Here is a 63,361-nt window from a genome sequence, read left to right on the forward strand (position 1 = left end):
TGATGTATTAAGAACCTGAAAAGGATCTTTATTTCTTGCAGTGATGATTTTAAACCTGAAGTTAGCAGGTCGACGTAAACTAGCTAGCCATGGAGAAGCGACTACTTTTCTGAAATTCCTTGAAAGTGCAGTATTAGAATTTCTTATATTGTGTGTGTGTGTGTGTATATATATATATATATATATATATATATATATATATATATATATATATACATGAAGGAGGCAGAGTTTGCTGATAAGATGATAAGCAGCATTATTTCCAGGGGGCAGTAGTATTTCCATTTGGTATGGCTGCTCCCTAAAGCTACATGCTTGCAGGCTCACACAGGTAATGGACAGCTGTGGCAGTGGAAGAAGGTGCTGCCACTAGCTTGTCACTGTTGCTGTGCCAGAGATTATCATCTCTGCATCTTTGGTAATAGAAATGACTGTGTGAGAGAGAGGTGATTGCTACAAGCAGTCACTTTGCTATTTACCCACCCCTGAATTTAAAGGTAGGATTGAGCAAACTAATCCACCTTTGCTCTGGGCGTTTGAGCAATCTGTTCTGCCAGCAGAGTTGTAGGCATGGCACACGTGGGTAAAGGTAATCACCTAAGGGTGCTTCCTTTTCCAGCTGGCACAGCTGTATCTACAAGATCTGCAGCCTTTTTACAGTGCCCCACGCTGCTGCAATGCTTCTCTAATGAAATGCAACAGTGGCTTTGCTGTGGCAGCAGCTGTCCTACAAAGAGGATCGTGTCATTCCCTGCTGCTTTGGGAGCAGTCGACTTACAATTACAACCACTGATGTGATAGATTGGTTAGTAGTAAAAGATTGTCCGAAATTTCAGCCTTTCCTTTCTCTGAAATATGAAAAATTAACTCATTTTCCCTGCTGAAATCTCATGGGATATTTAATCTGTTCTCTGAAGTGTCACATTTTATTTAATAGCGTAAGAAAAAGTAGGCTCTCACTTGTATTGTTACTGTTCAACCTCCGAAAACATATAGAGCGTATTCAAAGGATCTGGTACTATTCTAAAGTTGTTGTTTTGCTCCATTGTTGTCTTCAGAAATTGTTATGCTTTGTCACTGAGATAACGAAGGGATTTGACATTTATCACCTGGAAAAAGTATATGGCGTCATTAATCAGTGTATTTACAACCAGAGAGAAGACTACGACAAAACCAATTTGGTGAAGGTAATTTTTGTTTTGAATTCTAGCACTTTCTGTCACTGTTACGCAGTATTTGTGTGTTCTGGGGTATCGTGGTTGTTTAGCATTGCTCTTCACTGCTTAGCTGTCTGTGCACAGACAACAACAGTACGACTTCTCCCTTTCAGTCTTGAAGACGTTTATCCACCTTGCAAAACAATTGTTATATTTGGCATAACTGTTGGCAGTTTCTGCAGGAAAAAGCTTGAACTTGAAGACAATGGGTCCACCCACACAGCCCTTTCAAAGCAGTTAACCTTAGTCTGTCAGTAGTTTTCCTTGGGAACCATTTTGGGAGCGGGAGGACTACGAAGGGAAGGTGCTTTTCTAAGTCTTTCACTCGCTCTCTCCCTCTACAGCCAGTCATGCACGGTGATAGCAGTTGTTCCATCCTTGGAGAGAAATTTAAGTATATAACAAGAGTTTGAGACTTCTCTCTAGTCACACTCTAATCTCTTTTTAACTAATGCGCTTGAGCATCTGTAATTGGGGAGATTTCTGCCTGTGCCAGTTTTACACTGAGTCAAATTCTCTGGTCTCTTCCTGTAAAAGATGATTTCGGAGTTGTCCGAACTCCTCAGAAATCTGTGTGAGGCGTCCATGGTCCAAGTCAGGTGTTCCCAGTATACGCTTGGATATTCACTCTTCACATTGAAGATCCTTGAACCCATTTATCTTAGAGTTGCTTGTGCTTGAGAACAGATGAAATTTGTTGTGCCGATCAGTCTGCCTTGAAAAGAGAGTGCCTCTTTTTTTTAGGCACTGGTCATCTCGATCTCTTCTTCCACATCTGATAAAGAGTTAGAACGGACACTCTGTTCTGCCTGTGAGAGGATTATTTAGATTCAGGGAGGCCGCTCCTGAAAAAAAAAAAGAGATCTTTTAGCTCGAGAAGGGATTTATTTATGTTATCTCATGGCCTGTGAACTTTTGTAACTTAACATTTAATTTAAGTGTTAAAAGTTAAGTAGCTTTCTTGGTTTTCTATTTCTTCCTTTAGCTTAGGCAAACAAATCTCTCCTATTCAGAGTGCACTGTACAAGTTAGTCAGGAGCGTGCTCTACTGTATGGAGAGAGAGAGAACTTAAGGAGTAATTATTCAAAGTCCAGAAATTAACTTGAGCTTGTTGTGGCTTCTCAGCAACTGTTTCTTCCTTCTAATTGTTGTGAAACCACTGCTGAGAGAGATCCATATAGTTTATATCCTCCTCTCTATTTTGGATGTATAAGGATGCCTCTGAAGCTAGAAGGGGTAATAGGCCGTTGTGATGGTGGTAGCACACTGTTTGCTAAATATTACTAACCATGTATTACAAATTATTTATTTTTATAGTAATAGGAAGTGTTCTTAAGCTTTCATTTGTGCTTACTGCTATTTTAGTAATAGGTAGTAATGGTAATAGAAGGATGGTTGGACTAGATGATCTTGTGGGTCCTTTCCAACCTTGTGTTTCTATGATTCTTTCATGAGGAAGCTGTAGACCGCCATGAGGTCTCCCCTCAGCCTGCTCCTTTCCAGGCCGCACGGGCCCAGTGCCCTCAGCCGCTCCTCATGTGTCTTCCCCTCAAGGCCCTTCACCATCTTCGTAGCTCTTCTCTGGACACTCTCCAACAGTTTAATGTTCTTTTTGTACTGTGGTGCCCAGAACTGCACACAGTGCTCGAGGTGAGGCCGCACAGCGCGGAGCAGTGCAGGACAATCACCTCCCTCAACCGATTAGCAGTGCTGTGCTTGATGCACCCCAGGGTATGGTTGGCCCTCCTGGCTGCCAGGGCACACTGCTGGCTCATACTCAACTTGCTGTCAACCACGACCCCCCTAGATCCGTCTCTGCAGAGCTGCTCTCCAGCATCTCATCGCCCAGTCTGTACATATAACCAGGGTTGCCCCGTCCCCGGTGCAGGACCCGGCACTTGCTCTTGTAAAACTTCATGTGGTTGGTGATCGCCCAGCTCTCCAATCTGTCCAGATCTCTCTGCAAGGCCTTTCCACCCTCAACAGTCAACAACTTCAAGTTTAGTGTCATCAGCAAATTTGCTCAAAACACCTTCTAGTCCTACATCCAAATTGTTTATAAAAGCATTGAAAAGAACTGGCCCTAAAACGGAGCCCTGGGGGACCCCACTGGTGACCAGCCACCAGCTTGATGTAGCCCCATTTACCATAACCCTCTGAGCCCTACCCGTCAGACATTGCTCACCCATCGTATGATGTTTTTTATCTATGCTTGACATTTTTAATGGGATTGTGTATATGGTTTGCTTTTCTTGTTCTCTAAAATGACTTTTTGAGAAATCCTTTATATAATGAACATGAAGTTGAGGAATCACAGACAAGACAGGTGACAAGAACTTCTGAGGTGCTCAAAAGAGTACACCATAAAAATATCCATTTCTGCTTCCTAGCTTTTTTCCTAATCTGTTGTAAGTGCATTGTCATCTTTCTCCCGTGACTGCATTCTACAGGGCTGAGTTTTTGGGATACTAGCTAGCACTCCTGAGCACATTACTTCAGGTTTCTAGGCCAGTCTAATAAGCGTCTTCCACCACTGTGGCACCAGTATGAATATGAACCAGTCCTTTTTGTTAGAATTGTAGGGGTTGGAAGGGACCTCCAGAGATCATCGGGTCCAACTCCCCTGCCAAAGCAGGTTCCTTAGAGCAGGTTGCCCAGGTAGGCATCCAGATGGGCCTTGAATATCTCCAGAGAAGGAGACTCCACAACCTCCCTGGGCTGCCTGTCCCAGTGCTCCGTCACCCTCACCGTGAAGAAGTTCTTTCACATGTTGGTGCGGAGCTTCCTGGGCTCCATTTTGTGGCCATTGCCCCTTGTCCTGTCCCCACAAACCACTGAAAAGAGGTTGGCCAAATCCCTCTGTCCACCACATCTCAGATATTTATACACATTGAGGAGATCCCCTCTCAGTCTTTTCTCCAGGCTGAACAGCCCCGGGTCTCTCAGCCTTTCCTCACAGGGGAGATGCTCCAGGCCCCATTATCGTCTTTGTTGCCCTCCGCTGGACTCTTTCCAGGAGACCCCTGTCTTTTTTGTACTGGGGAGCCCAGAACTGCTGGACACAGTGCTCCAAGTCTAACTTTTCCCAATTGTTTCAGGATCTATCTATGCTATATAAACCATGGAGCTTTCTAGGCAAACACTGGCAAATCGTGAGCCAGGTGCAACTCAATGCCGACGTTTCCGTCAGTGTGTTAGGGGTGGCAGCTTTTTCCAAGACTGACCTACGCCTGGCACCTAATCTGCATTTCAGTAGATGTACAGAAGGGAACAAAGAGCTGTGTTGTTAGCACTGTATTTAAAAAGCTACCGTGAAGAAGATGCCTGTGTTGAGCGGACAACAGGAAGCTTTCATTGCATCTCCAGGCAAAGGAGAGGAAAAAAAAATATCACTGAGGCAAAAATGTGTTTCTTCTTATCCACTTCAAGACGATGTTGAAAACCTGGTATCCTAAATGCATCTTTACCTCTGGAACCACAGTCAGCTCATTGCATTGCAACTGGAAAATTTCATACTTAAAAGGGAATGACAGGCAACGAGGAAGCAGGAGCGTTCCTGGCATCAAAACTTTTGCTCTTCAAAGTTTTGGGCAAACTTCTCCCCGTTATTAGTCTGGAGAGAAGAAGACCTTCACAGTTAAATATATATAAAGGTGTAAATCTCGGTTGGACATGAACAGCTGTCACAGCTAAGGGTTCCCAGAAGCCCCATTCTGGTTTTTCTGACTTGGGGAAAAGATCAACTTTTAGCGTCTGAGGTAAAAACATTGCTAAAAGCAGCGGTATTGAAGAGAAGTACGTAGTGGGAGTTAAAGCGAAGCGTAGACTAAGATATCTGGACACGTACTGAAGGAAGAGCTCCTCTTTATTCAACTTGGAGGTGGAAAAAAAGGGGGTTGGGGGTGGGTTTTTTGTTTGTTCGCTGTTTGTTTGTTTTTTCTCCAAAGCCAGCCCCGGAGGGCATTCCTCCCTCAGCACCGGGCACCTGAGGGGAACTCGGGGCTGGAGAAGAAGCCGAGGTCGGGGAGCCGGGCGCCCTCAGCGCCTTTATGCCCTGAGCCGAGGCGAGCCGAGCCGGGCCGGGCCGGCCGCCGCCTGCCGGGCGGAGCAGCTCCGCCCCGCTCCCTGCCGCGGGAGGCTGAGGCACCGCGGCCCGCCGCTGCCCGGCCCTGCCCGGCTCTCAAACCCTCCCGGGGACGGGGGGAGGAGGCTGCGAGGCGCCGGGAGGATGCGAGTGGGCGCCGCGGGCTGCGAGGCGAGGGCCCGGGCGGCCGGCGGAGCTGGGACTCGGCGACGGCTCAGCGCCCGCCCCGCCGGCAGCGGACGACTCCCGGAGACGCAAAACGGCGGCGGCGGAGGAGGAGGCAGGCGGCGGGGCTGAGAGAAGAGGGGGGCGAGGCGGCTGCGGGAGGCGACCCCAAGCGGCCACGGGAGACCCCCGGGGAGAAGGCGAGGCGCTCCCCCGGCCGGCCCTGAGGAGAGGGGCGGCTGCGAGCACCCCTTCCCCGGCTCTGCGAGGGGGGAACGGGGCGCGGTTGGGCTGTGACAGAGCCGGGGGTATGGGGGGCACACGGGCAGGGCGAGCAACTTCGCTTTCCGTGCCTTGAAACGGGACGGAGCCAGCCGAGACCGGGCTCCCCCCCCTCTATATATACACACACGCGCTCGGTGTGGCGGTGGGAGGGGAGCGGGGCCATGTCCCCAGCCCTGCTGGGGGTTTTTGCGGTGCCGGGGGCCGCCCTGACGCCCGGCTGTCCCCCAGGTGCTGCGCGGCGCTGGAGATCGGCAGCCGGCGGGGCGAGGCGCCTAATGGAGGCGGCGGCGGGGCGCTGAGGGAGCGGAGAGGCTGCGGCTGTCAGCGCTGCCCGGTAGGTGCTGGGGCTCCCCGTCAGGCTTGACGGAGGAGTTTGGCTTCGTTGAAGGGTGAGTCAAGGCTGAGGTGGTGGTCCCAGCCGGGACAGGCGCCCCAGAGAGCGCCTTGGGGCTGTCAAAGTGCACGGCGATCCGTGCAAAGGGGGCTTTGTTGTGGAAGGCCTGAGGTGAACACGAGCAGCCCGCTGGAGGGGGAAAGGAGAGGGGAGTTTGGAAAGCTGCGCTGCTGGTGTTAAGCAGCAGCCTGTGCTGCGTTGGTGTTTGCTCAGAGGGGTTTCACGCACGAGGAGCTGGTGGGTGCTCTGAGGAACCTGGTCCAGCTGTGGAGAACAACCTGTATGAGGCAAACCCCAGGACCCAAATGCCATAGGCTGTAAGTCCAAACCTCCCCGAACAAGCAGACATTAAGTAGAAAACCCATTTGTTACCGTCTTGAAACATTGCCAGCAAGGCAGCCTCTTCCAGTTACGCTGTTAATTGGGTTCCCCGGAGCTCGTTAGAAGGAGGTGCCATTTTTTCTAAATGAGGTGACTGCTAACTTCAGGCTGGCAGTCCTACTAGCTTTCCTCAGCCAAAAAGCCCTCTGCATTTCCGTAAAGCACCTGTGCACTGTGCTTGTTTAACAAAGACAAGTTTGAGACATAACACTTGGAGGTAGGGCACGCATTCTCTTTGTGAGGCTTTCCTACTCCTTGAATGCTTCTTGTGGCTCTCCTGGGCTCTCTCTTCTCTTGCCAAGCCCTCGATGACCTGTGCCTGCTTCAGCTGCATCCAGCGCTCCGTTTGCTAGCCGTAATTGTCGTCATTTATCTCTGCTGGTTATTACTGGGAAAACCGATGTTTATCGCTGCGTGTCCATGCGTCCCTGGAGCCTGTTAGAGCTGGCTTTTGAACGGTTCTGCCTTTTGTAAATTTCTCTACGCTGAAGAATTTCTGTCAAGTGATGGACTTTGTGCTGTTGTTAGGATTCCTTTTGTTCCTAATGTACCAAAAAGGCTGTTTCCTTGGGTCTTTTGCTTCCCTTAGCAGTTTGTGGTGTTTCACTTAGGCTTATTACTATCCTTGCGCTGTTTTTTCCCCAGTCACTTACAAAGCCTGAGGGACAGGATTAATTTTTTTTTAATCTAGTTACCATTAATATAAATGATCTTTTTGTTTGGATGTGACTTCTGAATTCATAACAGTCTTACTTCAAAGATCTACGACTGGTTTTGAAGTCTGATGCTTTCTTCAAGTTTGAGTTGAGAATTTCTTCCGTCTTTATGGAACTAACTTCTAAAGCAGCAAGTCAGTGTAAACTGTTTTTCTAGTTCTGTTTGCACGTAATAAATATAACCGAGGCATACTCGCTTGTGGCTGAGCTCTGGCCAATCTCTATTTCTATGGTCAGTTTCGCTTTGTGTCTCAAGGCTGAAGTCTAGCTGAGAATTCCCCTGTGCCAAATGCAGTATTTTTGTATATTATGAAATTAGCCTCTCTAATTCTGAGAAATCCTGAGCCTGTTGCAAAATTGACAGAACGAGCTCTTTGGGGTCTGTTTAATAGAAGTCCTACGTGATAAGTTTTGGGGTGATGAGGGGAGGGGACATTCTGACCACATTTGGCGCAGTGCAGGAGGGCCTGGACACGCTGTTCCCTTCTGTGAACTCACGGTCGGTATTCCCTCTCCGTCCTGTGCCAGAGACGTGAGGTCACTGATCCATAAATGCCCGAGATGGTTTGCCTCGGAGTTGCCGGTGACTTGTAAACAAGTGATGCAATTTTCAGGATAGCACGGTTTCCCCTCCTCCCTTTGTTTCCTCGCTATTTCCCAGTCAGGTACCAGTATCAGTGTTCAAGTCCGGCTGTCGGTTGTATCACCTTTGCCGAGTGTGTGCTCACAGGAATCCAGTTTTGTGGTGTTATTAATTAACTTTCTGACACTGTCACATCAGGCACTAAAGGTGCTTCCTCCTGCAGTCTACACAAGGGATGTGATGACTCAAGTTTTCAACATCTTTATTGTCATTGGTAGTATTAATTCTGATGTTCATCTTTTATTGCAGTCCATCATGTTAGTTTGGTTTGGTTTCGGTTTGGTTTGTGGTTTCGTTGTTGGTTTTTGGGGTAGCTCAGGGCCTCCTGAAATACTCCAACCACTCTGCTGCATAAATAGTTGTTTCTTTTTCTGTGGAGATGGGAGCCACCAAAAATGCCTCCTTTCCTTATCCTGTAGCAGCCAGATGGCATTTCGTAACGCTGCGCCGTGCCTCCCTTTGGCTGTTTCTTGCCTTTCTGAGAGCTGGAAGGAACCACACCAGGACCACTCACCTCTTTTCGTGTACCCTTCAGAGTGCAGTGAGCTGCAAGATGTTGCATAAAGCAGCATCTCTGCTTCCAGGGGATCCTTTCTACCCAGCTCTGGAAGTCAGCCCAAAGGGAGCACACGGCTGCTGACGTGGGAGAACGTGAAGGGAAAAACAGGCAAGAACTCTGACCACGTTGCTACTAGCTCTTAGAAGACCTTGGAGATGGATCATGGAGAGCTTAACGATGCAAACATGCTTTGAAAGTTTGACTTCTGCTTGCACCTAACAGGTCCAGAAGAGCTCACTTCCAAAAAAACCAACAGGCTTCCAGTTGTGTTTGGAGCCGTTCCAGAAAGCCACTTGGTGTTGCAGGTTCTCGTTGGGTGCCTTGGCCTTCTTGACCCACAGCTTGAAGCCGCTGCTGGAGCCAGCCTTGGAGCCAGCAGGGAGCTCCTGAACTTTGTCATGGTTATGGCAAAGGCTGCAGGTGTTCAGCGCCCTGAATCTGGAGAGCATCTCTCAAGCCACATATAGTTTGTGAGACCAGAAAGAGCTGCCGGCTTATAATGAGTGCTGTGACTTAGGCGCACGGTTTGTAGAGGTTTTAAGGCGTAGTGCATGAGTGCCAGGCTCCTGTTTGGTCACTGGGACAAAACGAGATCTGGGAATGTTGGATGTCCTAAAAAGAGTACAGGGGAGACAACCGGGGAGGAGATGTGGCTCTTGTTGGCCTTGTTTAGCCCCCAGCCCCTCTACACCCCACAAACCTTAGTTACAGCTGTGGGCTTCTGCAGAACGTCACAATGCCTAGTAAATCTTTGGGATATACTTAAAAGCAGGAAAATACTGTGTTGGTTTCTTCTTTTTTTGTATACATAGGGCAGCTGCCAGCAGCAGCACCTGCTGGAGTCGAGGGTGCTGAGCAAGGCAGGGTCGTGTCCCGAGCAGCAGTCACAAGGGGAGCTGAGCGGAGCCCGCCTGAAAACTCGGGGGGTTTCTGCTTCTTAGCAAGCCGAAACACAGCTCCCCGTCCCCAGTACTCCTCGCTGTGAGGATGAGGACTGAGGAAGGCTCACCCTGCCTGCAGCTTCTTCAGTTCTTCGTGCGGGGAACTCTTGGAGGAGCTGGTGCCTCTGGAAAGAAAGCACCTGTTGGTACTGTGGGCATCCGAGCATGATGCTAACCCACGCAACGCTGCCCCTTGCATCTGACAAATGTTTTACAACTTCAACTTCTTTGCAGGTTCTACTTAAATTTGGTGGAGGAGGCTGTGGCTGAGCAGAGAACTAATTTGTTATTTCACTAACTGGAATAATTTACAATGGAAAGAAGCTTTTTTTAGTTAAAAGTTGTGTTTCTGATTACAGCTTCCGGTATTTTACCTCGCAGTCCACAAACACTCTTTTTAAACTTGATTCCTGACAAGTCGCTTTTCTCAATTCTCGCGTTCTTGGACTCCACCAGGGGAAAAGGAAGGCCCTGCTAATATTGCTTGGCTGTTTCCTTCCGGAGGAAGGAGGGGAGAGTTGAGAAAAAGAGGAACGAAGTAAAATGAATTTACTCTTTGCACATGTGCTGAAAGAATAGGCAGGTGTTCTTGGGAATATCTCATTTAAATCTCTGTGTATGTGTTTCGAGAGGATGCGTCCTCACTTAGAGGAGCCAACATCCCATTGCTGGACCTAATCCTGATGGGGCTGGCATCTGAGGGTTACGCGGGCTGCTCCCGGCAGGGCTCTTCCCACGCGGGGAGGCCGAGGGAGTCGGTCGAGCACTGCTCCGCTGCCTGGAAAGATTCAGTCATTTCCACCCAAAGCGAGGAAATAAAAAGCTCGGTCAGCCATTTCATCTGGAGATACCCCGCCCTCCTCCAACAAATACGAAAAAGGGAAAATGTAGGCTTGGGCCCTCACATATCCCAGCAGTTTGCACCCATTCGGGCGATGCGATTGGGGTCGGGGTAGGCAAAATAGAAGTTACCTTTATTTTTTTTTTTAATTTCGGCAGAGGAAATTATAAGGTTGATGTTGCCCCTTTGATATTTGATTTAACCCACTGACTGCCCGGGAAGGAAGGAGTCTGTTTAGTTTACCTTTGTCCTAGATTCAGTTTTAATATCTCATGTTTAAATGGGGGGGGATCTTTATTCTTAATGATTCATGCCGCCTCAAAGCATAGTGGTTTCTACTTGTGTGCTGCCTTTCCCACTGGGGGATGCAAACACAAGAACAATCATTTCAGACTCCTCCTTCAGTTTCCAAGAGAACCTTAGCTGCTCAGGGATAGCTCTGAATTTTAAAAGCATTTTTTTCTTCCAAATTATGTATTGATTGCACATAAAATAGAAGCACCGTAATATGCAATTTCAAACAAATGCACGGGGGTGCTTGGTTGCTTTTAATGCTCCTCCTTTATTTTTATTTTATTTTTTTTTCCTCCAGCAGAAAACAAAAAGTGGATTCTGTTCCCATAAGCCGCTCTTGCAAAATCCGCACAAACATTTATTAGTCTAGACACAGAATATTCTCAGCCGGCCTCAGCCTGATGATGGCAAAAAGAAATAAAAATAAAAATAATAATAATAAAAAAAAAAAAAAAGAAAAGGCAAGCTAATATTGTACTTGGCTGTGAAAAGGGAAGGGGGGAATCATGCCCCAGGCTAGTGAAGCTGTAACATTTTGCTGGGGCTGCCTGCAACAACAGATGCATCTCGTTCCCCTGGGCTTCCAGTCCTGCCTATTCTCTTCTGCTGAACTTGGCCGCTCGCAAACATTCCCTGTGAGTACCACACCCCGGGCTTCTCCTGGACGCTTTTGATTTGATTGAATGATGGCACCAGGCATGCTCCTCTTCACCAGGCCTGCTCTTGTGCCCCAGAAATCATGTAGCGAATTCATTGATTGGAAAACGTGCAAAATAGGTGGGATCTGGGGTGACTGGTAGAAATCAAAAGGGTTTGAAATAGGCGATGTGACCGCAGCTTAAACCTGCAGGAAGGGAGCATCGACCCGAATGGTTTATCTGAATCTTCAGCTGCAACTTCTGTAAATACCAGCTCCTTCTCCTCATTTGCTACCATGGCAGTTTGCAGACTTTTGCTGAGTTAAAAGGACAAATCATAGTTGTGCGCGTTTGTTTGATCAGGCCTTTACCTCAGTGCTCACGTTCTCAGACTGCTGGGGTTTTATATTTTTGTCATTTTCTTAGAAAATGGCGAATGATGCATATCCCAGCTTCCAGATGATTAGTTCCTGTTGCTCCCAATTTGTGTCAGGCTGCGTTTGGTTGGAAATGAAAATGTAATTGCAAATTCCCCTAAACAGCACAACATGTCTGTGGTATTAATTAAAGCACTGTAAATACGTAGAATATCTGAGAATGCATTCCTTCAAGCGTGGCCGTGTTTTTTTAAACCTACAGAGGAGGCAAAATACGGTATTTAGGCTTAGTAGATGAAATGTATTGCTTCTGTGGTGGCAGATCCGTGTCTTGAGACTTTAAACCTGGTGGATCTCGTGCTCGAGCCTTCAAAGGAGATGTTACATAGACAATAAAACGTCCTGCTTTTCGGGGAGGGCTCTCCTTAGGTCACTCAGAAAACGCCTTCAGTCTTCACTCACTGCAGCATTCACAAAGTGAATGCCTTCCTGTAAGGTTAGTCACCGATGGCCACTCATTCCATGCTTTCACTAAGAAAAACCTTCGCAGCTTTGAATCTGAATTTCCTGCCCCGCGTTTAGGTGAGCCCGGAGCGGCGTCAGGCATTGCTGGGCTCCTCGTCCGGCGGCGCTGGTGAAGTGAAAGATGCCAAAAGTGAAGTTTGACAGTGAGCTCGGGGGCTTGTGCTGGCCCGGTGGCTCTCTAAGCCCCCGTGTCTGAGCAGCGGGAGCATCAGCACAGGACGGAGCTCAGCAAGAGGCTGGGGTCAGGGCACTGCTGCAAATAGAAATGCTTTGCTGGCTGCAGAGGTTAACCAGGTACGCAGCGCTGTTTTACTACATGGTGGAGACCTACGGAGAGTGTTTCTGCCCTCCTTTTTAGCTGAAACATCCCCAGATTCTAAGGGGAAAAGGAATAGAAGGGACTCGCGGAGTAATGTTCTAGTGAAACCCAGCCTTCCTAAAGAAGTCTGCCTGAATAATTCCTGTGAATAACAGACTCTGCTCAGCTATTTCCTAACATAGAAACGGTGCTGACTGCTTCTTCAGAGTAATATAAGTTAGTGATGCTACTGAAATAGTTGTGGTTCAGACGTAGATCTGATATCTCCTAAGCACGCTAAATTCACAGCTGTTGATCCTCCAGAGGAGGCTTTGCAATTGAACACCTGGAGAATAGGTAAATTTCCCGCTGTTGTTCTCCTCTCCTCTTGTTTTGTTTTGTTTTGTTTTGTTTTTCTTAGTAGCATAGGCTTAAGACTCTGAAGAAACTAGCTGCTTTTTTTCATTTCCAACACTGGCTGTTCCTCCTGAGCCCCGCCTTCTATTTTTGCAGTCACAGGATATGTGAATGTAAATTTGTGGGAGAGAGGTAGAAAACTCAGTTTCAACTGGTGTTTTTTTCGGCTATGTGGGGAGACCAAATAGGGTGGTTTTCAACCTTCTGGCTCTTATTCAGAGCAGCAGCATGTGGAGGGAGACAGATGTATTTGCTTTTTTAGTGCAATGGCTTCAGAAGCAAGAGGGGAAAAAACACTTTCTCTGGGAGCTGGAGAAGGTGTCCTAATCGCAGGAGAGGTTTCTAAATGGCATATCTTTGCGAGTGTTCCTGTAGTCCGGAGGTTTTTGTTTGTTTGTTTGCCTTTGGAAGGTTTTACTCTTAATATTCACGTCCTTCAGCAGAAGTGAGAAATGTGATTTTATTTTGTGCAGTGTCGTGGACCCTCTGAAATCTACTGGGAAGAATGAATACCTCGCACAGTACCAATGTGATGACGGTGGAGACAAGGAGAAACGAAGAAGATCAAAAGAACGTGACCTCATTTCAAAAGAAAACGTTTTGTACGGCAAAGAGTCTTCTGAGCCTGGTGAGAAATTGCGGCAAACCTCCTCTCTCAAGTGTGACACTGAATGTAGCTCTAAAAAGCTTTCCTCCTCATCTATTGCAGAGAGATGCCAAGGTAGAAAGGACAAGACTAAAAACACTGAGAAAGAGCATTACCAAAGCAAGAGGGAACATGCTCCTAGTGAAGAGAAGGAGAGTCAAAAAGCAGGTCCTTCCAGCGGCCAGGTTCAAAAGGCGTCACGCTGGAGCTCCGAGTTCGGCGGCGTTCCTAGGCCGTTGTGGCGGTTGTGGAGACGGCCCTGGCTGAGGTGGCTGCTGCTGTCGCTGCTGTCCCCTCTGTCCCCGCTGTTGCTGCTGTTGCCGCTGTTCCCGGACCTTGGAGACCCCCGGTGGCTCCCTGTGACAGGCCCTGTGGCCCCGGGGAGCTGCCCGCCGCCTCGTCGGCCAGCCCGGCAGCAATCCTGCCAGCACAGAATAGCTCACTGCGTTTCAGGGTAAAGTGACGATTAATTTCTATTTCCTGGCCTGGGTGCTGCTTCCTTCTTTAAGGAAGCTTCAAGGTTAAAGGTTAAGCTCAGTTATGTCAGGGCCCAAGTCCGTTTCGTGAAGGGGCTCTTGTACGAAAGCTTAAGCTGGGATTGACTCTCCGCTAAGCGGAGGCCAAACGTGTACCTACTGAGAAGCAAGTCCTAAGTGATAACGTTTTCTAAAGAGACTGCTAAACACATCTGAACAGTGCTGCTGCAGAACTCTGAATGGGGGTATAGCAACTGTCTTAAGTGATCTGGAATCTTGAGTTTACTTTTCAGTGGACAAGAGGTGTGTCTCTCAAGGCAAACAAAGAGAGGAGTAACACCCGATACTCATGTCAACATAAATTTATGCTCAGAGCGTAGGTGTAGGAACAGCATCGGTATGTATATGGAACATCGGGAGAGGAAGCTCTGTCGGTATTTACAGTTTTTCTACTACCTTGTCAGAGAGACATTATCTCCACATTAGAAATGGATGTATTTTGAAAAAGTGGTGGTGGATCGGATTTCTTCTTTCTAGTGTTAATATTTGCTCTTGAATCGTACTTAATACCTAGTAACGCCTCAATCAGTTGTCAAAAATAAACTTAAAAATGTGTAAGGCTTATCTCATTGGTCAGTATAAAGATCAAGGCCTTTCCTTTTTTCCTTTTCCTTTTCCTTTTCCTTTTCCTTTTCCTTTTCCTTTTCCTTTTCCTTTTCCTTTTCCTTTTCCTTTTCCTTTTCCTTTTCCTTTTCCTTTTCCTTTTCCTTTTCCTTTTCCTTTTCCTTTTCCTTTTCCTTTTCCTTTTCCTTTTCCTTTTCCTTTTCCTTTTCCTTTTCCTTTTCCTTTTCCTTTTCCTTTTCCTTTTCCTTTTCCTTTTCCTTTTCCTTTCTTCTTCCCCAGTATTGTTTTTCTGTTCTCCTTCTCACTGCAGTCTTGATTTTGTTTCTTGTCCCTTAAATGTGTTTTCAATGTGTTGCTGAAACATTTTCTCTTTCAATCCGAAAAAAGGAGCTGTCACTGGTGAAGATCGGAGCTTATCTGAAAATCCCTGAGCCCAGGAGCTGTCACCTTAGTCTTCCAATCGGACAAGGACGACTTCATTTCTCGTGTAAATGCATTTTTCAGGTTTGCGTATTGTTTTTTCAGGAATAGAAAGTGTGTATAGAATGGATTTAAAATCAATCTTAAATGTAAAATGTCAAGGGAAAAAAGTTCTAGTTACAACCTCTGCACACAATTTGCCAGCTGTGGGACTAGGAGTTTTCTTATTTACTGTGTTTTGTTTAACATGTGTGAAGTTTAATGGATAGCAATCAAGGCGTGCTAGAAATCTGAAAGCACTTTATGCTTTGTTCTCTCAGTCATTTTGATATAACAAACTAGCTTATGTTTTAAACCCTCCATTAGGTTAGTGGTTTCCCTACAGGTAACAAGTCCCTGTGTGCTACAGTAAGACAGTAACAAAACATGAAGTATAGAAGTTCATCCTGTCATTATTCAGCTTCTGCCTACGGACACACAATTATGCTTATTTAAAGCGGTATCACCTTGAAACCTAATCAGCATTTTAAAAAGGACTTTGTAGCAGTTATTGGCTTTTGTCCTGGAGGGCTGAGGTTTGTTTTGTTTTGTTTTACATTCAGCATTTCCGTTTCTAGCTTACATTCCCCTGTTGTTTTGCATGAGGAAAACGTGCAACTTTACAAAGCAGAACGGAAAGAGCTGCTTTTTAGTCTAACGTTTCAGTTTTTTGTAGGAGTTTTAAATGTGGTAGGAGTAAAACACCAGAAGTACTGCTGCCAAAGTTCTATTCAAACTCGTATTTCTTGGAGAAGCAGAAGAAGCCCAGGGAGAAATAAATTTGCAAACGTGCTCTTCATGCTCTCCTTTCCCAAGATTTCTCTGAGATATAGCCCGTCCTCTGTGGGTTTTGAGGTATATGGTTCCCAGGAGTGAAAAGGAGGGCCAAACATCTCTCCTCTTGGATCTCAACATGCCAGGGCTTTAGTGTACTGCCACTTACGGCTCCGCTTTTTCACCTGGAAAAAGCGACCACATGATGTAGACTGAGGAGCCCTCACAAATTAACTTGCTATCACAAAGTGACGCCCAGAAAAGGTGTATTTAAAAGCTAGGCTCATTATAGAATAACAACAAACCCCTCATGATTGGTGCAGTAGACAGTGAGGTAGAGGGCGATCCCTGGAAAGACAGAAGAAAAGTAGCAGTGAGTTCTGGGTACCTTTGTGCACACGAAACAGAAAAACGCAGGCAGTGAAGTAATAGTGTTCTGTTACTAACGCCAGCAATAGATAATTGCAACAATTATCTATTAGATCATAGGTAATAATTAACAGATAATTGTGCAACTCTGGAAATCAATAAATAACTGATTCCCCTCAGAGAATGTCTTCTACATTTTTATATTAAAAAGACTCCAGAGTTGTAATGGATTAAAATCCTACGGAAGTGAAAGAAATGGCATCAGCCACTAGTTCTGCAGAAGCTAAAAGTAATACCGATCGAGTTTAGATGGAAATTTTCACTTTGTGTGTTTAGTTTGGGGATTCTTTTTAAATCATTCATACCAGCGATTTAGTTCTTAAGGCTGTTTCTTTGAGATTAAGTGACAGGACTTCTGCTACTCTTTTCTTCTTGGAATGCTTCTTGATATTCTTACGTCAACCAGAACTTCTGTCTCTGTCGCAGATGTCAACAATGACCGTAGTTAAGAAGGCCAAATCTTCAAAGTCTAAAAAGCCCTCTTCAAGGTGATCTGGCAAATCCAAGAAACCAAGTACTGAAATACTGATGTCACGCACCGCAAACTGGGCTTGAATCTTCTGCAGGCAGTATCTGGCCCAAGTCTCTGTGGCCCAAGGACGTGGAGGTGCTATTTACTGTAGATCATCTGAAAAATCTAAGGCTTTTGCCCCAAGAGCTCTAAGTAAGTGTGAGCTTTATCCTGACTCCATTTTCTTCAAAGCAAAAGTAGAAAATGCAGTTCTTACTTGTTGCACTGATAGAGAAGGGGACTAGTGTGAACAAAGACTTCAAAAGCGAATCCCCTAAGGCAAATGAAGTGACTGATGTTACAGAAATTAATTTTGATATATTTACAGTCAACAGAGAAATATGGGGAGCTTTTTGTAATGCACAGATTCATCCGTGTCTTTTCCGTTTTGCAAAGAAAAGTGTTTGATTGTTGCTATTCACAGCTTCCATTTTTCACACGTTTTTTTGAATGATAACATTGCTCAGGAAAAGATCTGGTATCTGTAGGGGTACCGTCATTCCTAGTTACTAGTTTTTACCTTTTTTCCATATAATTTCAAGTCTAAGTTTGTGGTTTAAGTTATAATAAGGAAAAAAACAGTAGTTGAGTTAATCAGGTTAAAGATTACAGATGGAGAGGAACTTGGCATTAGGTACTACAAACAGAATGGCAGTTAGCCTTGCCTTAGAAAAATTAAAATGGTCGACGAAAGTTGCTTTTTTTTTTTTTTCCCCAAAACATTGTGTTGACCAGCCAATTTGAATTTGGCGGTATTAAAGCTGTCTGCAATAAGTTTTTCTGGTTTGGATTGTAGCTAGCTCCTCTAGGTGCTCCTGCAGAATAGTATTTTTTTAAATACCTTTCTTAGAAACAAACAAACAAAATCTCTTTTTAAATTTAACTTTCTTGCAGTTGTTAATGATGGAATTGCTCCGCCACAGAGCATTCTTTTTCCACCTGAGAAGATTTGTATGGATTGGTGAGAAACACAAAGTGTTGGAGTTGGCCTGTACAATCTTGGCAACACATGTTTTCTTAATGCTACTCTACAGTGTTTGACCTACACACCCCCACTTGCCAATTACATGCTTTCTCTCGAGCACGGCCAGTCACGTGAGTACTTTCTAACAGTATTTCGAATCTGTTGGACAGCTCTGAAGGTGAAAGAACAGCAGTGATTCTGAGACAAACTTATTTGCCTGATTTTACCTGTAGAAGCTGGCTTTGAGCACTGTATTAGCAGTGGGCTCCGAACAGCATATGGAGTGCAATTAATGCACTATGTTTGTTTAATGAATTTATTTATTTATTTATTTATTTATTTATTAAAGGATCATTTATTGCTTCATGGGAATAATGAAGTGCATTGGACAGTAATGCATTTAGTAGTAATTTTAGAGAGTAATACATTTTTCAGCCTGTGGAGTTCACATTCCTGTCAGCCTTTACAAATGTGACTTTGCAGTAGTCTTTTAGATTTCTCATCACAAAATGCATTTGAATACAGGCTTAGTGGATATTTTTATTCTGTAAAGTTGTGTGAAAGGAAATGTTACAAGACTGTTGGGACATTGGCATCTTGGGAGAATAGAATGTAGCAAGGAGAGTGGATATCGTATCTATAGTTTAAATTTTACTTAGATGTTTGTTTGTAGTTATGGATATTTTGCTGGACTGGGATGCTTTCTTCTTTCACTCTTCAGGTCGTGAACAAGATTTTTGCATGATGTGCACAATGGAGACTCACATTAACCAGGCCCTGCGTTGCACTGTTGATGCCATCGAGCCTACGCATGTTATCAGTAATCTCAGTCGTAAGTGGCTTCAGATGTGTTTCTTTTCGATAGCTTGTAATCTTCAAATACTTATTTGATGTGTATAAGTGGTTTTAACACTAGAAAGAAGAGAGATTTTAGAAATACAAGAATGATTTCATTTTTAAATGAGGTGAATACTATCATCTTCTTCTTTAGGAATAGGACAACATTTCCGTTTTGGCAGTCAAGAAGACGCACACGAGTTCTTGCGCTATACTGTTGATGTTATGCAGGAAGCGTGCTTGAATGGAAGCACCGAGTAAGCATAAACAAGTTCACTTTCATACATTCTCTAGCACCTTCTAGTCCTTTATTTACTATCAAAAATGATCTCTAGCACCTTTTAGTGCCTTATTTACTATCAGCAACGAAAGTCTACATCATCCTTAGTTTTCATAAAACTCTTTGAAGAGTTAACTCTGCGCCTTAAATCTTCTGAGGTCTGATTATAATTTATTTCCAGATTGGACAGATCTCCTCAAGCTACCACCATCATTCATCAAATATTTGGAGGATTTCTAAGATCGAGAGGTACTTTAAAAAATATTCCTGTCCTTAGAACTGATCTGTGTCTTTTGTCGGTAGTAAAGCAGTCTGTAGTTTGTCTAAAGTAGTATCTGTCAACAACTTGAATTTGGACAGTTAGTCTCCTTCACATAAGGTTAAGCATTTATATTTTGCTTCCAGTGAAGTGCTTGAATTGCAAAGCAGTTTCGGATACGTATGAGGCATTTCTTGATATCACTTTGGATATAAAGGTAAGATGTTTTCTAAATATAATTCATGATGTTTAAGTACATGCATAACTTTCTAAATTAAACTTGTTTACCTTAAAAAAACAAACCACATATAATGTTAAAACGTAAGAGCTTGGTGGTGCTAAGGAAGTGGATTGGACTTTGTCCTTCTGTGGAACCCATGTAAATAGTCTCCACATTTGCATTGGGTGTAAGGGGAAAGAATTCTCTTTCTGCAAAAATTATAATGCTGTCATACTTCTTTGTTGTTCTACCCCAATGTACATCTAATTGTTAGACTGATGAATTTGTCCCCAGTATTGATGACAAAGCACACTATAGATGCTGTCTAGGCTACTGGAAAAGTATTTGTTCCGAAGTCAAATGACTTCCAGGTGAGGTCAATGCTGAGCATGCTCTTTCTGCCTCCTCCTTCACAGTGCTCATAGTAGATCGCTGGAGTATGTTAGTAAGATTCTCTTATAAACTACTAGTACGTCTCTGGAATTTTGAATTTACGGTGACTTTACGCTCTTCTTTCTCGCTCCTCTAGGCGGTTTCATCTGTTACCAGAGCTCTGGAACTCTTTGTGAAACCTGAAGAGCTGGGTGGAGAGAATTGCTATAAATGTAGCGAGTAAGATTTTGACGAATTAGGTCTTAATCCTAGATGTCAGTTTTATATGTTGCATGACTCTGTTGGACTACCTCTAAACTTTGGATCTACTTACGAGTTTTGTGGAAGTTTATAAAACACTTGGATTTTTGTTTCTTTGGAGGGGGGAAGTCTTGTTCAGAGGCATTCCCTATGGGTTTGCAATTCTCTGGCTGGTATTTTGCCGTCAGAATTCAAAAAGAGATACTTTTGTTCTTTCTATTTATTAGCTCTCGACAGTACTTTTCTTGATGTAAACTGCCCAGTTTCTGTTGTTCTCTGGGCTAGTGGCTAATTTTCACTGCTTACACTGTAGGTCCTACCTTGGAGCGGGCAATGTATCAAACTGAACTATTGTGTTTCAAAGGATGGCAGACAGTTTCAGTGTCTTTCCAGACAAGCTCAGTACATGAAGACTTCCTACTGTTAAATGTCTCCCTCCTGTAGAATGACCATGTGCTTCTGTTGTATTTTTGATGTTGATAGACGACCTATGTTGGAGATTATTTGCAATTTCTAGTCCTGGGGACCAAGGCTCTCTCGTTCCACTTTCATTATTTGTATTTCCCTTGAAAGCTGAAAGAATGTATCCAGGATTGGAGTTCAAATAGCCACTTTTGTAGACCAAGAAATGGTACCTTGTCATCCAACCTGGTAATACCCTTTTGTGAGAGATTCCTGTTCCCGCTATGCCCGGGGTTTTGGGAGAATTTCCCTTCTTCACTGTATTAACAAACCTGACACGCAGTGCATGGGTTTATGAAAAGAAAAAAGACCAACCTATTATGCAAGTAAATGTCATTCAAATAGCATAGGCATGCGTGAGACATTAAAACGAGTTTGTTTTGGGGGCGAAAAAAGAAGATGCCTTCAAACACTTATCTCTGCTTGTTTTTAAGGTGTAAAAAGATGGTTCCTGCATCCAAGAGATTTACCATACACCGTTCTTCCAAGGTTCTCACAATATCACTGAAAAGATTTGCAGATTTCACAGGTGGAAAGATCAACAAGGTGTATTCACCACTGTAATGCAACTATATCATCGTGTAATGGGACATCCCCCAGAGCTGAAAGTTGTTAATATTTTCAGACAATAATTGTAGACTAACGACTATGGCTTATTCCTTCTCTTAATATCAATAAAGTTCCCGCTTGACAAGAAGCATATGCTTTCCTCTGAGAAGGCTGATTCATCAGGAAACAGTTCTCTGCAACTTCTAGTCTTAAACATTGTTTATGGGAAGACTTATTTGTAGTGAATCAAGAAATATCTTCTATAAATATATTCTAGAAATAAATTCTAGTCTGTGTTTTTTGGAAGTGTTTTTCTCTGGCTAGTCCACGAAGTACTCTGGGATAATTTTTCTATCTTCTTGGTCTCTCTTTAGGAGGTGAAATATCCGGAGTATTTGGACCTGAGAGCCTACATGTCACAGTCAATGGGAGAACCACTGCTCTATGCCTTATACGCGGTGCTGGTACATCACGGTGTCAGCTGTCACTCAGGACACTATATATGCTATGTAAAGGTAGAAGTCAACAGCATTTCTAACAGGGTAAAGGTTGTGCTGGCAAACCAATTAAAGTGTGACTAGCAGCTACTGTTTCTAGGGAAAAAGATTTCATTATATTTTTATTTGACACGTGTGTATTTTGTTCCTATCCGTGATTTCATTTGGAACACGTGCAATTCACCTAAAGAAATGGTTGTCTTTATTTGCAGGCTGGTAATGGACTTTGGTATCAGATGAATGATGCTAAAGTAGTCCATACTGACATTAAGAGAGTTCTTGGTCAGCAAGCTTACATACTTTTTTATATCAGGTAATAACAAATCTTAAAATGTGTTCAGAAGAGATTTACTTTCCTGTTATTGATATTTTTCTGTTTTGCAAGTGTTTTTCTTGCTATGCCAGGGAAAGATTATTATTTGTCTAATTCAGTTCTGTCTAACCTGAAATTCTCTGTGTCATTTATTATCTTTTGTTGCTTGGCCTTAAACTGCAGCACTTGTGTAAGTTGCTAACTATGTGTTATCTGTAGCTGGCTAATTTAGAGAAGGAGAGAAATGAAGGTCATCTGTGGTATAAGAATGAATTATTGCTCTGAAAGTGATAGTCTTAGTAGGAAGACTGTTCTCTCCTTTTCAGTTTGTAGTCTTGGCGAAGCCTTCTGTAGAGAAGGCTTCCATATTGTATGAACTGTTCCTCTAAAATTATAGGATGGGATTTAATCCAAGAGTAGGCTGAAAGAAAAACTAAACTACGATCACTGCTCTTTTCTGAAGGCGCTATGATTTGACACTTGGAGAACGTGCATTTTACTTGCCAGCACCATCTTATCCCTGTTCATTCCCTCCTGGTCAGCAGGGGGCTAATAGTAAGCAGGCTGGATTTATGGGACCACGGCTTCTTCCTCATATGATTAAGGTAATTCAGGGAAGTGGGAGGGCAGGTAACGGCACCAAACTGCTAGTGGGTTTGGGGTTTGGTGTGGGGTTTTTTGTTTGGTTTTCGACATCTTAGTTTTGTTTTCCTTCCCACGCTGCAGCTTTCTTCACAGCCCTCATGCTACAGCCAGAGTCATTCAAACAGTGGTTACTGCTAAATTGTGCAGCCATGCGACTCCATTACTTTATACCTCCAAGACAGCTTTCTAAAGCACAGAGAGCTACACTCTTTGACAATTTAAGCAGAGTGTACTAATCCTCGAATCATTTAAAAGAGGACTTGTTTTTCCTATCGTCATCACTTTAACTAAGACAGGGAAAACTAATTGTCTTATTCCTGAGCACCAGAACAATTACTTCAGGCTTTTCAGGGTATGTTTAAAGGGGAAAATAAATATATTTGGGAATAGCAGCAGGTAATGTTAAGTTGTTTGGCTGGTTTTCAAAGATGATGTTAATTTGATTCCAATCGGCTGTAAACCAAAAGCAGGAATTGAATACGCTTATTGGACTTGCATTTATCTTTAAAGGACAGTGTGTTTTTCTTTGTAGGTGTTAAGACCATTTGTAGAAATACTCAGTAGGAGAGTTTTGTGTTTCAAAATGTTAAATGCAGTGTTTGCGTTAATCCATCTTGCCATTTCTTCTTTTTAAATACAGAATTCAAGCCGTTTAAATGGAAATGGATCCATAAAAGAGGACGCAAAGACCACTGGTGTCACCCTAAAACGGCCATCTTCAGCACCACCAATGGCCTGTGTTCAAAACCAGACAATTACCAGGCCTTCAATTACTGATACGTCAAGAAAACAGAAGATCACCACCAGTATTCACAATAAATTGCCTGCTCGTCGGACTGTGTCACAGCCTGACTGTCTTAGCAGTGCTGCGGAGGATGAAGATCTCTACCAGGCTGTGCCTTCATCCACAATTACAAATTCGGTAATGCAAATGAAGCAAATGCAAACAAGCAAAAAAGTTTCTGATGAGATTTTTGTGGAGCCAACAGTGAATGAAAATCCTAAACTCAGCTCTGATAACACAGTCCCTTACGGTGCAGAATCTTCAGGAAAATCTGAGGAGGAGTCAAAGGGCTTATTTAAAAGGAATTGCAGTGCAATGTCCTCTAATGGAATTTTGGTTGGAAAGGTAGTCCGTACATTGCAGCATTCCAGTTCTTCCTGTCAGAATGCTGACGAAGGAAGATCCCAGCATGAGCTGCCAAAAACCGATTCACTAAATGGTGCTATTAGGTTAGTTAATGAATCTAAAGAAAACGGACTGAAACTTGATGATTCCATTTGCCGAGTTGAACCTGTTAAACCTTCTGAGATGTGCTTTTCTAAAACAAATGGATTGCTTGAAACATAGATTTGCTCCATCGAGAATTTCTCACCTATGATGTATTCGGGAGTGTTTATTGTGTTTCTAATTCAGGTGAAATACTGAGAAAACACAGCCCAAATGTGATTGTAAGACTTTGTGGTATTATCCCATTAGAATTTGCAGACCTGAGCTTACATTAGAACTTGTCAACTGACAACTCTCAGCTGAGATAAAAATTCCTAAGTTTCATAAAGTAGATTTTGGGAGGTGAGTTGGGGTTATCTTTGAAGTGTAGATAATGCATACAACCCAAAACGGTCTTGCTTACCATTTAATGGAGAAATTCTGACAAGACTAGTCCTCAGTACTACTACAAATAGTATTTTTTTGTCTGCTGACTTGTGCGTTTTGATTGCAGATGCCTGGAGCTATGCCTTCAGTCAATAGAGAAGTCATCACGGAGTCCCTCACAGCCAGCCAGCTGAACAGCTTGTCAGAGGAAACGAGGTAAAATGAGCACAGTCTGATTAAGACAAGACCTTATGGAAGTTCATTACGGTTTTATCTGTCTACTAATAGTATTTAATGGAAGGATTGAAATTAGTACAATTCCATACTGTATGTCCAGTGTTACGAACAGAACTAATGATCAGCACTGAGCATATCACTGTGATGCAGGTTGGTGCCTCAAGGAGAATTCGTGTTCCTTCATAGAATGTTTTTCCATTTTTCTCCACTGTCTGGAGAAACATTGGCTGTTCCCCGCTCGCCCCTATGCCTTTTTTCTCAGAGCAGCAGGTGGAAGGAGACGGATGCATTTGCTTTTGTAGTGCAATGGCTTCAGAAGGAAGAGGAGAAAAAACACTTTCTCTGGGAGCTGGAGAAGGTGTCCTAATCGCAGGAGAGGTTTCTAAATGGCATATCTTTGCGAGTGTTCCTGTAGTCCGGAGGTTTTTGTTTGTTTGTTTGCCTTTGGAAGGTTTTACTCTTAATATTCACGTCCTTCAGCAGAAGTGAGAAATGTGATTTTATTTTGTGCAGTGTCGCGGACCCTCCGAAATCTACTGGGAACGATGAATACCTCGCAGAGTACCAATGTGATGACGGTGGAGACAAGGAGAAACGAAGAAGATCGAAAGAACGTGACCTCATTTTAAAAGAAAACGTTTTGTATGGCAAAGAGTCTTCTGAGCCTGGTGAGAAATTGCGGCAAACCTCCTCTCTCAAGTGTGACACTGAATGTAGCTCTAAAAAGCTTTCCTCCTCAGCTATTGCAGAGAGATGCCAAGGTAGAATGGACAAGACTAAAAACACTGAGAAAGAGCATTACCAAAGCAAAAGGGAACATGCTCCCTTGTGAAGAAAAGGAGAGTCAAAAAGCAGGTCCTTCCAGCAAGAGGAGGTGTTCTCAGAGCGTGGAAATTGTTGAGCAAAAGCGTCACAAGCAGGAGCACTGGGAGGGAAGCAGGTGCAGATCTTTCCCTGGTGAAAGAAACAGCCCTGAGAATGGCAGAAGAGCAGTCAAATATTCAAAGTACAGATCTGGCAGCGGAGGAAGATCAGAACAAGGTAGCAATAGATATTACCGATCCAAAGGGGAAAGAAGTTGGAGCAGAGAAAGATACTATCGAGATGAAGCACGGAGATGGGAAAGATGTAGCTATTACAATGATTACTATTCAGCTCATGCGACAGGAGACAGTAGAGAGAGAAAGTTCTCTCACGGCGATGCAGCCTTTGACAAATGGACTGCAACTTACTACGGCAGGTCACATAAGCATTATCATTACAAAAGTGGATGGCCTCACGGTTCCCTCTTGAGAGATGAAGATGTACGTCGCTTTAGCACACCCCGAGCAGACTTGCATCGTTGCTCGGTATCTCAGCAACATTCTGGAAGACATTCTCGTGAAAGACATGCGCTTCCACCTGTGTCAGCTCATTTGGAGAACTGTCGCCAGAAAAATGAAACAGAAGGAAACAGAAAAAGAAAATATACCTGTGCAGAAGGTAGTGAAAGTGAAATAGAAAGGAAAGACAGAAAGATAGAGAAGGAGCTTTTAGGTGGTGAAAAAAATGCAAAACTATCACAAGTTCTAGAAGAAAAAGAAGTCTAAGGATAAACATGGAGAGAAGGATTCCAAGTAAGCAAGGATTCCAGCATACTCCTCATTTTTTATCCTAATTCTTTTCTGGGTGCTTCTCATGTATTCCTTTTTTTTTTTTTTCAGTCCTTTTTTTTTCTTCTCTTTTTTTCTTCTTTTTTTTTTTGTTTCTGGTAGTTTCTAAGTTACTTAGATAGCATCAGCTGGCTGGGGATCATGTTGTTGGGTTGATCGGTGAAGATAGGAAAGCTATTGCTGAATTGTGTCAGAGCACTAGCTTTGGACCACATAGTTGGAAACACATCCGTACACCATTCTGGATTAGGTTAAAAGTTTTTTTCTGCTTGCACGTATTCCAGAGCTAGCCATTGTTAATGATCTGTGTACAAACCAGGACCTATGGTCCTTCAATCTGAGGGCTTAAGTTTGCTACATCTAAAGTAAGTTGTGTGTGCACAAAGCACCACAAAATAGCTGACATGCTGCAAATCATCACCTGTGGTAAAATAAATCAAGTTTCATATAGGCAACAAGTGCCACATCTTTTTTTCTCTTTTAAACTTGCATGTTTCTTTCAGACTTCACGATTTGTGTTTCTGTGCGCTCCACTTTGACAATGCCAATCGCAAGCGTAAAAAAAGAAGAAAAAGGAGAAGAAAAAGAAGAAAAAAGAGAAACACCAGGAAAGTGAAAGGCTCCTTGGAACACTTAGATCCTCGTTTCCAGAAGAGAACGCGGGAGAAGAAGGAAGAATCCCATCCTCCAGATGGCTCTTCATGTGAGCAATGCAGAAGTGAGAGCAGTAAACAACCTTACAAGGAAGGGAAGCCTTCCAGTGCAGGAGAAAGCAAGAAATACAGCTCCATCTCATCCAACGAGTGTATTAAAGGTAAGCGGCCGCAGTGTGTTTGAGGAATTCCTTTTCTATTAATGTACAGGTTATTTCCAACAGTCTTGAAGTGCTTGGTGACTTAACAGTCTGCTGGATATTAAAAAAAAGTTGATGGACTTTTTCTTTCCGTTTTTAAATGACCACGAGGAGACCAAATAGGGTGGTTTTGAATATTCTGTCTCTTATTCAGAGCAGCAGCATGTGGAGGGAGACAGATGCGTTTGCTTTTGTAGTGCAATGGCTTCAGAAGGAAGAGGAGAAAAAACACTTTCTCTGGGAGCTGGAGAAGGTGTCCTAATCGCAGGAGAGGTTTCTAAATGGCATATCTTTGCGAGTGTTCCTGTAGTCCGGAGGTTTTTGTTTGTTTGTTTGCCTTTGGAAGGTTTTACTCTTAATATTCACATCCTTCAGCAGAAGTGAGAAATGTGATTTTATTTTGTGCAGTGTCGCGGTCCCTCCGAAATCTACTGGGAATGATGAATACCTCGCAGAGTACCAATGTGATGACGGTGGAGACAAGGAGAAACGAAGAAGATCGAAAGAACGTGACCTCATTTCAAAAGAAAACGTTTTGTATGGCAAAGAGTCTTCTGAGCCTGGTGAGAAATTGCGGCAAACCTCCTCTCTCAAGTGTGACACTGAATGTAGCTCTAAAAACCTTTCCTCCTCAGCTGTTACAGAGAGATGCCAAGATACACAGGACGAGACTAAAAACAAAAAGCAGGTCCTTCCAGCAAGAGAAGGATCAACTTGAATACAAAGAATACAAACTTGAGCTCCTGATTGGCTTCATGCTGAACTCTGTGCTGTTCTTGTCCTACTCTTGGTCTCTCCATAGATACTATGGTTTAAATCCAAATAGAATCATGCGATGAGGAAGATCTCACTATAACAAATTCAACATCTAAAATCAAAGTTTACATTTTCCGTGATCTTCTTCCTGAGCAGAAGTGTGCAGTAATCCTTTTCTATTAATGTAGAGATTATTTCAAACAGTCTTGAAGTGCTTGGTGACTTACCAGTCTGCAGATTTGTTATCAAATCCAAAAACCCCAACTTGTTAGACTGTTTTTTTCCCAGTTTTGAATGACCACGAGGAAAGAAGGCCTGAAATAAAGAGGTAAAAGGCAAATAGTTTTCATTTGGTGTGATGATTAAGTGGCAAACAAGAGGAAGAGTTGAAAGATCCCTTCTTAAATTCAGTCCAGCCAAGCAGGAAAAGTAAACGTGGACAGCTGTATCTTGGCAAAGAAGATAGTAGGGAGCAAGGAGGTTTAGCAGTCAAGATGGAAGGTGATGCCATGAGGCTTACAGGCTAGTAATGTTCTAGTGAAACCCAGCCTTCCTCAAGAAGCCTGCCTGAATAATTCCTGTGAATAACAGACTCTGCTCAGCTATTTCCTAACATAGAAACGGTGCTGACTGCTTCTTCAGAGTAACGTGAGTTAGTGATACTACTGAAATAGTTGTGGTTCAGACGTAGATCTGATTTCTCCTGAGCACGCTGAATTCACAGCTGTTGATCCTCCAGAGGAGGCTTTGCAATTGAACACCTGGAGAATAGGTAAATTTCCCGCTGTTGTTCTCCTCTCCTGTTGTTTTGATTTGTTTGTTTTGTTTTGTTTTGTTTTCCTAGTAGCATAGGCTTAAGACTCTGAAGAAACTAGCTGCTTTTTTTCATTTCCAACACTGGCTGTTCCTCCTGAGCCCCGCCTTCTCTTTTTGCAGTCATAGGATATGTGAATGTAAATTCGTGGGAGAGAGGTAGAAAACTCAGTTTCAACTGGTGCTTTTTCGGCTATGTGGGGAGACCAAATAGGGTGGTTTTGAATATTCTGTCTCTTATTCAGAGCAGCAGCATGTGGAGGGAGACAGATGCGTTTGCTTTTGTAGTGCAATGGCTTCAGAAGGAAGAGGAGAAAAAACACTTTCTCTGGGAGCTGGAGAAGGTGTCCTAATCGCAGGAGAGGTTTCTAAATGGCATATCTTTGCGAGTGTTCCTGTAGTCCGGAGGTTTTTGTTTGTTTGTTTGCCTTTGGAAGGTTTTACTCTTAATATTCACGTCCTTCAGCAGAAGTGAGAAATGTGATTTTATTTTGTGCGTCATCTTCTTCTGCTTCTTCTGCTTCTGCTTCTCCTCTTCCTCCTCCTCCTCCTTCTACTTCTTTGTGTTCTTAGTCTTCACTGTTTCTTCGTCATCTTCTTCTTCTTCACTTCGTCTTCGTCTTCACTTCTTTGTCTTCGTCTTCACCTCTTCGTCTTCACCTCTTCGTCTTCACCTCTTCGTCTTCACCTCTTCATCTTCACCTCTTTGTCTTTGTCTTTACTTCTTCTTTGTCTTTGTCTTCACTTCTTCTTTGTCTTTGTCTTCACTTCTTCTTTGTCTTCTTCTTTGTTTTCTTAATCTTCTTTATTTCTTCTGCGTCGTCGTTGTTTTCTTCTCAATCTTCTTCTGCTTCTTCTTATTCTTCTACTTCTCTGTTTTATTAATCTTTGTTTCTTCTTCGTCGTTGTCATCGTCGTCTTCTTCTTTGTCTTCTTTGTTTTCTTAATCTTCTTCTTTGATGTCGTCGTCTTCTTCTTCTTCATCTTATTCTTCTATCTCTTCGTTTTCTTAATCTTCTTTTCTTCTTTGTCGTTGTTGTCATCTTCTTTTTCTTTTCTTCTTCTTCTTCTTCTTCATCTTCTTTGATTTCTTAGACTTCATAGTTTCTTTTCTTCTTATTCTTCTTTGTTTTCTTATTCTTCATAGTTTCTTTTTCTTCTTCATCTTCTTCGTTTTCTTAGTCTTCATAGTTTCTTCTTCTTCGTCGTCTTCTTTTTCATCTTCTTTGTTTTCTTAGTCTTCATAGTTTCTTCTTCTTCTTCGTCTTCTAATTCTTCTTCTTCTTCTTCATTTTCTTAGTGTTCTTCGTTTCTTCTTCTGTCATTGTAAAGCAGTCTAGTAGTAGGTGCCTCTATTGCACGCAGCTCTTCCTCAGGTGAGTAGTTATTATAGCAGTTTTACAGATAGTATGGTGATGTTACTTTGTGTGTTTGCTTTGTGGTTCTGGGTTCCTTATGATTTTTGCAGAATTTCTTTCTATGTGTCTTTGCCTGTATGTCAAATCTTATCTAAGTTAAAACCTTGCTGTTAAAGTGATGGAGCAGGGTTTAGGAGAAATGTATGATGGAGGCTCCCTGTGTGAGCATGTATCTGAAAATGGCAGCAGTGGGCATGTAAGGAGTAGTCTGTTTCAGGTTTAGGGACAGTTTGTTATATTTCTGGATCTTTTGCCTGTGGGTTTGCTGTCTGTCGAGTCTTTAGACCTTGCAGCCTTCTAGGCTTTAACTGCTTGGAATTCACATATTAGAGGTACGTTTATGAGGGTTTGCTAGGTACCTTGTTTTTGGGAAACCGTGGGGTAGGGTTCCTTGACCGCATAAGTGCAGTACTGCCTAGAGAGTGAGCAGGCTCACCTTCTTCATCTCTAAAGAATAAGTCTGTTCGGGCACATTTTAGCGCAGTGCCTGTCATCAGTAGTAGTCAGCGTTGCGGAGGAGGTGGGTGTCAGGGCTAGCATGCTAGTGAATGCTGGTTCTCTGTTTTTGCAAGTGATGATGAACCTGTTTGAATTAATTCTATTTGAAAAAGTTCCAGTTGACTTGCCTGGTCGTGTTGTCCTTTCAATATTCAAAGCTGCAGCAAAAGCATGGGGCTTGTTGCTTCTAGAAACACCCCAGATCTCTTGTCTGCTGTGTGCATGTTGTTCAGGTAAAGCAGATTTAAAAAAACAAACAAACAAACAAAGAAATGAAAACCAGCTGCTGCTGCTCCTGCTCCCTTCCTACTTCCTTGTGCTTTTTCCCTCCCCTTTTCCAGGTGATTGGGTTTGGGTGCTGGGCAGGGCCAAAAGGTAAATGAGCCCCAGGCATGGCATCAGAGAGCTCCTTCTGCCTGGGCTGCTCTTTGGGGTAAGTGCTTTGATTTTCCTTCAGTCAGTTGCAGGGTTCTCTAGGCAGGATGGAGTGTATGGATTTCTGGATTTTAAGTGCTTGGAATTCACTTAATAGAGGGATATTTAGTAGAGGCTGCTGGCTCACTGTTTTTTGGGATGGTGGGGTACGCTCCTGTTTTTGAGCTATACTTGAATCTCTAGATGAATCAACCCACTTGTGTAACTCTACAGAGGACTAAAACAAGCTTGATTGCATGGTACATGTGGCTTAACAGCATAGACGCAGCATTACCAAGAAACTGAGCAGGGTTGTATCGGTCACCTCTTTCATCTGCAAAGGGTGAGTCTGTGATTACCCCTGCCAGGGCTGCTGTGTGTGCATGTCTTTTTGGCATTTCTGGAGCTCAGTTGTTTTTTTTGTGTGTTTATGTTCTAACTTTTTGGTTTTTTGTTTTGTTTTGTTTTGTTTTTAAGGGCAAATAGTGTTTGTGCTGAGCGTGGTTGGCAGGAGGAGGTGGGGAGCTGCTCAGGACTGGTAGGTTTTGTTTCTGGGAGTGTGCGGCATCCTTCCTGTGCGATGCGACTGATTGTTGGGCAGGAACGTTTCAGCTCCTGTGTCTTGAGCAACGTAGCTTGTGTAGTGTGTGTTGTTTGGCCTGGGCAGAGTTTGCTGTGGCGCTGTGAGGGAAGAATCTCAGTTCGAGCTGGTGAGCAGCTGAAGTACTGGAGCTGGGAAGAGAGAGGTATTGCGGCAGGTACGCTGTGGCTGTGAGGTGCCTCAGAGTGTGCTGTTCTCTTGTCTTTGCAGGTGCTTTGTGCAGTCGTGGACAGGGAAGGGAAATCCTCATGTCACGGAGCTGTGAGGGAAGGTGAGTGTTGCCAGCCTGGTCATCCCCTATCCAAAGCGAAGGGAAGACGCTCAGGTGTTTCCCTCGGAGGGTCCGAGGTGAGGTTGTTTGGGATAGAGGAAAGGATAAAACTGAAGATGGGGTCGCTTATGTTGTTGAGGGATGGGTGCTACTGCTGGCAGCTGAATGTTTATCATCTTCCTGTGTTTTCCTTTGTTCAGGCTGAAATGCACTGCGCAGTGCAGGACGTCTTGACCCGAGCTGCCTCTGGAGTGACTCTGGTGCATGGTGAGCAGAGGTAGCTGTTAATTTTGGGGGTGTGGTTGTCACTGCAATTCTTTTCCTACATTCAATAGCGTAAAATTCCAGTTTACCTTTTAGAGGTGCTATAAGTGGGTAAAGAGAACAGATGGAAGCATCTGCCACGTGGGGTAGGCAAGCAGCTGAGGTACAGGAGGGGATGAGAATACGTGATTTTTTCCTGTGGGTGGAATGGAATTGATTTTGTTGGTGTATAATCTGGTCTGCCCCTAGATATTTCTTTTAACGTAAAGAAAAGTTTGAGCTAATTCCAGTTAAGAAAGTTCCAGTTACTTGCTGGGCCATATTGTCTTTTTAATATTCAAAGCTGCAGCAAAAGCATGGGGATTGTTGCTTCTAGAAACACCCCAGGTCTCTTGTCTGCACTCTGAGCTAAAGCATATTTTTAATAATAAAAACAAAAAGAATCACACTAAAAACAACAACAACAAACAAACGCCATTGGGTGATGTGTTGTAAATGCAACGATCATTTAATCCCTTTTTTTTCCCAGGTGGTGTGGATGATACTGGCTGCACTGTTGGAGCTTGGACTCAGAGAGGAACAGGTGAGCACAATCGTATGTTGCATCAGTAGTAGTCAGCATTGTGGAGAAGGTGGGCATCAGGGCTGGCATGCTAGTGAATGCTGGTACTCTGTTTTTGCAGCTGATGATGAGCCTGGCAATCGACTAAGATGATCAGTGCCTGTGCATTTCTTGAGGCGGAGGGAATTGACCATCCAGCAGTCTGAGAGCTAAATTGTGGGGCACCTGGTATTTGCATATCTGGGGTGGCTAATGGGAGCTGGGAGCCAGAGCAGCATGGAGCCAGCTGGCTGAAGATACTTGGTGCCACTGTGAGGGTGGTTCAGGCTGGGTCATATTCAGGCTGCTTGTGGCTGGATCACCAGGCTAATAGAAGAAGCCGGATTATTTTGTAGTGTGTGTGTGCCAGGCAGGACAGTTTCCTTCTGTTCGTTTGTCCTATAGTGTTGCTTCTGCAGCATCTGTTCTGTGCTTCTCGGGTCTTGATATCCTCCTAGCTTTTTACGCTGGACTGACTAGACAGGCGACTTGGTAGCTGTGCTGAAGGGCCTCAATGCTTGTTTTATCATCATGGCTCTGATCCGAGCACTTCTTGTCTTGCAGTCACTGCTTGAAGTGCAGATCTCTTTCAGGTCTTGTGCATCACAGTCGGTTTGAGATCGTATCTGTTTCCGTCTCTCCTTGCATCTGTTTGAATCTCTCTTTGGGTCTGCTGCAGAGCACCTGTTTTGACATGCTGTTGCCATAGGGCTTTCCCCTGGGGGTCACTTTTTCTTGTGCCTTGTGTTGTGTGTTTTGTTTGTAGTGTGCCTGTGTGTGTGTTTGGTCTGGAGCTGTCCTGCCTGGCAGGACATCTTTAGCTTATGTTGTTTGCAGAGCAAGATGGATACCCTTCACAGTCACCTTGTGCTACTTGGCCGTTCTGCTCCAATCCAGCTCACAAGCAGTCCGCCTTTCTCATGCTGCTCTTCAGAGTGCAGTTTGGCCCCTCTGAGCCTGTGAGAGACACCTGTGAAAGAAAAAGAAAAGCATAGGCTGAAGTATCCAAAGACACAGCACAGCTAGGACAGTTACTCTCATCTGCTCCCTTACCTCTGCCCCCCTCACCTGCCCACAAGGTAGATGCTTCCATCTGCTCTCTTAGGCCAGCTACAACATCTCTGAAATATAAACAGGATTTTTACTGTATTTTGTGTAGTTTAGGGGTGCAGTTGTCACTGCAATTAGTTAAGTACCTGCTACATCTGGTCATCGCTCACCTTGCCAAAAGCAGCTCTGGTCGTCAAGTCCCGTGTTGTACACTGTGTTTCAGCTTTAACAACTGAAAACAGTCAAAAGAGAATCATTCAGCTGCCAGCATTAGCACCCATCCCTCAACAACACAAAGGAACCCTATTTACAATATTATTGTTTCAAAACAGCAGCCCCCTTGCCTCAGCACCTGGAAAGTAGATCAAGCCAGTCACCAAGCTGCCTGCTGGGTGCTGGACAGTCCCAGAAGGAGCTCTTTCCTGTTAGAAGTTTCTCCAGAGGTTTACACTCTATGGGGGACAGGAAAGAAATAAAAATAAATATTTCAAAACCCCATGTCTGTAAGCTTTCAAGATTCAACAGTACACCGTTCAAGCGCTATGCAAGCAGCTGCTCGCAAGCAGCTCAACTCTCCCAAATCCACATCTGCCAAACACCACTAAGATGACTGTGCCAGCTGCCCTTCAGTACATCCCCAGAGGCAGACCGGCTGTCTTTGCCAAAACAGTCTGGACAATGTATTAGGACACCCATGGACTAACACGTCAGCTGTCATCACTAACTGCCAGGCAGGACAGCTCCAGACCAAACACACACACAGGCATACTACAAACAAAACACAAGGCACAAGAAAAAGTGACCCCCAGGGGAAAGCCCTATGGCAACAGCAAGTCAGAATAGGTGCTCTGTAGCAGACCCTACGAGAGACTCAAATGTCACGCACGACATGCGACTGGAAGCAACTGCCAGAACTGGGATGATGGAGGCATAAAAAGTCTGCCTTCAAGACAAGAGACCAGAAGGATGGGGAGTGAAAACCCCATAAGAAGACACTTAGGAAATCAATTCCCAAGCAAGAGCTCCTGATGCAGCCCAGATGACTTCTGCAAGAGCGAGGGTGGAAACAGATACGATCTCAAACCAAATGTGATGCACAAGACCTGAAAGAGATCTGCACTTCAAGCAGCAACTGCAAGATAAGAAGTGCTCGGATCAGCCCTACCATGACAAAACAAGCATTTAGGGCCTTTGGTGTGGCTACAAAGTTGCACGTCTTGTCTGTCCAGGGGAAGAGGGCAATGAGCATATCAAGACCTGAGGAGCACGTAACATATGATGATCATATCAGGAAACATTTGATAACAAAAAAAATTACACGTACAGAAGAAGCGATCCCTTTAAGCTCCCACTGCAAGACAAGAGGTACTCAGCTCCCAGTTCAACATCAGCAATATTCCAAGGAGGTCAAGTGTTCAATACCCTGAGGATGGCTTCCCCAGGGCCTGCCGAGCACCAAGAGCAACAACAGCACAGCACCGACAACACAGATGACAAGCTGGGACTGCCCTGCCTGGCACAGGTTCACGCTGTACGTGACACAACTCCCCACACATCATCTCTCTGCCTGACCTGATCAATCCTGAAAGGCCCCATCCACTGCAATGACTTAAAAGCGCAGATCCGTACCCTATGGGTGCATTCACAACCCCAACTCAAACATAGCACTTGCCCCCCAACTTAGCTTGGGAATGCAGGAGGCATGTTCCATCCTCACCAAGGAACACAAAGGCTAGCCAGGACATTGCTTCAGGCACAAGGCTCCTCTTCACCTGCAGAAATAAAGTGCCATCAGGCGCCAGCACACGAGCCAAATTTCTTCCAGTGAAACACCCTCCCCAGAAACAAAACAGTAGTCAACTGACCTGCTCTGCTACTGAAATCAGATAGACACCCTCCAGACAACTCCCCACCTCCCCCTGCCAACCACTCCCCAACACACAGGGTTTCCACCTCAGCTTCATTCTCAGGGCTCAGAATCCACCATCAATGTGGAACACAGAGGCCAGCTAGGATGTTCCCAGTACCTTCTTGGTCCCTGCAAAAGAGGGGTCACCCAGAGGTGCACCAAGAGACTGCTACACCAAAAACAATACCTGTTTTCCAACTTTTCCCCACTCACCTTCCCAATCCAGGCTTATCACTGCCATTCAGTGTGCCAAGCCAAGGTCACGGGGCTTACACCAGGGAGAAAGAACAGACAAGCGTGACAATCCACAAAACAGTCTATACCCACTCCTCTTCTTTCCTCCTCTACTGCAACAGCCAAGAAGCCCCAGAGCCACATGCCCCAAGCCAGTACCACTGCTTCGCTCACCTAACATCTCAAGGAGATGCATCGCACTCCCAGCTCCTCTTGCGCTCTGAGCAGCTCCAGCATTTCAGGAACTGGAACCGCTGACATCTGGCGTGCCTCAGAAACGTGGCAGGAGACGTACTCTGCTGTCACAAGGCGCTTGCAAAGCCGGCCCAACAAGTGAAGCAGACTAACACAGTCCACCAAACAACTCAGGGTCCCCTCTGCTGGCCACCCACCCTCAAGCTTCCTTCAAGTTTCCATGCCTGTGCCCTGGGCTACAAGAAACAAAGAGACAAGGTCACATCCACAATGGACATGCAAACAGTACAGCTCCTTGCAGAGGACTCAAACACAGAGACCAGAGCCAGATAAATAAATAAAAAACACCCGGCATTCCACAAATGCCAAAAGGCCAGGAACACACAGCAGCCCCAACAGAGGTAGTCACAGAATTATCTTGTACAGACAAAAAAAGGCGACCCTGCTCAGTCTCTTGGTCATAGTGAACCTACAAAATCAAGTGCACCTCTTGTAGCATGTAATCAAGCTGGTTTTAGCCCTCTGGAGAGTTCAACAAGTGGGTTGATTCATCTAGAGATTAAATAACAGCTCAAAAACAAGAGCGTACCCCACCATCCCAAAAAACAGTGAGCCAGCAGCCTCTACTAAATATCCCTCTATTAAGTGAGTTCCAAGCACTTAAAATCCAGAAATCCATAGACTCCAGCCTGCCTAAAGAACCCTGCAACTGACTGTAGGAAACACAAAGCACTTACCCCAAAGAGAAGCCCAGGCAGAAGGAGCTCTCTGAAGGCATGCCTGGGGCTCATATACCTTTTGCTCACATACCTCAGCTGCTTGCCTGCCCCACGTGGCAGATGCTTCCATCTGTTCTCTTTACCCATTTAGAGCACCTCTAAAAGGTAAACTGGAATTTTACGCTATTGAATGTAGGAAAAGAATTGCAGTGACAACCACACCCTCAAAATTAACAGCTACCTCTGCTCACCATGCACCAGAGTCACTCCAGAGGCAGCTCGGGTCAAGACGTCCTGCACTGCGCAGTGCATTTCAGCCTGAACAAAGGAAAACACAGGAAGATGATAAACATTCAGCTGCCAGCAGTAGCACCCATCCCTCAACAACATAAGCGACCCCATCTTTAGTTTTATCCTTTCAAAACAGCACTCCACTTGCCTCTGTACCTGCAAATTAGGTCCAAGCTTGAAAGGAGCGGCCAGCATCACCCACACCACCAGGGAACACAAAATGACAAAATGACCACTGTGCTTGCAAGCACCCACCTGCCACACTGCTCCTCTATCCCAAACAGCCTCACCTCGGACCCTCCGAGGGAAACACCTGAGCGTCTTCCCTTCGCTTTGGATAGGGGATGACCAGGCTGGCAACACTCACCTTCCCTCACAGCTCCGTGACATGAGGATTTCCCTTCCCTGTCCACGACTGCACAAAGCACCTGCAAAGACAAGAGAACAGCACACTCTGAGGCACCTCACAGCCACAGCGTACCTGCCGCAATACCTCTCTCTTCCCAGCTCCAGTACTTCAGCTGCTCACCAGCTCGAACTGAGATTCTTCCCTCACAGCGCCACAGCAAACTCTGCCCAGGCCAAACAACACACACTACACAAGCTACGTTGCTCAAGACACAGGAGCTGAAACGTTCCTGCCCAACAATCAGTCGCATCGCACAGGAAGGATGCCGCACACTCCCAGAAACAAAACCTACCAGTCCTGAGCAGCTCCCCACCTCCTCCTGCCAACCACGCTCAGCACAAACACTATTTGCCCTTAAAAAAAAAAACAAAACAAAACAAAAAACCAAAAAGTTAGAACATAAACACACAAAAAAAACAACTGAGCTCCAGAAATGCCAAAAAGACATGCACACACAGCAGCCCTGGCAGGGGTAATCACAGACTCACCCTTTGCAGATGAAAGAGGTGACCGATACAACCCTGCTCAGTTTCTTGGTAATGCTGCGTCTATGCTGTTAAGCCACATGTACCATGCAATCAAGCTTGTTTTAGTCCTCTGTAGAGTTACACAAGTGGGTTGATTCATCTAGAGATTCAAGTATAGCTCAAAAACAGGAGCGTACCCCACCATCCCAAAAAACAGTGAGCCAGCAGCCTCTACTAAATATCCCTCTATTAAGTGAATTCCAAGCACTTAAAATCCAGAAATCCATAGACTCCAGCCTGCCTAGAGAACCCTGCAACTGACTGAAGGAAACACAAAGCACTTACCCCAAAGAGAAGCCCAGGCAGAAGGAGCTCTCTGATGCCATGCCTGGGGCTCATTTACCTTTTGGCCCTGCCCAGCACCCAAACCCAATCACATGGTTGATTTAAAGATAAAAACCGAAATTTCCTTAAGTGATCTATTCTTTATTGCAGCGCTGGATGCACAGGGGATCTTTCCACCTATTGTGCATGTTCGAAGTGACAAACCTTCTCATATTTATACAGCGAAACAATGAATATTCTATTAACGCCTATATATATTCATTACCTAACCCCGCCTACTCTCGCTTTGTATGCTAATTACCTTATCAGTCCTTGCGCTTGCACAAAGCCTTCCAAGAATTATATCTTCTGGATGTGGGCAGTGGTCTTTCGGAGGAAGGCCGTAGGTCTTCCTCGTGATGCACTTTTCACCTTTTGCTTAATCAGTTGTTTTCCAAGGTGTAAAAATGCTGAGTTGGCTTTCGGCCTAACTGAGGGTCGGCAGATAACAGGATGTCTCAGTTAACAAGACATAACAGACAGCGGACTCGTTATCTCAAGTCTCAGGCTGACTGAGGGTTAACAGACAACGGGATGTTTTCAGATAACAAGATGCTTCGACATAACAGAAGGTCAACAGATAACAAGATGTTGTCTATTTTGTTCTCGCTAATTTTTAATCACAAGTTTTATTCTATCCTAAAGTGAGTTTATACAATATCATGGTAAAGGGGAGAGGCAAAGCACAAGGAAGTAGGAAGAGAGCAGGCACAGCAGCAGCTGTGATTTTTTTGTTGTTTTTTTTTTCTTTATTTCTTTTTTGTTTGTTTCTTTTTTTAAATCTGCTTTAGCTCAAAAGCATGCAGAGAGCAGGCAAGAGACCTGGGGTGTTTCTAGAAGCAACAATCCCCATGCTTTTGCTGCAGCTTTTAGTATTGAACTGACAATGTCACCAAGCAAGTATCTGAAACTTCTTCAACTGGAATTAGTTTAAACAGGCTCACCATCATCTGCAAACACAGAGAACCAGCATTCACTAGTGTGCCAGCCCTAATACCCACCTCCTCCACAACACTCACTGCTACTGATGCAACATAACGTTGTGCAATACCTCTCTGTTCCCAACTCCTTTACCTCACTTAACTCCACCTGAGAAATGTGCCCAGGCTGTGCCGCGCTTAAATGTCACGTTTTTTAGTGCCCATAACCCTGACCCTAACCCGTAAAAACTGACCAAAAATAAAAATCTAAGAACCTAATCCTAAACCCTAACCCTAAACCCTAAACTCTAACCCTAGCCCCAGCCCTAGCCCCTAACTTTAACCCTAGTTCCCGAGAACTACATTTCCCGGCATGCTCTGGGCACTCAACATGGCCTCCCGGAAGTCCGGAGTCCCAGAACTTCATTTTCCGGTATGCTCTGGGCACCCAACAGGACCTCCTGGAAGCCTGGTGCCGGAAAACTACACCTACCAGCATTCCCTGGAGAGCCGGCACGGCCAATCAGAGGCCGAGTTTTTGAGAACTACATTTAACAGCACTCACTGTAACCCTAGCCCTTACCGCCCTTACACAAAAAAGCCTCAAGCTCTAACCCTAAAAATCCTCGAAACCCCTACAGACCTAACCCAAACTATTTCCCACACTAAAGCTCTGAAGACCTATGCCTAAAACCCCTAACCCAATAAATTAAGACGCTCAAATCCCAAACCCACAAAATTAAGACGCTCAAATCCCAAACCCAAAAAAATAGGACACTCAAAACCCAAACCCAAAAAATGAGGATGCTCCAAACACTAACCCAAAATATTAGGATGCTCCAAATCCTAAACCAAAACATTAGGACACTCAAAACCCAAACCCAACCCAAAACATTAAGACGCTAAAAACCCTAACCCAAAAAATTAGGACACTCAAAACCCTAACCCTGGAGAACCTAATTTAAAAAAAGAATTAAGATCTTAAAACCCTAACCGTAAATAACGGACCAAAAATAAAACCCTAAGACTCTAACCCTAAAAAACATATCAACACTACAACCCAAAAAACTCTAAAACCCTAACACGCTAACCCTGAAACCCTTAAACCCTAATGCCCAAATCCCTAAAATCCTAACCGTTAAAACTCCAACCCTAAAATCCTTAAAATCCTAAACATAAATCCTGAAAGCCCTTACCCTGAAACCCAACCCTAGTGCCCTATCCCTGAAACCTTAAAACCCTGAATCAATCTTTGGAAAATAACATAGCTTCAGGAGAGGATCTCAGTACAGTAGCATTTTTATTTGAAATTACAATGGAGGGGGTCCCACAAGCAGGTGAGCGCCTCCTAATTCCATACACAGTTTATATACTTTGTTTTTTCCTCCCAAGGACCAGGACCCTCCCCTGTTTCCCCATTAAATGTGTAATCCAGGTTCATACTCTAGCTGGTGCTTCCCAGAAAATACACAACTGCTGGCCTGTTACAAGTCACGTTTCTTTTGAGGCTTTTACTCTTTGAGGGGGTAATGTTTTAAGGATTCTGGTTGTCTGCATTTTACAAGGTTGTCTGTTGTAATAAATGCTTAAGTCCCAAATAGGATTACAAAGTTTATAATTTATTAAATGAATAGAGGTTAGCAAACAGCACTGGGTGCGCCGGGAGTCTCTGCTCCACCAAGATGCACACAAGTTACATCAGGCGGCTGTTTTTTATGCTCCTAGGCTAATACATATTCATTACTACTCTTAGAAAAGGCAGGGTTATTATAATTAGTTCCTGGAATCTGAACCCGCCCACTGGCGCATGCGTTATCAGTCTCTGGTGGTCCCTCTGGGGGTCTCTCGTACTGAAGGCTCATAGTCTTCCTCCCAGGCTTTTCCCTTGTCCTTCTCCTTTGTCCATTTTGGCTGGATGTCAGAGACTTGCATAGTGCCCCATGCAATAGTCATAATAGTTATTCTTAAGCCCCTTTGTTCTCTTATCCCCTACTGACCCGAATTGCTGGACCATTCCTTTGCAAGATGAGAAGAGGTAAAGAGAGCAGGAGGAACAGCAGCCCTGTTTTTGGTCTGGCTTAGTTCAACAGGGTGCAGCACAAGCAACCAGGCTGTTTCTCTTCAAAGACTTGCCTTAGCATTGGTGAAGGAAACTGACTGGCCTGACAACCCTCTCACCTTTTTGCACCACTCTACAACATGGGGACTTCACCTCTCCAAGGCTGCACAAGGGAAGGGCGGAAACAAGAAAAAAAGCACATCCTGCGGCACCTCATAACCACAGTGTTCTGAGTTAGGATATGGGTTAGGGTAAGGGTAAGGGATAGGATAAGGGTGAGGGAGAGGGAGAGGGAGAGGGAGAGGGAGAGGGAGAGGGAGAGGGAGAGGGAGAGGGAGAGGGAGAGGGAGAGGGAGAGGGAGAGGGTAAGTGTAGCGGAAAGGGTTAGGGTAAGAGTAAGGGAAATGTAAGGGTAAGGGTTAGGGTAACGGTAAGGGTAAAGGTTAGGGTAAGGCTTAGGGTAAGGGCAAGGGTGAGGATAAGGGTAAGGATAAGAGTAAGGGTAAGGGAAAGGGTCAGGGTAAGGGTAAGGGTACAAGTAATTGCTAGGGTAAGATTAAGGCTAAGTGTACGAATAAGTTTAGGGTACGGCTTATTGTAAGGGTAAGGGTTAGGGTAAGGGTAACAGTAAGGGTAAGGGTACAGGTTCAGGTATGGGTAAGGGCAACAGTTAGTGTAAGGCTAAGTGTAACTGTTATGGTAAGGGTAAGTGTTAGGGTATGGGTTAGGGTAAGGGATAGGATAAGGGTAAGGCTAAGGGTAAGGGTTAGGGTTAGGGCATGGGTTAGGGTAAGGATAAGGATGTTAGGGTAAGGGTTAGGGTAAGTGTAAGTGTTAGGGTATGGGTTAGAGTAAGGTTTAGGGTAAGGGTAACTGTAAGGGTTAGGGTAAGGTTAAGGGTGAGGGTAAGGGTAAGAATATCGTTAAGGGTATGGGTAAGGTTAAGTGTTAGGGTAAGGGTTAGGGTAACTTTTAGGGTAAGTGTAAAGTTTAGGGTAAGGATTAGGGTAAGGTTAAGTGTAATTGTTAGGGTAAAGTTTAGGGTCAGTGTACGTGCTAGGGTAAGAGAAAGAGTGAGGGTAAGGGTAACGCTTAGACTAAGGGTAAAGGTTAGGGTAAGAGTAAGAGTAAGGGTAAAGGTAAGGGTAAGAGTAAGTGTAAGGTGAAGGGTAAGGGTAAAGATGAGGGTACGGTTTAGTGTAATTCTTAGGGTTAGGGTAAGGGTAAAGGTAACAGTATGGGTTAGCATAAGCTTATGGGTAGAGGTAAGGGTAAGGGTAAGCATAAGGCTAAGTGTAAGTGTAAGGGTTAGGGTAAGGATAAGGTTAAGAGTAAGATAAGAAGGGTTAGTGTAAGGGTAAGGGTAAATGTAAGGATTAGGGTAAGGGATAGAGTTAGGGCAAGGGTAAGGGTAAGCTGAAAAGGGTTAGGGTAAGTAGGCAACAGTAAGGGTAAGGGTTAGGGTAAGGCTTAGAGTAAGGGTAAGGGATAGGGTAAGTGTAAGGGTAAGGTTAAGGGTACGAGTAACTGCTAGGGTAAATGTAAGGGTAAGTGTACAACTGAGTTTTACACGCTTCGCCCAGGACCGGACACCAGAGGCTCAGGACGGTCAGATGCCTCGCCTCCAGCTGGAGGCAACCAGTAACTCCAGACGGCCGGCTGCAGCTCCGCACGGGACCCGAACCCCCTGTCTCCGTGATGGCCAGTCCCTGAGCCGGCGGGCGACAGCCTCCTGCTTCCTGGCACGGCTGGCACCCAAGCCGCGCAAGGCCACACACCCATGTTTTGGATCACCGTCCCTGAGCCGGCCAAGGTCAGACCCTGACTCTGGTGCGGCTAGTACACACGTTGCCCAGGACCGGAGCCCAGGGGATCAGGACGGCCGGCCACCGCTCCACACGGGACCGAACCCCCTGTCTCCGTGACGGCCAGTCCTCGAGCAGGCAAATGACAGCCTCTCATTTCACAGCACGGCCGGCACACACGCCACCTGAGGACGGACACCCAGGTCCTGGGATCAACGTCCCAGAGCTGCCCGAGGTTGGACCCGGAGGCCAGTGGGGCTAGCACACACGTTGCCTAGGATCGGAGCCCAATGGCTCGGGATGGTTGGATCCCATGCCTTCAGATGGAGGCAACCAGGAGCTCGGGACAGCTGGCCACCGCTCCTCACGGGACCGGACCGCCAGTCTTTGGACAGCCAGTCCCCGAGCCAGCAGACGACAGCCTCCCAATTCACGTTATGGCCGGCACCCACGGCACCTGAGGACAGACCCCCGGGACACGGGACAGCTGGCCCACCGGAGGGGGAGCCACTGGAGGTGGACTGTTAGGATATGGAGGTGGTAGGTTATCCAATGGCTCCCGTTTATCATCTTTTTCTTTTTCCCGTTCTTCTTGTTCTTCAAATTTCTTATCTGCTTGTAGTGTAAATATTGAGGCTGGAAAAGGATGTGAAATCCTCGTGATCCATAATCCTGCATAATCACTTTCTTCCTGGCTAAAAGGTTCCTTTGAATTAACATGGATATTTAAGGCCCGGCAAATCCAGTCTTCAAAGGATCCAAAAACAGGCTGAAAGACGTGGTCTTAAAGGCTCCTTTGGCCATTCTATCACACAATACTGGACCATTTTTAATTTACTTCTTCCTTTTCTGGGGTCCCTATCGTTCCAATTTCTAATCGTTATTCCTAATGGACTTTCTGGTGGTATGACTGGTAATTTGCTCCCTTTCTTCTGGTCCCTGGTCTTCGATTTTTTCTGACCCATCTAGGAATTTTACTATGGCAATTCCCACAGCCCTTGGTTACCTTAGTAAGAGTGTCTTGCAGGGGGTTTAGGACCTATCATCCACCCACAAATCCTATAGGAATTGCTTCGGTCCTTCACCAGCCAAGTCCCTCACAGGAGATTGGAACCACGGTTAGAAGACCTCCACAATCGCTTCACAACTAAATTCCGTCTCAGTCACACTCTTACACACACAGGCAACCTAATCCCACCCAACCGAACGGAGAGACAGGTCCCAACCCCCCTCCTCCCCGAAGACATGGGATGCAAAGGTGTACAACCAACTCCCAACTCCCTCCCCCTCAAAGGGAGGCCCCAATGACCCTCAAATGGAGGCCCCTAGAGTGTACAAGCACCTCCCAACTCCCCCAGGCACAGGCACCCACCCCCCCCAAACACAGGCCACAAAGGTGTACAAACAGCCCAGACCCCCCTCCGAGACCCAGGCCCCTAAAGTGTACAAGCAGCTCCCAACCGCCCACAGATGGAGGCCCCAACCCCTCTCAAAAGGGAGGCACCTAGAATGTATGAGCAGCTCCCAACCCCCCTGAACATAGGTCCAAAAGTGTACAAGCAGCTCCCAACCCCCCTCAAATACAGGCCCAAAAAGTGTACAAGTAGCTCCCCCCCCCAGAGACAGTCCCCAAAGGTGAACCAGTTCCCAACCCCTGCCAGGGAGGCCCATAAACTGTACAAACAGCTCCCAATCCACCCCAATGCAGGCCCCTACAGTGTAAAAGCAGCTCCAACCCCCCCTTCCCACCCCAGACACAGGCTCCAAAGGTACACAAAGAGCTCCCACCCTTCCCCCAGAAGCAGGCACCTACAGTATACAAGCTGCTCCCAACCCCCCCAAGGCAGGCCCCTAATGTGTATTACCATCTCCCAAACACCCCCAGATGTAGGCCCCAAATGACACGCAGAAAAGACTCCACAACCATAGGGTTGTAAAAGGCAAACTTTATTGTGGCGTACCGAGTGCACTGGGAATAGCTTCCCTCAAAAAGTGTGCACCTGCCCCGTTGTCTCTCACAATTTTATACACGAATACTAATAAATATTACATGAGTTCTAATACATATTCATTAATTTCTCCAAAAAGGCGGACCCCTTCCACATACTCATTTCCATACTCCCCACCCTTAGCTCCTTCCGGTTGCGCCTGCGCAATGTAGTTCGGTGGTCATGGGCAGGGGTCTTTCAGGATGAAGGCAACGAGGAAAAGGAGGTTAAACTCTCTTTACCTTTGTGGACTTTGACCTTCTGTTGGACAGTTTAGGCCTTTTTTTGCTTTGTTTCCTGCCAACAAGTTGTTCATTCTTCCCTCATCCGTTAGCCTTTGATTCAAAGATCGAAGCCGAAATTTCATTAAGTGGTATATTCTTTATTGCAGCGCTGGATGCACAGGGGATCTCTCTGCCTATCGTGCATACCCGAAGCGGAGAGCAGTCTTGAACTTATACAAACAAGCTATTAATATTCTATAAGCACCTATACATATTCATAATCTATCCCCGCCTTCCCTCAATTATGATAATTAGCTCTTTGGCACCTTGCGCCTGTGCAAAGCCTCCCAAGAATTGTGGGCAGGGGTCTTCGGGACGTGGGCAGTGGTCTTTGGGAGGAAGACCCTGAGTCTTCCTCACAGTGTACTTTTCACCTTTGGTCAGGATTCTGCTGAGTTGGCCCGTTTACTAATTGCAAGAGCTGGCTTTTGCTGATTCTTCTGTTTGTTGTTTCCTTATCATGAATTCCAATGTCCTGTTTCGAGATATATATAGTTCTTACATCTGTTTCTCTGTTTGCCACTTTCTTATCATGACTTTGGGGCTTGCATCTGTAGGGGTTTGGGGCCTGCCTCTGAGGGGGTGGGGTTGGAAGCTGCTTGTGCACTGTAAGGGCCTGCATTGGAGGGGATTGTGAGCTGGTTGTACACCTTTGGGGCTTGCATATGGGGAGAGGTGGGAGCTGCTTATACATAGTAGGAGCCTGCCTTGCGGGGGTTGGGATCTACATGTACTTGCTAGGGGCCTGCCTTACGGGGAGTGTTGGGAACTGCTTGTACACGCCAGGGGCCTGTGTTTCGGGGGGTGCTGGGAACTGCCTGTCCAATGTAGGGATCTGCATCTGGAGGGGCTTTGGAGCTGCTTGTACAACTTCCAGAGTTGCATCTGAGGGGTGGTTGGGAGCTGCTTGAACCCTGTAGGAGCCTGGGTTGGGGGGGAGGTTGGAGCAACTTGTACGCCTTTGGGGTCTGCATCTGGGGGGTTGGGAGCTCCATATACAATGTAGGGGTCTGTGTCTGTGTGGGTTGGGAGCTTGGGAATTGCTTGTAGAATTTAAGGGCCTCTGTCTGGGGGGTGGTTGGGAGCTGGTAATACACAGTACCAACCTGCCTTGGAGGGGTTGGGAGCTGCTTGTATGCTGTAGGGGCCTGTGTTTGGAGTGGCTTGGGGGGTGTGTCTCAAGGGGGTTGGGAGCTGGTTGTACGCCTTTGGGGCCTGTCTCTGGGGGGGGGTGGGGGGGAAAGCTCCTTTTACACTGTAGGGGCCTGTGTCTGGGGGGGTATGGGAGCTGCTTGTACACTGTAGGGGCCTGGGTCTTGGAGGGGGAATTGGGCTGTTTGTACACCTTTGGGGACTGTGACTATGGGGGGTGGGTGCCTGTGCCTGGGGGAGTTGGGAGGTGTTGGGATGGCCTCCATCTGGTTTTTTTTTGGGGCCTCCCTTTGAGGGGGAGAGAGTTGGGATTTGGTTGTACACCTTTGCATCCCATGTCTTGGGGGGGGGGGGGGGAGGGTAGGACCCGCCTCTGGGGGCAGGTTGTGAGCTGCTTGCACACCTCTGGGACGTGTGTCTGAGGGGGGGGGGGGGGCAGGTCTGGGGCCTGTGTCTGTGTGGGGTCCAGTTCTGGGGGGTGGGGGGGGGATGGTTAGGGATTGATAGTGGACAGTTGGGATCTGCATCTGGGTGTGGTTTGTGCCTGCTTCTGTGGGCAGTTTGGGGCCTGCATCTGAGGTTTGGGGGCTTCTCTGTAGCATTTGGGGTCTGCATTTTGGCTTTGGGGTGTGTCTTGAGCTTTTGGGGCCTAGCTGTAGTGTTTATGACTTGCGTCTGGGGCTTTTCTGTAGCGTTTTGGTCACATCGTTGTGCTTTGGGGCCTATATCCAGGGTTTCGCCTCTTTTGTAGTTTTTATCTGTGTCTGTGCATTTGTTTCATTGCTGGTTGTCTGGGGTTAGGGGCAGTTTGGGGTTTGGATTAAGGTCAGTGTCATTAATGTTATGGGGTTGATAATAAGGGTTAGGGTTGTGGTTAGAGTTGTTAGGTTTAAGGGGAATAAGGATTTTAGGGTAAGGGGATCAAGGTTGTGGGAATAAAAATGTTGTTTTTGCGCAGTTACATCGTTTAGAGGGAAGGAAGGTGGTATTGAGGTCTGCTTGCAGTGATAAGAGAGCTTAACAGACAACCTTGTAAAATGCAGACAACCAGAATCCTTACAGCAAGTAGGTGGAAATCACGGTGTAAGAAACATTACCACCTCAAAGAGTAAAAACCTCAAAAGAAATGTGACTTGTAACAGGCCAGCAGCTGTGTATTTTCTGTAAAGCACCAGATCGATTATGAACCTGGATTACCCAGTCAATAGGAAAACAGAGGAGGGTTGTGGTCCTTGAGAGGAAAAAAATAGTGTATAAACTGTGTGGAATTAGTAGGCGTCCTCCTGCTTGTGGGACACCCGCCATTGCAATCACAAATAAAAATGCTGCTTTACTGAGATCCTCGCCAGAGCGGATGTTATTGGTTACAGAGTGTTTCTAACAGGGTATTACAGTTTTAAGGTTTCAGGGCTAGGGCACTAGGGTTGGGTTTAGGGTTAGGGTTTTAAGGGTTTCAGGGTTTTGGGGGGGGGGTTAAGGGTTTGGCAGCCTTAAAATTGTTTTTCAGGTTAGGTTTGATATTGTATAAACTCACTTTAGGATAGAACAAATCTTGTAGTTAAAAATGTAACGAGAACAATATATACGACATCTTGTTATCTGTCAACCTTCTGTTATGTTTAAGCTTCTTGTTAATTGAAACATCCCATTATCTGTCGACCTTCAGTTATGCTGAAACTTGAGCTAACTTGAACCAACTCAGCATTCCTGCAGCTTGGAAAACAACTGATTCAGCCAACTTGGCATTCTTTAGCAAAAGGTGAAAAGTACACCATGAGGAAGACCATAGGTCTTCCTCCCAAAGACCACTGCCCACGTCTTGAAGACCCCTGCCCACAATTCTTGGGAGGCTTCGCGCAAGCGCAAGGACTGATAAGCTAACTAGCATACAAAGCGAGAGTAGGTGGGTTTAGGTAATGAATATGTATTGGCATTAATTGAATATTCATTGTTTTTCTGTATAAATATGAGATAGTTTGTTACTTTGAACATGCACGTTAGGTGGAAGGATCCCCTGTGCATCCAGCACTGACAATGAAGGGTACTTCGTCACTTTGAAATTTTGGCTTCGATCTTTGAATCAATGTGGCACCCCAGATGGGACACCCTCTCTGCCGGACTGCAGGACCCACTGGGAATAGGACTCCTTAGGGTACCCCTGGGATTTCTCAGAGGGATTCCTTGACTCAATGGATCACTGCAGAGGCAGACAAGGACCCCATCGCTGTAAGTGACAGTATTCTTTATTTTGTTTTTGGTTTGTTTGTTTGGTAGACCGGTCATTTGAAACTGCCCATAAGTCAGAAGAAACTTCTGCAGGGTGGTGTATACTTTTGTGGCTAGCACCTTAAGTTTGATTTTGTTGGCATTCAATTGCCCTTTGGAACCTGGCAAGTTTGCTTATAAGGTTCATTTGTTACAGTGTTACTTATTTCGGTTTTCTGACTTTTCGCATATGGAATTTGACTCTGATTATTGTTATTGTGATTTTGGCTATATTCTTGGTAATAATAGTAGGTTCTTGGCGTTGCTATAGAAAGATACCTGCGTGCTGCATTTTGTAAGTGTTAAGTGTATTCTGAAAATGTGAACTGGGAAAATAGGAGGAAGGCAAAATTTTAAAGGAAATCCCTTTAGTACGCGTTTTGAGTCATTGGAAGGATATTGGAGGATCTGCTGGTGGAAATGTGAACAGGAAAACACTGATAAAATATTGTAATCAATGGAATGTGGAGAAAAGTGGCCTTTTAATGGAACTTTAAACTATAATACTTTGCTACAGTTAATGTTGTTCCTACGGGGAGAAGGAGAACAGGATGAAATGTTGTATATTGATGTTGTTTCAGCATCTTGGAGGGAAAAGGTACGGAATTAAGTTGGCCCCTGACTGAGCCTTCAATGTTGGCATTAGAAAAGTACAGGCTGGAGAAAGATGAAGGAAGTGTTAAAAGGGTTGTTGAAAGTGTTAAAGGTGTTTGAAGTTGAATGAGCAGGGAAAGAGGATGTAGGAATGTTAATAGTTCTGCCTCAGCCCAAAGCTGAGATCTCAAAATCACAGGTGTTAGCCCTCTGGGGCAAAGGGATCATGATGGGTCCCAGAGAGTTGTCATGGAAACAGAAAAGCAGTTAACTCTTAAAGCAACCTGAGTTCATATGCGAGCTCCAATTGCCAATGGGACCACTCAGGGAACTGTGGACAATTGCATTCCCCTGACCGACCCCCCACTAAGACCCTAATCATCCCGAAAATTATGAATGGTTAATTAAATACTAAAATCTGGTTGAATTGGGAATTGAGAATATGCTTCCAACAAGGTCCAAAAGAAACCCCTATGGAATTTTTAGACCAACTCTGAAATGTAATGGAAGAAGAAAAAAAAATGATTTGGACCTGGCTTCAGAGGACAAATTGACTAGCCTTTTCCTAGGGTAATCATCGGCCCGTGATTTCAACAGGAATAACGGGGACCTGGGGAATCTACCCTAGTGGATCCTCCACTGGTTATAATGAAGGTACGGGAGGAACGGAAGTGAAATTTCTTGTTGATATGGGGGCAACATATTCAGTTCTAAATCAAGCATTAATGCCTTTACAGAATGATTATGTTAGGGTAAAAGGTGCAACTGATCAACCTGAAAAGACTTATTTTTGTGAACCTTTGAAGTACTAGTTTGGGAAACAATGGGGCATACAGAGATTTTTATATATGCCTAACTCCCCATGGGCACTCTTAAGTAGAGATTTATTAGAGCAATTAGGAGCAGAAATTGTCTTTGAAAAAGGGAAAATGGAATTAAGGATAGGAGAAGAACAACTAATAAATGTGTTGAGCTTGGCACTAATACAAACTGACCCTAAAAGTGAAATACCCTTAGAGATCACAGATCAAGTATATCCAGGAGTTTGGGACACAGAAGGCCCTGGAAGAGCTAAAAATGTGACCCCAATAATTATTAAACTAAAACCAGGAGAGAAACCCATTAAGGTTAAGCAATATCCTTTGAGGATAGACGATAGGAAAGGAATTAAAGAGATAATTGATAAATTTCTACTGTATGGATTATTGATTGAATGCGAATCAGAATACAATGCACCCATATCCCTGGAAGTCTTCAAAAGATGTTTAGATGTAGAGCTTAGGGATATGGTTTAGTGGGGACTGTTAGCATTAGGTCAGAGGTTGGACTCGATGATCTTGAGGTCTCTTCCAACCTAGAAATTCTGTGATTCTGTGATATTGCCAATTAAAAAGGCAGATGGAAAAAGCTATAGGCTAGTTCAGGATCTGAGGGCCATAAATAAAATCACCGAGGATATACATCCAGTAGTGGCAAAGCCTTATACTTTGCTGACTCTATTAAAGAATGGTCAAGTTTGGTTTACCATACTGGATTTAAAAGATGCCTTCTTCTGCCTAGCCTTAGCCACAGAAAACCAAAACCTATTTGCCTTTGAATGGGAAAACCCTGACTCAGGCAGAAAGACGCAGTTTATGTGGACAGTACTACCTCAAGGATTCAAGAATAGCCTCACTATTTTTGGAAACCAATTAGCAAGGGAACTCGAGACTTGGATACCTCCGGACACTGAAGGTGCTTTGTTACAATATGTAGATGATCTCTTAATAGCTACCGAGACTAAAGAGAGTTGTATTCAATGGACTATAAGTCTCCTTAATTTTCTGGGTTTAAATGGATATTGAGTCTCTCAACAGAAAGCCCAGCTGGTTCAACAACACGTGACCTATTTGGGATTTGAAATTTCAGGAGAACAACGAGAACTAGGAACTGAACTGAACGTAAGAAAGTCATTTGCCGGACTCCAGAACCCCAAATGGTAAAGGAGCTATGAATCTTTTTAGGAATGACAGGTTGGTGTCGCCTTTGGATTTATAATTATGGACTAATGGTAAAGCCTCTATATGAATTGATAAAGAGTAATTAGTCAAAGTTAGTCGGGACTGGAGAAGCATGAAAAGCCTTTAAACAACTTAAACAAGAATTGATGCAAGCTCCAGCTTTGGGATTACTGGATCTCTCAAAACTCTTTTGGTTGTTCTCTCATGAGAGACAAGGCATAGCTTTGGGAGTACTAGCATGAAGATTGTGTCCCTATAAATGAGCAGTAGCTTACTTCTCTAAACAATTAGATGAAGTAAGTAAAGGATGGCCCGGATGCTTTCGGGCTGTTGCAGCTGTTATTATCAATATACAAGAAGCTTGGAAGTTTACAATGGGACAGAAAATGACAATGTTAGTCTCCCATACAGTCTCAGCAGTTTTGGAACAAAAAGGAAACCACTGGCTTTCACCACAGAGATTTTTAAAATACCAAGCAGTATTAGTAGAACAAGATGATGTGGAAGTTGTGGTCAGTAACATCATAAATCCAGCTTCTTTCCTTAGCGGAACTCTGGATGAACCCATAACCCATGATTGTATAGAAACAATGGAGACTGTGTATTCTAGTCGACCTGATCTTAAGGAAGAACCTTTAAAAGATGCTGACGAATCTTGGTATACTGATGGAAGCAGCTTTGTGAAACAAGGACAATGTAAGGCAGGGTACACCGTTACAACCACTCAACAGGTAATCGAGTCCAAACCATTACCCCCTGGGAAGTCCACCCAGAAAGCAGAGATAATTGCTCTTACGCGAGCACTGGAACTAGCAACAGGAAAGAAAATAAATATTTGGACAGATTCTAAATATGCATTCGGCGTGGTACATGCTCATGGAGCGATTTGGAAAGAACGTGGATTGCTGACCGCTCAGAGAAAACAGATATAACATGCTGAAGAAATTTTAAAATTGTTAGAGGCTGTAAAACAACCAGAAAAGATAGCTATCATGCATTGTTGGGGATGTTAAAAGGGGAACGCCGATTTTGAAATTGGAAATTGATTGGCAGATCAGGAGGCTAAGCGGGCAGCTGAAATAACTGAAGTGAAGGCATTGTCTTTGATACCAAATGGTAACATCCAAACTGTATACACGAACCAAAAGCCAAATTATACAAAAGAAGACTTAAAATTAATTGAAGATTTGAAAGGTAAAATGAAACCAGATAGATGGGTATATTTAAGAGGTAACTGCGTAATAATACCCTTTAATTTGACAAGGCCCATAGTTCTTACAGAACACAATAAAACACATTGGGGAGCTGACACATTGCGTAAGAGCCTGAGTCTGACATTAGTGGGACAAAATTTATATACAATGATAAAACAAGTAACTCAACAAGTTACTTGTTGAGTTACAAGCATTTGTTTATACAATAACCCCAATACCAAGAACAGAATAAAATTTGGAATAATTGGTAAAGGAAATTATCTGGGGCAACAGTGGCAAATTGATTTTTCCGAACTCCCTAGAAAAGGGGGGTATCGTTATTTACTGGTTCTGACTGACACATTTTCAGGATGGCCCAAAGCCTTTCCCTGTCAAACAAACAAAGCAAGAGAAGTGGTTAAAGTTTTGTTAAATGAAATAATACCACGCTTTGGGATTCCAGTAGCAATGTCTTCTGATAGAGGTTCACATTTTTGTGCGCAAGTGGTACAACAGATAAGTAAGATTCTAAAGATAGATTGGCAACTACATACTCCTTATAGACCACAGGCAAGTGGACAGGTAGAAAAAATGAACCATTTAATTAAAAAACAAATAGCTAAAATTGGACAAGAAGCTAATTTGTCATGGCCTTAATCCCTCCCTTTAGCATTACTTAGAATCAGAGTTAAACCTAGAATAAAAGAGAATTTGAGTCCCTTTGAAATCTTATATGGAAGGCCGTATCAATTTCTGTTTAGTGGAGGGGACCTAACGCAGATAGGATCAGAATATTTATATGCTTATATAACTGAACTTCAGAAACAATTAAACAAAGTACATAAATTCGTTTTAGGGACCAGGGCTGGATCAACCAATCCATCCCTTTAAGCCCAGGGATTATATATATAAAGACTTTTTCAGGACAACCCCTAGAGGAAAAATGGAATCGACCATATCAGGTGTTGCTGACAACTCATACTGCTATCAAGATTAGAGAACAAGCCTCTTGGATCCACCATTCCCAAGTGAAGAAAGCTCCAGAAGCCCCCTGGAAAGTAACACCAGGTGACGATGAACTGAAACTAAAGCTTAGTCGAACAAAATGAAGACATTACAGTCGTGAGTATTTAGTAATATAGTTGGCAGAAATTTAGTTGATAGAATTGTTTTGTTTCTATGGCTTATAGTTGTAATTGTGATTCAAGAAGGTGCCTCTATGATAATAGAGAATGGTGAGTGGCCTTGGACCAAAGCCGTAACAACAGAGGATAAGAGCATTAATGGAAAGTTAGCAGTTATGGTCATCTGGTGAATAAATGGTAACCATTTATATACACCATCAGAATGGCAAAAACTAGGGGAAGAGTGGACACACCAAGGAACCATAGGGGATGAAATTAAAATAGGGTGCCAAATGATTAATGGAATGACCCACAAGAAAGTAACGGGGATTTTAGTAAAACCGATTTCCAAAAATGGCCAACAAGAAGGTTGTATCCGCCCAGGTAAATTAGATTGCTGGTATAATTTTACATTAACACAGAATGTAGTAATCAGCTGTTCTTGGACTAATAATGGCCAAAAGTTCAAAATCAATGAGGGTAAGGGCCTCATATTAAATTTTACAATATATGCTGCACTTCCTACAACAGTGGGACCTTCTACAACCTATGCCCCACCCCCAGCCAAACTGGAACCCAAAATTTATGAAACAGGCCCATATGTAGTAAGGAACACAGGACAACAACAATTGTTATTTAATCCAGAATGGTCTCTCAAGCATGTTGAATTGCTAATACAAATTAACATCTCGGCAGTTCAACCAGCCTGCTCTCCTTTCCTAAAGACATCATTTGAAGACTGGACAATAGGGTCACAAAAGCAAGCAGACCGCAGGGGCAGGACACGAAGAGACTTAACTGGAATGCTAGGAACAGGGTTGGGAGTTTTAAACAGAATGGATTTGGAAATATTAATGAATGAGCTGGCCACAGCAACAAGTGATTTGACAAAACTAAAACAACCCCTACAATCATCCTTATTGGCATTGGGAACTAGCCAATGGCAAGTTTCAAAGGTGTTACCGAGATGGGAAAAGGCTGAAGACCAAGACCACAAACTAATAATAGATGCACTTAGTATGGTTCAAAATAATGTATCTTTGGCTCTTAGTTTTATGCAAGCACAGTTATGGTGGCAGGCAATGGCTACTTTGATCATTAGGGAAGAAAGTGAAGGCATTTTTCCGGATGAAGTCCAAAAGACTGTTTGGGACAATGCCAATGATTTTGAGAAGTTCCAGTCTTGGTGGACTCTCATAAATTTTACCTGTGATCCCATTGTTAACATGGCTACTGCCTTTGTGCTTACTCTACGTAATGCCACAGTTTGTTATCCACCCGATCATTGCACTAGGATTAAACTATGAGAAGACAGTGCTCTATCCTTTGGAGCATAGAACATGAGCATGGATAGAGAATGGGAAATAGCAGTCTGTAAATCTAGAATCATGTGTTACCCTGGAACAACAAGGATTTATTTGTGAAAGCAATACAATTGATGCTCAGGATGTATGTTTTGACACGGAGCAAGGTGTTTGCCACTTCAAAATTCATCCAAAATACTAGTCAAAAGACTGTGCTTGTATATATTGGTCAAGGCTGTGTGTTTAAGAACTGCTTGTAGAAGTAGATAAGGAGAACATAACTCTCCGTAGCAAAAATCATTCTAACTTTTGTATTTGTAACTTTGTTAGAATCGTCAGGTGTGATTTTCTATATTTAGCACCAGTGGTATCCCACCAATTGATCAGGTCTAACAGCACAATGTACCATAAGCTATTACCTACGCCTATTGGGATGAACTTCACGCTAGTGAAACAACTAGTTAAACACCAAGACCTGATTAAAATTTTAAAAGGCATTCAGGAAAATGGAGAGAAGACTTTCTAATCACTGTCCATCAGGATATAAAGGAAGTAAGCAGAGTTTTGCAAAGAGTAAAACAAGACACAAATCACAGTTGGTGGGATACACTCTTTGGATGGTCACCAACTGTAACTGGGACTTTGAACACATGTCACCCAATTATTGTTTTATTGATATTAGTTGGTATAAGTTTAATATTGTCTTTTGTATTACTTGTTTGGAATTGGAAATTGTTACAACGAATGTCTATGTTAGCTTCCTTGACAAAGGTGCATGGCAAGGTATTGAGGGGTACATATCATAGAGACTGGGAAGAAGAATTTTTGTATTAAGTAAAAGAATTTACTAGATTTTCCTGAGAAGGAGGGAATGATATTGTATAAACTCACTTTAGGATAGAATAAATCTTGTAGTTAAAAATGTAATGAGAACACAATATACGACATATGAGTGGGTGTCGTATATGGCAGCAGACACCCACCTCAGCGGCTAGTGACCCCTGGCAGGTCCCCAGGTGCGGCAGTGGTCCCCAGCTGGATACCCCAGGCAGGCCCCGGAGGGCTTTGGCACAGCCCTGCTGGCGACCCCCAGCAGGCCCCTGCGCAAGGCAGCACACCCCCACCAGCGACAGCTGGCGGGACCCTGGGCACTTTGAGACACCCCCACCAGCAAGCCCCAGTGGGTCTCCGGGTGTGGCAGTGGACTCGCGGGCGCTCGCAGGGGGTGTCTACCACCGGCGCACCCGGGTGGCCCGCTGGGACTTGCCTGCCGCTGCTCCCGGGGGACTGCCAGGGTCGCGGGGTGGGGGGAGAGGCGCCACCGCGCCCAGGGGCCCACTGCTCTCTGGGTCCTCCCAGCAGTGGGTGTCTGCTGCTGCTCCTGGGGGCCCGACAGCGCTCGCAGGGGTGTGTACATGGCTGTGCCCGTGGGCCTCCTGCTGCTCGCGGGGGGGGGGGTCCACCGCCATGACTGGGGGTCCCCCGGGGCTCACCGGGGGGTTCCACTGCCCCACCCTGGGGCCCGTTAGGGCTTGAAGGGTGGGTTTCTGCCCCTGTGTCTGGGTGTCCGCTGGGGCTTGAACGGGAGGGATCAGCAACCGCGCCCATGGGCCTGCTGGGGCTGGGGGGAGGGCCCACCGCCGCGGGTGGGGAACCGCCGGGCTCAAAGGGCCTACCGCCGCTCCCGGGGACCTGCGGGGGAGGGGGATCAACAGCTGCACCTGGGGGATGGCACAGCTCACCAGTGGGGGCGCGCTGCCGTGCCTCGGGGCCCACCGGGGCTCGAAGCGGGGGGTCAGCCGCTGCGCACGAGCAGGCCCGCCGGTGGGTGTCCGCTCCCGCGGGCCTGCCAGGTCTCACGGGGGAGGGCCACCATCATGCCTGGGGGCCCGCCCCCGTTCCCAGGGGCCCGCCAGGGCTCGCGGGGGGGGGGGTGTCCTGCCTCTGTGCCCGGGGGCCAGCCACGGGTTGCTGGTGGCAGTTTGCTGCTGTGACTGGGGACCCACCGGAGGGCCCCGGCTGGTGGGGACTGCCATGGTGCACGCCGGCCTGTCCAGGGTGGCCAGCTGGGGGGTCCGCCATGGTGCGCTGCAGACCACTGGGGACTGGCCGGCTGGGGAGGGGTCTGCTGCGGTGCTCGGGGACCCACCGGGAGTTGCCAGCCAGGGGGGTCCTCTACAACCCCCAGTGGCCCTCCTGGGGTTGCCATCCTGGTGGGAACACCCAGGTGCCCAGCAGCCTGTCATGAGTTCACTGGCTGGGGAGTCCACTGCGGCACCCAGTGGCCTGCCATGAGTTGACCCACCAGGGGGGGTCATCCGGGACGTCCAGCGGTCTTCCAGGGGGTGGCTGGCTGGAGGGGTCTGCCATGGTGCCTGGGGACCCACTGTGGCTTAGTAGCAGTGTCTGCCGCCACACCCGGGCACCTGCTGCAGGCCACTAACCGGGGTCTGCCACCTTTGTCAGGGTCAGATGAGCAGGTCTGAGGAGCCAGTCTGGGGACCAGCTCTGGGCACCAACTCTGGGGAGCATATCTGGGGACCAGATCTTTTGAGCAGGTCTGGAGACCAGGTCTGGGGACATCACTGGGAGAGGGTGTCTGGGGTCAGCTGTGGGTCTTGGGGACCAGCGGCATCACCGCCCAGGGTCCACCATGGGGCAAGTGGGGCCTGGCACGAGTCGCCGCCCTGGGGTGGACCTGTTGCGGACCACAGGCAGTGACCCCCAGGAGGTCACCTGACCTGCTGCCCAGAGCTGTTACCAAGACCTGGTTCCCACACCTGCTTCCCTGGGCTGGTCCGCAGAGCTGGTTCCTAGATCTGGTCAAATGAACTGGTCACCAGGACTCGTCAGCAGATATGATCTCCCAGACCTGGTCCTGAGACCTGCTACCCACACCTGGTCTCCAGCTCTTCTCCCAACATCTGGTCCCCAGAGTTAGTCCCCAGAACTGGTTCTTGGACCTACATGTAGTTCACTCCAAAACTTGCTTGTAGGTCAGGGGACCAGATCTGTGGACCAGGTCTTTGGACCAGTTCTGGGGACCAGATCTTGGTAGCAGGTCTGGGGACCAGGTGAGAGGACTAGACTTGAGGACACAATGTGGGGAACAGATCTGGAACCAGGTTTGCGGACCAAGTCTGGGGAAAAGCTCTGGGGACTAGCTCTAGGAACCAGCTCTGGGGACCAACTATGGGGAGCAGGTCTGGGGAGCAGCCCTGGGCACCAACTCTGTCTTGGGACCAGGTCTGGGGAACAGGTGTGGGGACCAGGATTGGGAAGCAGGTCTAGGGACTTGATCTGGGGAGCAGGTCTGGGGACCAGGTCTTGCAACCAGCTCAGGACATCATGTCTTGGGATGAGCTCTGCGGACCAGGTCTGGGGACAGGTTCTTGGGAACAGGTTTGGGTACCGGATCTGGGCACCAGGTCTTGGGACCATGTCTGGGAACCAGATCTTGGGAAGAGCTTTGGGGGACCCTGTCTGGGGACAAGGAATGGGGAAGAGGTTTGGGGACCAGATCTGGGGAGGACATCTGGGAACCAGGTCTTTTGGCCAGATCTGGGGAGAAGTTCTGAACTGTGGAACAGGTGTGGGTAGCAGTTGTGAGGAGCAGGTTTGGGTAGCAGCTCTGGGGACTAGCTCTGGGAACCAGCACTGGGGCCCAACCGCGGGGAGCATTTCTGTGGAGCAGGTGTGGGGACCAGGTCTCTGGGGAGCAGGTCTCAGGACAAGTTCTGGGGACCAGGTGTGGGGACAAGATCTGGGGAGCAGGTCTTGGATCCAGCTCTGGGGACCATCCCAGGGACCAGCTCTGGGTAGCAGGTCTGAGGAGCAGGTCTGGGGGACCCGATCTGGGGACCAGTTTGGGGGATCATGTCTGCCTACGATGTCTGGGGACCTTGTCTTGGGACAAGCTCTGGAGACCAGGTGTGGGGATCAGGACTGGGGACCAGGTTTGCGTGTGAGGACTGGAGACAGCTTGGGGGACCAGCCTTGTGGACTACCTCTGAGAAGCAGAGCTGGGGACTAACTCTGGGGGGATTTTCTGTGGACCAGGTGTGGGTACCAGATCTGGGAACCAGTTGTGGGGACTATATCTGGGGATCAGATCAGGGTAGCAGGTCTGACCAGGTCTTGGGACCAGCCCTGGGGACAAATTCTGGGGTACGTGTGTGTGTTCAACATGTGTGTGTGTGTTTCTAGGGGTAGGGGTGTGCAACAAGGGTGGGGGTCTGTTTTTCTGGGGCTAGTGGCCACACGAGGCTTGCGTTTGGGGGGGGGGGAGGGGAGCTGCTTGTACACTGTAGAGGCCTGCATTGGGGGGGGGGAGCTGTTTGTACAGCTCTAGAGACCTCCCTCTGGGGGGCTTTGGGACCTCCCTTGGTGGGGGGAGAGTTGGGAGCTGCTTGTATACCTTTGGGGCCTGCATCTGGGGGGGTTGGAGTCTGGTTCTGGGGGGGGATTTGGGAGCTGCTTGTGGACAGCTGGGGTCTGCATCTGGGTGTGTATCCTGGTTTCAGTTAGGATAAAGTTAATTTTCCTCCCAGTAGCTGGTAGAGTGCTATGTTTTGGATTAGGATGAGGAGAGTGCTGATAGCATGGGGATGTTTTAACTGTTACAGAGCAGTGCTTGTACTAAGCCAAGAACTTTTCATCTTCTCGCTCTGTCCTGCCAGCGGGCAGTCTGGGGGTGCAGCAGGAGCTGTGAGGGGACAGACCCAGGACAGCTGACCCAAACTGGCCAAAGGGGTATTCCATCCCATCTGACGTCATGCTGAACAATATATAGGGGAGGTTGGCCAGGGTGTGGGGGCCAGCTGCTCAGGGATATGGTGGGCATCAGTCAGTGGGTGATGAGCAATTGTATTGTGTATCACTTGTTTCATACACATTATTTTTAGTAGTACGGAAGCCAGGGATAGAAGAATGTGACTCACGGAAAGCTGAATCCACAACCAGTGAGATTGTAAAGTAGGTGTGTTTATTCAGCTCTGGGCAGCATGGAAGGTAGTCCTACCAAAGTTGTGTGCCCCTAACACAGCAACTTGCTTTAGTTATATGCAGTAAAGATTTACATATGCATGAGGTTTCCCAGTATGCCTATACATATTCATAACCTGTTCCCATTTAGTATTAAAATTAGCTCCAGTAAGTCATTTCCATAAACTCCTCCCCTCTGCGCTTGTGCGGTGCCTTCTGGTGGTGGGCACTGAGGGTCATGAGGATGAAGTAAGATGTCTTCATCAGGGTTGAACTTTTAACCTTGTCTCCTTGCACATGCTCTCTGAGCCCTTGGTCACAATCTGGGCCATAAGGTTGGTTTCGTCTGGGTCTTGTGGTCCCAGGGGCTCCTGTTATCTGGAGGCCTAAGTGCAGCACAGGCACATCACAAATGTAGCACATGTTAAGCAATCAGTGTTGCCTACATATTCATTCTTAATCAATCGCTCTCTAATTCCTAATCCCATGTTTCAAATGGGGGCTCGCTTAAACGTAATAATGATTTCTAAATAAAACAATCATAATTATTAAAGCCAGGAATGAAAGAATGGGGGCTTGCTTAACTGCTTAAAAATAGATACTGCTGAGTGTCTTTGCTTACTACTGTGCAAATTAGCACAGAACCCACACTGCAGAAGCAGCACTACAAGACAGATGGGAACTGTCCTGCTTGGCACATGCACTCATGCTACAAAATACCCCTGCTCCTTTTATTAGCCTGGTTGTGAGAAACACTCTGTAGCCAATAACTAAGGCTCAGGTGAGGATCTCAGTAAAGTAGTAATTTATTTGAGATTGCAATGGCAGGTGCCCCACAAGTAGGAGAGCGCACCTGCTAGTTCCAAAAGACAGTTTATATACTTTTTGATGACAGGACCCTCCCCTGTTTGCCCACTGAGTGGGTAATTCAGGTTCACAATCTGATGCTTCACAGACAATGCATGGCCTTCAGTTGCCAGCCTGTTGAATTTCAAATTTCTTTTGACATTTTTACTGTTTAAAGTGGTAATGTTTCTTCATTTATCTGACTTAACACCGTGATTTTCACCTAATTGTCCTAAGGAGTATGGTTATCTGCATTTTACAAGGTCACCTGCTAAGCTTTCTTATCACTGTAAGCATATCTCAATACCACATTCCTTCCTTCTAAACAATGTAACTCTGCAAAAACAACATTTCTATTCCCGCAATTCCCCCCTTTTCTTATTTATAAACTGTTGATTTTTGCAAAACTTTTCTCTAATGTGTAATTTGGTAGATACCTTCCTCTTCTTCACTTTCTTTGTTTTCCATTTCCTCTAATATCATCATCTTATCTGAGTAGGGTGGTGGATCCATGGTCGTTTGTTTCAATAGATGTCCTGGTTTCAGTTAGAACAGAATTAATTTTCTTCCTAGTAGCTGGTGGAATGCTGTGTTTTGGCTTAGGATGAGAAGAGTGCTGATAACACCCCGATGCTTTAATTGTTGCAGAGCAGTGCTTATACTAAGCCAAGGACATCTCAGCCTTTTGCTCTGTCCTGCCAACGGGCAGGCTGGGGGTGCAGTAAGAGCTGGGAGGGGACAGACCCAGGACAGGTGACCCAAACTAGCCAAAGGGGTATTCCATACCATCTGACGTCATGCTAAACAATATATAGGGGTGGCTAGCTGGGGGGAGGGGGCCGGACTGCTCGGGGTTAGGCTGGGCATCGGTCAGCGGGTGGTGAGCAATTGCATTGTGCATCACTTGTTTGTACATACTATTACTTTTGTATTATCACCATTGTATCATTATTATTATTATTGTTATTATTATTTTTGTTATTATTATTTTCCTGTCTTATTAAACTGTCTTTATCTCAACTCACGGGCTTCACTCTCCATTTCTCTCCCCCGTCCCAGAGAGGGGGGGGGAGGGTGAGCGAACGGCTGCGTGGTGTTTAGCTGCCGGCCGGGTTAAACCACGACAATAGTGCAGTTTCAATTAACTGCTGGACAAGTCCCCTTACACAGGGGGTAATGCAACAACTAATGGCTGTCAAAACTCCTGCTACTATGATCAAGGCTGTAAATATGGACACTACCATCCCATTCCATTTACCAAACCAAGATTCCAATCGTCCAGTGTCTGTTCCTAAGTTTTCTGCCAATTCACTGGCAAGGGTGGTAAGCCCTTGCAATGCTATAGTTACTGTGCAATTCGGAGCAGTATTGTTGGGTATAAAAGTGCAACAATGATTGCTCAGTATCACACACACACACCTCCTTCCTCTGCAAGCATCATATCTAATGCTATACTGTTTTCCCAGGCCATTTTGCTGGTGGCATCTAGTTGTTCAGCGATTCCTCTTATTGCATCCCTGGTATAATTAATGAATCTCTGCTGATTATAATAGATATAATTAATCCAATCCACATTCTTATTGATTGTTACCCACCAGAACAGTGGCTCAAACTCTGCAGCAATTTGATTTCTGGCTTTATGTTCATCGGGAACTCCTCTAGGTACCCCAATAGAATCTATGTACACTCTATCATTGAATGATACTCCTAAGTGTCTTTTACTTCTGGGTGTTTGTGATGTTTCTCTTTCAAATGCCAGGGTGAAGGGTATAGCTGTTTGAACTGCACAAGTGCCTCCCCAATTAGAGAGTAGGGTGGACTTTAAGTTCTTCCCTCCACAGTACCACCAGAGATCTGCCCTGGGGATCTCAAGTCTTGAGCAGTTTCCCATCAAGTCCTTGGTAGCACAAGGCAAATTCTCCCAGATGCTGGGTAGCACTCACACCCTGCCATGAGAGGCAAGCTGTATGGTTACCTACAGCTGTGGAGAATACAGGGGGAGCTCTGATATTGATATCAAGGAAGGGAAAAGCAAAGAGAGAGACTTACAGGCCTCATTTCCCCAGGCAGTCTTTTCTTGGTGCAATGCAATCATACATCGCATCCCTTGGGAGTCTTTGGTCCACCCCCATGGGTGGATAGGGCACTATCTGGGCAATTGGTCGTCCCAAGGCACAAGCATAGCAGTAGCTATGGTTGAGACTCTGGACGGTATATTTGACCCATTCTATCCAGGCATTCACATCCCCATACCCTGTTTCAATCTCGTGACAGATTGTGGTACATAACCCTCTGTCACAGTCATCCATATTTTGACGGGGTATCCCATCTTACTATTATCTGGTCATGCCTTTTCCAAGTTGCCAATTGACCAAGGCCTTCTCTAAGGCCTACAATTACTAGAAACAAAATTAACAGCTGAATTTTCCCTGTTATTATTTTTAACCTGTAGGTTTCCAAATAATTATCAATACAAAGAATAAGATATATGAACTGCTAGAACAAAAACCCCTTGGGAGCACTTCGATTTGCTACAGGCCAGTAGTAAACTAAACTACAGTTTAGTTTACAACTGTAAGCTTTTATCCTGCTCAGAGTGCACTATGAGATTTTTCTCTTCAATTTCAACTTCCAACAAGTCTTCTGTAGGAACAGTTTCCCAGGTACTAGTGTCGATGGATGCCTTCACTCGAGTATAGCGAGTCCAACCTTTTTCTGCAGTTCTTACCGGTTGTTTCAGTTGTTAGTAATGGTCCTTCGATTCAGGCTGGAGTTGATTCTTTCCAGGTTAAAATCAGAAACCAATTTCCTGGGTGATGGTGGTGAATAGGGAATTCCAAAGGTGGGGTTTGAGCCA

The 63,361-nt window shown here is 45.5% G+C and overlaps 1 protein-coding gene and 1 long non-coding RNA gene across 22 annotated transcripts; one reads left to right on the forward strand and one right to left on the reverse strand.

The window, feature by feature from the left end:
* Nucleotides 1-5,295: 5,295 nt before the first annotated feature.
* Nucleotides 5,296-58,940, forward strand: LOC113841637 (ubiquitin carboxyl-terminal hydrolase 42). Of its 17 annotated transcripts, XM_072026276.1 has the most exons (15): nucleotides 5,296-5,582; nucleotides 5,981-6,086; nucleotides 13,250-13,404; nucleotides 13,486-13,876; nucleotides 14,910-15,007; nucleotides 16,611-16,848; nucleotides 17,590-17,790; nucleotides 18,381-18,491; nucleotides 18,651-18,753; nucleotides 18,958-19,025; nucleotides 19,182-19,252; nucleotides 19,785-19,867; nucleotides 20,785-20,896; nucleotides 21,274-21,414; nucleotides 22,173-22,308. In XM_072026276.1, the coding sequence occupies exons 7-15, from the start codon at nucleotides 17,763-17,765 to the stop codon at nucleotides 22,179-22,181; spliced, it is 726 nt and encodes a 241-aa protein (XP_071882377.1). In that variant the 5' UTR covers nucleotides 5,296-5,582; nucleotides 5,981-6,086; nucleotides 13,250-13,404; nucleotides 13,486-13,876; nucleotides 14,910-15,007; nucleotides 16,611-16,848; nucleotides 17,590-17,762; the 3' UTR covers nucleotides 22,182-22,308. The 17 variants fall into 17 exon arrangements, 3 of the variants coding, with proteins under 3 accessions (XP_071882377.1, XP_071882376.1, XP_071882378.1); XM_072026275.1 differs by having other exon boundaries at nucleotides 5,299-5,582; nucleotides 13,486-15,009; XR_011804381.1 differs by lacking the exons at nucleotides 5,296-5,582; nucleotides 5,981-6,086; nucleotides 13,250-13,404; ... (9 more) ...; nucleotides 20,785-20,896; nucleotides 21,274-21,414 and adding exons at nucleotides 21,536-21,709; nucleotides 22,995-23,276; nucleotides 24,079-24,167; ... (7 more) ...; nucleotides 32,258-32,311; nucleotides 32,412-33,567 and having other exon boundaries at nucleotides 22,173-22,314.
* Nucleotides 33,161-37,760, reverse strand: LOC113845740 (uncharacterized). 5 transcript variants are annotated; one of them, XR_011804394.1, is made up of 11 exons: nucleotides 37,625-37,747; nucleotides 37,429-37,489; nucleotides 37,095-37,155; nucleotides 36,688-36,754; nucleotides 35,697-35,953; nucleotides 35,502-35,556; nucleotides 35,097-35,151; nucleotides 33,732-33,831; nucleotides 33,550-33,611; nucleotides 33,383-33,450; nucleotides 33,161-33,299 (listed from the first exon to the last, which is right to left on the reverse strand). It is a non-coding gene; the product is annotated as an uncharacterized lncRNA (long non-coding RNA). The 5 variants fall into 5 exon arrangements; XR_011804393.1 differs by having other exon boundaries at nucleotides 33,732-35,151; XR_011804397.1 differs by having other exon boundaries at nucleotides 33,163-33,299; nucleotides 33,398-33,450; nucleotides 33,732-35,151.
* Nucleotides 58,941-63,361: the final 4,421 nt, after the last annotated feature.

This window comes from Anas platyrhynchos, chromosome 21 (assembly GCF_047663525.1).
Source record: "Anas platyrhynchos isolate ZD024472 breed Pekin duck chromosome 21, IASCAAS_PekinDuck_T2T, whole genome shotgun sequence".
NCBI lineage: Eukaryota > Metazoa > Chordata > Aves > Anseriformes > Anatidae > Anas > Anas platyrhynchos.

Excerpts from the sequence above, each read along its gene's own strand:
- LOC113841637 (XM_072026276.1), top strand. The coding sequence starts at position 17,763 with ATGCTTTCTCTCGAGCACGGCCAGTCAC. Across the intron at positions 17,791-18,380 it reads TCTCGAGCACGGCCAGTCAC|GTCGTGAACAAGATTTTTGC; the intron begins GTGAGTACTTTC and ends TTCACTCTTCAG. Across the intron at positions 19,026-19,181 it reads AGGATTTCTAAGATCGAGAG|TGAAGTGCTTGAATTGCAAA; the intron begins GTACTTTAAAAA and ends TTTTGCTTCCAG.